Source organism: Coregonus lavaretus, assembly GCF_964263955.1.
Source record: "Coregonus lavaretus genome assembly, chromosome: 25".
NCBI lineage: Eukaryota > Metazoa > Chordata > Actinopteri > Salmoniformes > Salmonidae > Coregonus > Coregonus lavaretus.
In genome coordinates this window covers 19,643,558-19,715,646 of record NC_140012.1, presented here as the reverse complement: position 1 = coordinate 19,715,646, position 72,089 = coordinate 19,643,558, and the positions used below count along the sequence as shown (strand labels likewise).

Genomic DNA, 72,089 nt, shown 5'->3' with positions numbered 1-72,089 from the left:
GTGGAAATACTACTATTATCAGCTTTTTGAGCAGTTTAGCAAATAAATACGGCATACGGTCCCCAGTTATTGGCCACCTTACTATTTTGTTCAATTACAATATATATCCGTTTAATTTTGTTCAAAAAAGAGACACCAACCACATACCCGAAGTGTTTACTAGATAGTTGGCTAGCCTTCAGGTAAAAAATAATGACTTGCCTGTCAACTTCTCATTGCGTAGCCCGGTGCGCCCTCCTGTGGACTCTTAAAAAATGGTTCTTCACCAACATATTCAGTGTTTAACCAAATAATGTCTCAATTTGTTTTACAGATTAATCTTATGTTCTGAGAAAGTAGATAACAGTTGAATACTAAAATATGAGTATTAATAATTTCATCAAATAAAACTTTAATTTCAGTTATGTGCATTGACATAAACAATGAAAACACTGTTGGAGTTTGTGTTGCAGAGGTGCACTTGGAAAGTAAAGGAAGAAATACACAAGATGGGTTGAATAAATATATATATTATATTTTAGACATTAATTTTTTTGTACAAATAAATAATTTCATATGAACACAAACAAACAATTAAATCTCGACCTCCATCCCTATATTGTCACAAAAATCACAATAAAAATCCAGCTCCACCGCTACCTCTGGATCCCACTGCACACACCTGCAGTGGAACCAGTGCTGGCAGAAGTCACAGCACACCCATGGCACCTCAGATCTACACTCCTGAGGGGAGCTTGCAGGCGGATCCCCACAGCGAGCACAGCATGTGGTGTCTTCTTTTATTAAACAATTTAAAAATTTAAAAAAAAGATTAATATGGTTTTGCAAAATGTAGAAGTTCTTCAACAACAATAGTAATTGATACAACTGAGAGAGAGAGAAAAAACAGATTATGAAGTACCTGAGAGTGGTGCCATGGGTGGCGTGACAGACGTGACCGGTGGAGCTTTTCTCTTCCTTTTCTCTGCTGCAGTTTGAGAAAAAGTAGTGTTAGACAGAGCATGTTGCATGAAAACCCTTTTCAAATTTTTTCGTAATTTAACATGTGTTTACCTGTGGAGGTGGCGTTATTGAAATTGCAGGGGGCAGGGACACCAGACGAGGCTGCAATGGTGGTGTGACCAGGGGAGACGGAGGAGGCAGTTGGTCCAGAGGAGGCCGTGTTGGTGGTGACAGACAGGGGGTGGTGTGCATCGTGGTGGTGGTGGTGGACAAAACCGCCGACGATGGCTTGGAGGAGCTGGTGTTTGTAATGGTGGGGTTGAGGGGCCGACGATGGTGTGGCCGGGAGAGTAGGCACGTGGCCTTCTTCTGCAGCTGGGGACTCCGGCGGCTCCTACAGGTGTTGCACACTGGGAGGCACTGGCAGTGGTGATGCAGCTGTCAGGAGTGGTTCCAGCAGGGGGTCCAGCAGAGGCGATGGTGTCAATGGTCTCATCCATGGCAGCCCTCTCCTGTGCCCTCTGTGTTCTGAGGGCTGCCGACAAAGCTCTTTCTCCTCTGCCTTGGCCCTCTCCTTCTCACTCCTTTCCTGCCACTGGCGCATGTATTCCTCCCCGGTAAGGCATATCGCGACCACAGGGAGTCTTCTGTATCGGTCCAGCCGATACTTCAGGACAGTAACGATGTGCCCCAGGTCCTTCGCAATCAGCCCCCCCTTTATTTAGGGCTGGGACTGGAGCAGGGGCTGGGGCTGGGACTGGAGCAGGGGCTGAAGGTCCTCCTGTGGTCACTGGGGAGGAGGTGCTGATGGACGGCACAGTGCTGCTGGTTCCAGGAGAGCCGGTGGTGGGACCCGGGAGGGACCGAGACGGCATTAAACGGGACCCTTCGATGGCTGAAGGGTGAAAAGGGAAGAGGCCACACTTCTTAAACCCTTCCACCACATAGCGCATGTCCTTGCATCGCTGGTACAGGTAGCGGAATACTCTGGCAAATTCTGATTTGTTTACATTTACATTTTAGTCATTTAGCAGACGCTCGTATCCAGAGTGACTTACAGTTAGTGAGTGCATACATATTTTTTTTCATACTGGCCCCCCGTGGGAATCGAACCCACAACCCTGGCGTTGCAAGCGCCATGTTCTACCAACTGAGCTACACGGGACGGCTATGTAGGAGTGGTCAAAATGGCTAAGGTCTCCAGCTAGCTTGGAGAACTCCGCTTTTTAAAGGGCCAAAGTATGCCACGTCCAGCAGCTGCAGGACATGGGTGCAGTGTGGTGGAAGACAAATAAGTATAACCCCTTCCCTTAGTGCCGCCACGAGCACCTCCGGGTCCATGTGGCTCTTGTGCCCATCGAAGAGGAGAAGGAGAGGGCGTTCTTTCACTGCATGCTTAATGAAGTGCTGAAACCACTTCCTGAACAGGTCCGGTCAATGTAGCCACTGCTTGACCGTCCATACAAGGCTTGGGGGGGGGGCCTCCCAGTGTGTAGTGGCTACCGGGGAAACACTTGGGGTAGATGATAAACGGGGGGAAGTCCTCCCCAGCTGTGTTGAAGCAGGCCAGCACTGTGATGTGCTCCTTGGTCCCCGGAGCCTGCTGGTACACGTGTTTTGCGCCCCGGGAGCCAGCACTTTGTGCCTGCTCTGGTCGCTACGAAACCCAGACTCATCGCAGTTATAGATTTGTCTGGGTTTCTCCCTCAACCCGCTCTCCTCCAAGTGCTGAAGAAGGTGTCCATCGTCGGACGTGTGGCACACTCAGCTCTCCCCCTGTCCAGGGTGTCTGGCCTCCTCATGCTCAGGTTCTTGTGCCTCCTCCGGAACATTTCCCACCAATCTCTGGTGGGATTGTTTCCCCTGGGTGCAGAAACCTACAATAGAAAATAATATATAATTGTCCATCCAGGAGGAAAATGTTTGTTTTGGCATCACCATACACATCCACATTTACATCACACACATTGAGAACAGTCAGTCCACCAATCTACATACATAAACACATAGAACACCAAATACCTGCATATTTTGTCGGCGTATTTCATCAGCCTCTGTCTGGTGAAGGGGAACCCATGGCTGGCGCAGTAGATACAGTACTGCACCAGATAATTTTCATCCTCTGGTGCAAGCAATGTGGGTGGTCCACTGCGACAATCATGGGTCACCCGGCCGCTCAGCCTGTCCACCAGGGTCTGCCGAGGTACACCATGCACCTTGGTAGATAAGAAAAGAAAACTGTTACTAGCAGATAAAATTCACATACACATGGTAATCTCCTAAAAACAAAAGATGCCTAAACTTTGCAGCCTGGCGGATAGCCATCCCTGCCCCGCAGTCCTCCATGGCATGGAACATGTCCACCTCACTCCACTGCTTCCTCTTGACTTTCTCCATGCTGTGGTGGTAAATACATGTACAGTGGGGAGAACAAGTATTTGATACACTGCCGATTTTGCAGGTTTTCCTACTTACAAAGCATGTAGAGGCCTGTAATTTTTATCATAGGTACACTTCAACTGTGAGAGACAGAATCTAAAACAAAAATCCAGAAAATCACATTGTATGATTTGTAAGTAATTAATTTGCATTTTATTGCATGACATAAGTATTTGATCACCTACCAACCAGTAAGAATTCCGGCTCTCACAGACCTGTTAGTTTTTCTTTAAGAAGCCCTCCTGTTCTCCACTCATTACCTGTATTAACTGCACCTGTTTGAACTCGTTACCTGTATAAAAGACACCTGTCCACACACTCAATCAAACAGACTCCAACCTCTCCACAATGGCCAAGACCAGAGAGCTGTGTAAGGACATCAGGGATAAAATTGTAGACCTGCACAAGGCTGGGATGGGCTACAGGACAATAGGCAAGCAGCTTGGTGAGAAGGCACCTCGGTCTGGGGCTCCATGCAAAATCTCACCCCGTGGGGCATCAATGATCATGAGGAAGGTGAGGGATCAGCCCAGAACTACACGGCAGGACCTGGTCAATGACCTGAAGAGAGCTGGGACCACAGTCTCAAAGAAAACCATTAGTAACACACTACGCCATCATTGATTAAAATCCTGCAGCGCACGCAAGGTCCCCCTGCTCAAGCCAGCGCATGTCCAGGCCCGTCTGAAGTTTGCCAATGACCATCTGGATGATCCAGAGGAGGAATGGGAGAAGGTCATGTGGTCTGATGAGACAAAAATAGAGCTTTTTGGTCTAAACTCCACTCGCCGTGTTTGGAGAAGAAGAAGGATGAGTACAACCCCAAGAACACCATCCAAACCGTGAAGCATGGAGGTGGAAACATCATTCTTTGGGGATGCTTTTCTGCAAAGGGGACAGGACGACTGCACCGTATTGAGGGGAGGATGGATGGGGCCATGTATCGTGAGATCTTGGCCAACAACCTCCTTCCCTCAGTAAGAGCATTGAAGATGGGTCGTGGCTGGGTCTTCCAGCATGACAACGACCCGAAACACACAGCCAGGGCAACTAAGGAGTGGCTCCGTAAGAAGCATCTCAAGGTCCTGGAGTGGCCTAGCCAGTCTCCAGACCTGAACCCAATAGAACATCTTTCGAGGGAGCTGAAAGTCTGTGTTTCCCAGCGACAGCCCCGAAACCTGAAGGATCTGGAGAAGGTCTGTATGGAGGAGTGGGCCAAAATCCCTGCTGCAGTGTGTGCAAACCTGGTCAAGACCTACAGGAAACGTATGATCTCTGTAATTGCAAACAAAGGTTTCTGTACCAAATATTAAGTTATGCTTTTCTGATGTATCAAATACTTATGTCAAGCAATAAAATGCAAATTAATTACTTAAAAATCATACAATGTGATTTTCTGGATTTTTGTTGTAGATTCCGTCCCTCACAGTTGAAGTGTACCTATGATAAAAATGACAGACCTCTACATGCTTTGTAAGTAGGAAAACCTGCAAAATCGGCAGTGTATCAAATACTTGTTCTCCCCACTGTAGCTAAATAACTTGGCATACTATACACATTTTAGAAAGATAACTCAATCTGAATATGTATAAACATTTACATTTCAAAGCTAAGGCATTGAAAGGTGATGAAAGTTTTCACAATAACTGAAAGTGTACCCGCGTTTTTTGTTTGATGTTATCTGTAATGAAAATTACTGTCCCAATTAGTTTCATATTGATGCATACATTGTAACATTTGACTAAATACTGCCTCTATGTAGCTGTTGTAAGATGAAACATAGCCAACAGTGATAGGTGTCAAAAAGTTCATGGTTCAAAGTTCCAAATACATTTTTGCAGATTGTGCAAAACGCCTCCGTCAGAGGACTCCAATTTTGATACGGTAAAGCTTGACAACATTCAGCTGTTTTCGTGATATGTATTTTCTAACGCTTACAATTTATTTCCTTTTTGCTGTCTTAGCAGTTCTATCAACATTTAGCAACTAAGCTAGCAACATTAGAAAATCCATTAGCTATATTTCAGAGGTAAAAAGTTGGATATTAAATTATATGTGGTCTGTCGCGCAGTCAAATTTTACAATATGCAGCGTGTCCCACAAAATGTGTACATGTCTAACTTTTTTGAAAACTCTCAAAACCTAACTTAACTTACATAAATTGCACTGAAAATCGGTGGTCAGCTAGCTAGAAGGGTGTCTTTAGTCGCAAAACGTACCGTTATTTTCCAGTCCGTTTAAATGTTGAGCTCAAGGTGATTTAGTCTTCCAACCGCTAGAGAGTGTCCGAAGTTAGGGGGTGTCCGAAAATTAGCTAGGTGCTTTTAGCAACGCGGGTGTATTTACATACACTAGCATTGCTTTCAATTGTATTGGCTTGATCAAAAACAGTCCGTGGGAAGCCAGAAGTTAAATAGAATTAAATCTCAATTTACTGTGCCGGTGGGCAGGACGGTTGGTCATTATGAGGTGGGAATTTGAGACAAAATATCTAAAGGATTGTATTATTAAAGACTTTCCAAACATGGGTCGGTTGTAAATCCACTTCCTCTCTGCTTACCTCATTTCAAAATAAGTCCCCCACAAATTATTCATTTTTTGTCCATTTATGGCGCACGTGCAGGATTTTTATTTTGACATGAGGTGTATGCAGAGAGGAAGTGGGTCTACAACAGACCCACATTTGGAAAGTCTGTTTAAAGGTGCTACACAGTGTGCGTTTGTAAATTCACTCTGGCTATCTACTCCGATTTCAGGCGCTCTCATTGAGTGTGCCAGAGCACAGAATAACTGAGGAATTTACGAACTGGCAACACCCATTGAATATGACAATGTCAGTAAATGTAATTAAATTGCCTGCAGCACAGGTACAGTCACCAACGCTCTAGATAACATGAAAACAGCCTAACCAGTTCTGCTAGGGCGTACTACACCGGCTCCAACGCTCATCGGATGTGGTAGGCCTTGCAAACTATTACAGACTACAAAGGGAAGCACAGCCGCGAGCTGCCCAGTGACACAAGCCTACCAGATGAGCTAAAGCACTTCTATGCTCGCTTCGAGGCAAGCAACACTGAAGCATGCATGAGAGCATCAGCTGTTCCGGATGACTATGTGATCACGCTCTCCGTAACGGATGTGAGTAAGACTTTTAAGCAGATCAATATTCACAAGGCCGCAGGGCCAGACGGATTACCACGACGCATACTCCGAGCATGCGCTGACCAACTGGCAAGTGTCTTCACTGACGTTTTCAACATGTCCCTGACTGAGTCTGTAATACCAACATATTTCAAACAGACCACCATAGTCCCTGTGCCCAAGAACACTAAGATAACCTACCTAAATGACTACCGACCCGTAGCACTCACGTCTGTAGCCATGAAGTGCTTTGAAAGGCTGGTCATGGCTCACATCAACACCATTATCCCAGAAACCCTAGACCCACTCCAATTTGCATACTGCCCCAACAGATCCACATATGACGCAATCTCTATTGCACGCCACACTACCCTCCCCCACCTGGACAAGTGGAACACCTACTTGAGAATTCTATTCATTGACTACAGCTCAGTGTTCAACACCATATTGCCCTCAAAGCTCATCACCCTGGGACTAAACACCTCCCTCTGCAACTGGATCCTGGACTTCCTGACGGGCCGCCCCCCAGGTGGTAAGGGTACAACACATCTGCCACGCTGATCCTCAACACGGGGGCCCCTCGGGTGCGTGCTCAGTCCCCTCCTGTTCACCCATGACTGCATGGCCAGGCACGACTCCAACACCATCATTAAGTTTGCCGTCGACACAACAGTGGTAGGCCTGATCACCGACAACGATGAGACGGCATATAGGGAGGAGGTCAGAGACCTGGCCGTGTAGTGCCAGGATAACAACCTCTCCCTCAACTTGATCAAGACAAAGGAGATGATTGTGGACAACAGGGAAAAAAAGAGGACTGATCATGCCCCCATTCTCATTGACGGGGCTGTAGTGGAACAGGTTGAGAGCTTCAAGTTCCTTGGTGTCCACATCACCAACAAACTATCATGGTCCAAACACACCAAGACAGTCGTGAAGAGGGCACGACAAAGCCTATTCCCCCTCAGGAGACTGAAAAGATTTGGCATGGGTCCTCAGATCCTCAAAAAATTCTACAGCTGCACCATCGAGAGCATCCTGACTGTTTGCATCACCGCCTGGTATGGCAACTGCTTGGCCTCCGACCACAAGGCACTACAGAGGGTAGTGCGTACGGCCCAGTACATCACTGGGGCCAAGCTTCCTGCCATCCAGGACCTCTATACCAGGCGGTGTCAGAGGAAGGCCCTCAAAATTGTCAAAGACTCCAGCCACCCTAGTCATAGACTGTTCTCTCTGCTACCGCACGGCAAGCGGTACCGGAGTGCCAAGTCTAGGTCCAAAAGACTTCTCAACAGCTTCTACCCCCAAGCCATAAGACTCCTGAACAGCTAATCATGGCTACCCGGACTATTTGCACTGCCCCCCCACCCCATCCTTTTTACGCTGCTGCTACTCTGTTAATTATTTATGCATAGTCACTTTAACTCTACCCACATGTACATATTACCTCAACTACCTCAACTAGCCGGTGCCCCCGCACATTGACTCTGCAATGGTACCCCCCTGTATATATAGCCTCCCTACTGTCACTTTATTTTACTTCTGCTCTTTTTTTTCTCAACTCTTTTTTTGTTGTTTTATTTTTACTTTTTTTGTTAAAAATAAATGCACTGTTGGTTAAGGGCTGTAAGTAAGCATTTCACTGTAATGTCTGCACCTGTTGTATTCGGTGCATGTGACCAATAAAATTTGATTTGATTTGGAATTCCTTCAACCTCATGGCTTGGTTTTTGCTCTGTCAACTGTGGGAGCTTTATATAGACAGGTGTGTGCCTTTCCAAATCATGTCCAATCAATTGAATTTACCACAGGTGGACTCCAATCAAGTTGTAGAAACATCTCAAGGATGGTCAATGGAAACAGGATGCACCTGAGCTCAATTTCGAGTCTCATAACAAAGGGTCTGAATATTTATGTAAATAAGGTATTTCTGTTTTATATTTAAGAAATTTGTAAAAACCTGTTTTTGCTTTGTCATTATGGGGTATTGTGTGTGGATTGATGAGGAGAAATCAATTTTAGAATCAGGCTGTAACTTATCAAAATGTGGAAAAAGTCAAGGGGTCTGAATACTTTCCGAATGCACTGTGTATCCTAACAACACTTTGTCGGGCAAAGACTCAACATCAAAACTCAAAAGAACAGACTACGACTCCACTTACGCCACCCTGTCTGCATCTCACCAAACGACGAGCATCACAAACACCAGGAACCTTCCCCTTCAGTTGGTCAACTTTCACATTTACCGCTACCCCAGTAATCACTCCTTTCAATGGCGCTCTTTTCTTGAGATCAAAACAATTCATATCTCTTGTCCCCATTCGTTTAACGTGGAGCACCTGCTCCCTCTGAACAGCAGAACCACAAACAATTATTACAAGACCACTTCTGGTTACCTTCACCAGAGCACCCAACTCTGTTTTCACCCACCCTGAAACCACAAATGGATCACCCAAAAGGTTGGTCCACTTTTCTCAAAAACGTAATTCCTTCACTTCACTCCGCAGACTCCTCTTTATCCTGACCCTTGGTGCAAGCCTCGGGCTCCGAGAACTTCACCACACCTACCACCTCCGATACTTCTCCCTTATTCACTTCCATTTCTCCTCCTGTCTTCGATCCGGCGTACAGCTCACTCTGCTTACACTTTCTACCATTCTTCTTTAACAAATGTTTTACAGACTCAAGCTCACCCTCTTCCTCCCTCTTTCTCTTAGACCTCCTCTGCCTCCGTTTTCCCCTCCATTCCGCCTCACATTTTGTTCTTGTCCTCTCAAGGGACGCCATTTAACCGTCTGTCACAATCTCCGTACAATCAGAATGAAACCCTCGGGATGTAGCGCTCAACAGTGCATCCCACTTGTAAAGCAGCTGCTTCGTCTTCATGTTCTTCTTTATCAATAGCTACCGCTGCGCTTTTCCATTTCAAACGAGCGCGCTCTTCCAACCACCATCCACCGTCTCGCTTCCTCTTTCGATGCGCAATGTAGCGAAATACTCTCTAATGTCTAGTTCGACCCACTATGCTTCAAAAGTTGGAACAGTCAGTAGCTAATGGATACAACTGGATACACTATACCCCCCCCCCCCCCCTTCTTTTTGCACCAGCAGTTATAAACTGGTAGTGTATGTGTATTTAACAACTGTTACATATGTTATGGGCTTTCAATTGAATCTGCACTACGGTTGAATATTTTCCCGGTATTTTACAAATATCACATCCCGAGAAGAATAAGTCACTTTTATCCCGGGTAACCTGGTATTTCCCGCCAAAACCGGAAGTGTCATTCAAAAGCGTTATAAAGCATATAATACTGTCTGTCTGGATTTTATTAGAGCTTTGATCAGCATGAAAATTCAAACCTGATGCTAGCTGAGCCTGATGAGCCATATATTAAATACATTATATGAGCCCTAAATTAACGACATTTAATGAGCCCAAGCCCAAATGATTGTGCTGTTATCCAATACATATATGATATAGGCTACTGCACATTACACATGAAAGAAAAACATAAAAAGCCCATAGATGTAGCTAGCTACAGTGCATTCGGAAAGTATTCCGACCCCTTGACCTTTTACACATTACGTTACAGCCTTATTCTAAAATGGATTAAATAATTGTTTTTCCTCATCAATTTACACACATTACCCCATCATGACAAAGCGACAACAGGTTTGTACATATTTTTACAAATGTATTAAAGATTTTAAAAAACAAAACTTATTTACATAAGTATTCGAAAGACTTGAAATTGAGCTCAGGTGCATCCTGTTTCCATTGGTCATCCTTGAGATGTTTCTACAACTTGATTGGAGTCCACCTGTGGTAAATTAAATTGATTGGACATGATTTGGAAAGGCACACACCTGTCTATGTTAGGCCCCACAGTTGACCGTGCATGTCAGAGCAAAAACCAAGCCATGAGGTCGAAGGAATTATCCATAGAGCTCCGAGACAGGATTGTGTCGAGGCACAGATCTGGGGAAGGGTACCAAAAACATTCTGCAACATTGAAGGTCCCCAAGAACACAGTGGCCTCCATTATTCTTAAATGGAAGTAGTTTGAAAGTAGACTCTTCCTAGAACTGGCCGCCTGGCCAAACTGAGCAATCAGGGGAGAAGGGCCTTGGTCAGGGCGTTGACCAAGAACCCGATGGTCACTCTGACAGACGTCCAGAGTTCCTCTGTGGAGATGGGAGAACCTTCCAGACGGACAACCATCTTTGCAGCACTCCACCAATCAGGCCTTTATGGTAGAGTGGCCAGACGGAAGCAACTCCTCAGTAAAAGGCACGACAGCCCTCTTGGAGTTTGCCAAAAGGCACCTAAAGAACTCTCAGACCATGAGAAACAAGATTCTCTAGTCTGATGAAACCAAGATTGAACTCTGGCCAGAATGCCAAGCGTCATGTCTGGAGGAAACCTGGCACCATCCCTACGGTGAAGCATGGTGGTTGCAGCACCATGCTGTGGGGATGTTTTTCAGAATAAGGCTGTAACATAATTTTTTTTGAAAAAAGTCAAGGTGTCTGAATACTTTATTTCTGATTGCACTCTAAATGATCTCTTGAGTAAATAAATGAAACTAGCTCCAGTAGGCTAATCTTTTTGAGTGTGAACTGTATTACTGTACTGTATTATACTGTATTATATGGACTGGAATTACGCACATAGTTCATACCACCATTCTGTTGCAGCACATGCAGCCTGCAAAGTTAAATTTAATTTTGAAATATAATAGGGCCTATTTGTATAATTAGTAGGCTGACACATATATACCTTTCATAATATTTCCCCTAATGTTATTAGCCTACCTCCTCTTTCTCTTACTATTGTTGCTTTATTCCTTCCTCGCTTTCAACAGTTAAATGAAATAAGTTTAGTTGTCTTTATCTTCATCATTCTAATGACATCCTTGAATAATAGTACTAGAACTAGATGCAGAAGGCTTTCACTTCCCTTCATGAAGATTGAATGGTAATGGGTCTGAGTAAATAACTGCTATAGTCTACCACCATTGCGCGTTAACTCTTCTTTCAAACTACTTGTGAGTTCTATTGGCTGCTGTATTTAACATTCAGCAAAAAATAGCTTACATCCCTCTTTGAATAGTCTATTGGTATAAGAAATGCTCAAGAAAAGAATGTCCAGCAAGCTATTCTAGTCTAGCTTTTCCTGCATAGGACTCCAAGAGCCAAGGAGAGGCCAGTAGAGCACAGGTGCTTGCGTATTGCGCAAGAGACTGAGGCTATAAGTTAGAAGCTTAGTAAGCATAACCCATCATTAATTAGCTAAATATAAGGCTAATACTGCATTGCATTTATTACCTGAAAGAGGTAGGCTAGGACATCTTTATACCAATCTGAGAGAGAGAGAGAGAGAGAGAGAGATGATTTAAAGTAACGATATTTGAGTGTTAGGTTGTGTTAACTATGCAGCTGCAATAAAAAAATAAAACATCTTTACAATTTAAAAAACAAGGTGACAGGCCTCCCGAGTGGCACGGCGGTCTAAGGCACTGCATCGCAGTGCTAGAGGCGTCACTACAGACCCGGGTTCGATCCCAGGCTGTGTCACAACCGCCCGTGATTGGGAGTCCCATAGGGCGGTGCACAATTGGCCCAGCGTCGTCCGGGTTAGTGAGGGTTTGGCTGGAGGGGGTTTACTTGGCTCATCGCTCTCTAGCTACTCCTTGTGGTGGGCCGGGCGCCTGCAGGCTGAATTCGATCGTCAGTTGAACTGTGTTTCCTCCAACACATTGGTGCGGCTGGCTTCCGGGTTAAGCGGGCGGGTGTTAAGAAGTGCGGTTTGGCGGGTCATATTTCGGAGGACGCATGACTCGACCTTCGCCTCCTGAGCCCGTTGGGGAGTTGCAGCGATGAGAAAAGATCGAAATTGGGGTAAAATACAAAAAAAACACACAAAAAAACAAGCGAGATGGGTAAGTTAGACGCACATTCGCTCTTTATATTACTGTAGCATAGGCTATGCTGCAGCAAATGTAGACCTACCTGTCACAAGAAGAAAAGTTACCATGTTGATGATAGGTCTACATGTATTGTGAACTGCGCTTCATACTGAGACGGGCTGTCTGTACCCACCTTGAGCGTTGATTCATCATACAGAGGCCGTAGAGAAGCCAGATTTAGACATCGCATATCATTTAACAGTTCCAGTTCATGCCATGCTGTTCATATAAATAATTTACCCGTTTCTCGCAGTTATTTATCCCGGGAAAAGGGAGTGGTGGTTTTGGGCGGTAAGTCTCGGTAATCGGGTTCCTGCCATTCAACCCTAATCTACACCCTGCAATGTTTGTGCTTGACTCGAATGTAATATTAAATTCAATATTGTTGAGCTTGTGAGTGATATTATTGACAATTGTATATTTTTATTTACTTATTTAACCTGTATTTAACCAGATCAGTCAAGTCAGTTTACTTTCGGTTTTGATTATAGCCTAGTCCTCAAGATCAGTGTTATTCCAGCAAAACAGTTTGATCGGATGTCCCAGCCTATAGAGTTCCTCTATGACGTGAATAAAGTATTGTTTTCATAATTGTCAAATTAATAAGTAATAAAAACATATTTAGTTATTAGAACAACATGCACCTTGATTGTGTGTTGGTAATGAAAGCAAGGCAATGTGATCAGGATGACATAATGTAGGCTATTACAAATACTAATATATGAAAGGTTGTGTCATGTTCATAAGAAGCTCATTTGCCTCGTAACGTATGCCTTAATTGCATATGACACCTTACACTCAAATGTTTTCCTCAGTCCTCAGAACAACATTGGATACCCTGTATTGTGTGAGCCATGGCCAAGTCAGTGATGATCCCTCTGGAGGAGGAGATTGTGAGCATCCTGGGCCAATGTGGATCAGCTCTGACTTACGCCCTGCAAAGCAAGTTTGGATGTACTGCCGTGCTCCATGGTGTGGATGCCGCCAGTGCAGGTGCAGGACAGTCCAAAAAGCCATTGCCTGAGGTGAGGTTTTCTACCCAGCTGTCCAAGGGCCTCAGGGTGTCTGTATGGAGGGACGACCTTACCACTCACCGTGGCGTAGATGCTGTGGTCAACGCGGCCAATGTGCACCTCAGTCATGGGGGAGGTCTCGCCAAGGCGCTTAGCGATGCCGGTGGCCCAGATATCCAGCGAGAGAGTGACCGGTACATAAAGGACAATGGAAAGTTGTTAACGGGAGATGCCATCATCGCCGCACCTGGATTCCTTCCATACAAGAAGATCATTCATGCTGTCGGTCCAAGGCTGTCGTTCAACCCCACAAAATCCGCTGTTGATGATGGCACAAAACAACTCCAAAAGGTTGTTGAAAACATTCTGCAGGTGATGAAGAAACAGAATCTGAAGTCTGTCGCCATTCCAGCCATAAGTTCTGGTCTGTTCAACTTTCCCCTGCCACTCTGTGCAGACGTCATTGTTAAAACCCTGAAACAGTACCATGATCACCATTACTCCGGGGCTCCTTTAGAGGTACGCCTGGTCAATCACGATGACCTATCGGTCAGGGAGATGGAAAGAGCATGCTGTCAAATACTGGGGTCATCAGGTTCACACAGTCAACCAGCGGGGGCTCAGGGGCAGCCACCTAAGGCATCATACAGTAAAGTTGTGAGTCAAGGCTCAACTTCAACTTCGATGAAAATCAACAATGTCACTCTGATCCTCAAAAAAGGATACATTGAGAGACAGGAGGTAAAAATAAAAGGATAAGAATTATAAATAATCAGAATTGAATGGTAGACATGATTGATGGAGGAATGTATATGCATATTTGGCTCTGTTTCAGCATTTGGAACATATTTCCAAATATATGAAAAGCGTAACTGTGATGAACTGATATTCTATCTTGCTCGTCTTTTATTGACAGACGGACGCCATTGTGAACACAATTTCTTCCGACCTTGATTTGTCATCCGGGGAAATATCCAGAGCAATTCTGGAAAAGGCTGGAAAAGGCATACAGGAGGAGATATTGAAATGCTTCAGCAACAATGGTGAAGTTATTGAGACCACTGGACACAATTTGTTATGCACTTCTGTGTATCACACGATATGTCCTTACAAACATAAACACACAAGTCAAGCATCTCAAAAGGTAAATACAAATAAGGCTTTAAGGTATTCAACTACACTAAAATGTACTGTTATGAGATCAAACATAAAATTGTTATCCTGCCTTATTGCTCCTAGTAATATGTTATGGGTAGTATATCAAAGATCTAACTATATTTTACTATGTCTCTAGTCATAAGTATAACATATAGAATAAGAAACTTGACAAGTAATTTCTAAGCTTTCTGTATTCTTCTCATGACAGAATCTTAGTGACATCATCTCAAAGTGTCTGGGCATGGCACAAAACAAACAGCTGTCGTCAATCTCCTTCCCAGCCATTGGTACTGGTATGCTGGGCTTCAACAAGCAAGAGGTTGCCCAGATTATGATGGACACAGCAGGGAAATTTGCCCAGCAAAACAATGGAATGAACATGGATATCTATTATGTTATATATCCAGCGGACACTGAGACATATAGGGTATGTGTACGATCAAAGTATTATCAGTCACTTTCATACCAATCCTTAGTGGCCAAGTAATTGTCCCACAGGTCTTTGACGATTTCACTCTTTTGAAATTAACTTACTTAGCCGTTTTTATACTGAAGAGTTGCGAATATGATGTATTTCTAAACCAAAAGACTTGAGTTCTTTGCTGTCGTCTTATGACACCAGAACTGATATAGCCTAGTTACCAGTGCTCACATATTTCTGCTCTTTTACACAGGCCTTTGAAGATGAACTGAAATCTCTTCAAGGCGCAACACAATATTCTCACTCCTTCAACAGTGCCTCCGATCAAGGTGAGATCCCAGTCAAATGAAGTAGAAGTGGTATGTTATCATTTGTGTGTTAACAGAACTCTTGATACAACACATATATGACACCAGCTTGTACAGTTTTTGCACTATGCATGCAGTATTTTGGATTAAATAATTATTTTGTGTCTTGTCTGCAAGAATTTGAGAACACAACTGGCCATTTTGACTCCAGAGATGCAAGGAAAAGTGCACAACCATATATCATGCTCAGCAGTGCCTTTGATGCGGCGTTGAGAGAGGCCAAAAACTGGTATTTTGATATTTTCTCCCCTTACTTCAAGAATGTCTTCACCATTCGTAACAACTTCATCCAACACTTTGGTCAGCATGAGTTTGAAAAGCTGCTGATCTTTCAGACCAAGTGGGAAGCTTCCATTGAGGTGTTCTTTAAAGATGGTTGTGCCGGCGTGAACATCCAGGGGGATTCTAGAGATGTCAGAGCTGCTGTATTAGAGGTGGAAGCCATGTGCTGCAAAGTCCAAGAGGATTTTGCAAAAGAAGAGGAGAGTGACATGGGCCTGAAAACTTCCACCAGTTCCTCAAGGAAGCCTGTAGGCGAGAACAGTTCTGACTATAGAGAAAGACAGCAGAATTTTTCCGGATTTGAAATTGTCAGGGTGAGTGTCCACACAAGAAACAACTAATTTAACAATAAAGGTGCAATCTGTGATATTAGCTGCCTGATAACCAATAAAATATGGTTATGGCAAATGTGTTACAGGTTGAGAAAGTGGAGAACAGCGCCCTGAAGCAGGTCTTCGAGCTTAAAAAGAAGCAGTTGGAAGTGTCTACCTCTCAGCGAATGTACCAGCGCCTGCCAGCGCAATACTGTGATCTGCTCAACAGAGTGGGCTTCCAGAGGGAGTTTGCACCACCTGACGGTAAGAGAGAAGCCACCTATTCATGGGTTGCACATTGCGTCACAATATTGCACTGCGCCCAACTGCATATTCTGCTTAATGCATTCTCAATTTGAGCTGATGAAGATTGTCTAAAGCGCAACCTTTTGTCATCATTGTGATGTCGGCAGATTGACTTTAGATGCAGTATAACTTTAGCTAGCTAAGATTGAGGGAACTGCACTGAATTTTAGCTAGCTAACCTTAGCATTGCTAGCAACTTTTGACTAACTTTGCCCACTAAAGGCAACATTGCCATCTGTCTAAAGTAAATTTGACGACATCATAATGATGGCAAAGTTGTTTCCTACTATTAATTTGCCGACTTTAGCAATGTCATCGTATTACCTGCCCACTATAGTGTAATTTAGACTAAACAGTCACTAGCCCCCATTCAGAATGACTGGGCACGACCCGACTTTTGGGCACAACTATGGCTGAGGCATCTGTAGAACTTTGATAAAAATGGCATGACACGACCGAGTGACGGAGGTGCAACCAATGAATAAAAACAAATGACATTCTTTAGAATTACAATCTATTCATTCTAATGAAATTCTATGTTTTCTATTTTTATGGAGCCAGCACTGTGTTTGGAGAATAGCTCGGAAATAGTTGTTGTCAAGTAATTAATTTAATGTATTACTTTTAAAGCTGCAATATGAATCTTTTTGGGCGACCCGACCAAATTCGCATAGAAATGTGTATTATAGATTTGAAAGCAAGTCTAAGAAGTGGTAGATCTGTTCTATGTGCGCTATTTCTCTGCTTCCCATTCTTAAGTTTAGTTTTTGTGTCTTACTTTCAGCTTTGTATACCAGCTTTGAACAGCTGAAAATAAAAGCTTTTTGGTTGTGGAAAATATATTTCACAGCGGTTTAGATGGTACAATGATTCTCCACACTATTCTGCTTGTTTTGTCACAAACTGAAATTAGGCTAACTATTGAGATTTTTGCAACCAGGAAATGGGGGAGCGATATCTGCATAGTGCATCTTTACTTTCAGTATTGATGTGTTACTTTCATCCATAGAGCAAAAGTATGGAGAGGGGATCTACTTCAGTGGCAGCGTGGATGGGGCAAAGAGGCAGTGGAAAGGCTTGGCTGACGAGGAGTACCTGTACTTCGTTGAGGCGCAGGTGCTGACAGGGAAGTCCACACTTGGCTCACCAGGTCTTATTGTGCCACCGGAGACCCACAGCAGAGACCCCATTACTCTGTATGACAGCGTGAATGGGGGTGTAGACACCTGTGTCATCTTCAATGGTCACCAGGCCCTACCTGAATATCTGATCATCTGCAAAAAAACAAGCCATAAGTTCTAATAAGGATGAAGTTGATAATGGGGGAAAATATGTGCTATTAAGTAATTTTGTTTTAAAATAACCATATTGAACTTTACTTTGTGCTCTACTCAAGACTATATGCAGGACAACTGAATTTGATATAGGTTACCAATGAATTCAGATCAAATGTATTATCCCACCAGGGGGATATTCATTTGGTCATGTGCTTAAAAAGACGGTACATGAAAACACAGAAACGACACAATAGAATTCATTAAAAGTGCTATAGCTACACATTTAAAGTGAAAGTGTAATATGCTATATACTCGAGGGACCAACAGACTATTATACTATTATACAGCCTAATGGCTGTTGGAATAAAAGAGTCCCCATATCTATGTGTTTTGATTTTCTTTTGAAGAAGTCTCTTTCCCCTTGTCCGGCTGGTGCTGTGAATGAGTGTTGAGTGAAGGGAATGAGTACTATCCTGTAAAATGCTTTCAAGTTTTAGGAGGATGAGTTTTGTTTATAGGTTGGTGGCTGATTCTTGATCTATACCAATTATCCTTCCCGCCGTCTTAATCACGCGCTAAAGCTGGACTTGGTCTTGCACTCGCATGTTTCCAAACACGCATATCAGACCAAAGAACAGCACTCTGCAGAACAGATTTATAGAGAAGCTTGGTCTGGGTGGAGGAAAATGAAATTCTGACATGTTTGCATCACATTTTATATAGTTTTTTATTTTTTTCATGGTTTAGTTTCATTTTCTGCTTCAGTATCAAAGCACTATGGTTTCAGTTTATAACCAACAAAATGAATGCAGTTTGAATAAATGTTATCATTTCATATTGATAATACTGACAATCCTTTGTTTGTTTTTATAATGAAGTATGAAAATGTATGCACTCACTAACTGTAAGTCGCTCTGGATAAGAGCATCTGCTAAATGACTAAAATGTAAAAATGTAAATTATTAACAAAAAAAAAGAAAAATTTAATGAGTGCGTATTGTGATAGAATCATACTTTATGTAAACATGCTTTGGTAGAGAGATTCGCTTTTATTACACTGGATGATACTGCTACATAAAAAAAACAACTACACTAGCCTTCAATGAACAAGGCAATAAACTATTTTATTAGATGTATGTAAAAAGGTTATGGTTCACAACATTCTGTCAATTAGTGACTTGGAAGGACTACAGAATAGTAGTTTGCCAAATTGCGCTAAACAATTAAATATACTGTAACTGCATACATTCTGATACTGTACTTCCACCTAGTACATCAATAATTAAAATATGATTTGAGTTTTAACCAGACTCTTTGCTTTCACTTGTCATGGAATGTACACTGAACAAAAATATAAACGCAATATGCAACAATTTCAAAGATATTACTGAGTTACAGATCATATAAGGAAATCAGTCAATTGAATTAAATTCATTAGGCCCTAATCTATGGATTTCACATGACTGGGAATACAGATATGCATCTGTTGGTCACAGATACCTTAAAAAAAAGGGTGGATCAGAAAACCAGTCAGTATCTGGTGTGACCACCATTTGCCTCATGCAGCGCGTAGAGTTGATCAGGCTGTTGATTGTGGCCTGTGGAATGTTGTCCCACTCCTCTGAAATGGCTGTGCGAAGTTGCTGGATATTGTCGGGAACTGGAACACGCTGACCTACATGTCGATCCAGAGCATCCCAAACTTTCTCAATGGGTGACGTCTGCTGAGTATGCAGGCCATGGAAGAACTGGGACATTTTCACATTCCAGGAATTGTGTACAGATCCTCGTGACATGGGGCCGTGCATTATCATGCTGAAACATGAGGTGATGGCAGCGGATGATGGCACGACAATGGGCCTCAGGATGTCGTCACGGTATCTTTGGGCATTCAAATTGCCATTGATAAAATGCAATTGTGTTCGTTGTCCGTAGCTTATGCCTGCCCACAACCCACCGCCACCATGGGGCACTCTGTTCACAATGTTGACATCAGCAAACCGCTCGCCAACATGACGCTATAGACGCTGTCTGCCATCTGCACGGTACAGTTGAAACTGGGATTAGTCCGTGAAGAGCACACTTCTTCAGTGTGCCAGTGGCCATCGAAGGTGAGCATTTGATCTCGCAGGTGAAGAAGCTGGATGTGGAGGTCCTGGGCTGGCGTGGTTACACGTGGACTGCGGTTGTGTGGCCGGTTGGACGCACTGCCAAATTCTCTAAAACGACATTGGAGGCGGCTTATGGTAGCGAAATGAACATTCAGTTCTCTGGCAACAGCTCTGGTGGACAGTCCTGCAGTCAGCATGCCAATTGCACGCTCCCTCAAAACTTGAGACATCTGTGGCATTGTGTTTTGTGACAAAACTGCACTTAGAGTGGCCTTTTAATGATCATGCTGTTTAATCAGCTTCTTGATATGCCACACATGTCCGGTGGATGGATTATCTTGGCAAAGGAGAAATGCTCACTAACAGGGATGTAAAAAATATTGTGCACAAAATTTTAGAGAAATAAGCTTTTTGTGCATATGGAACATTTCTGGGATCTTTTATTTCAGCTCATGAAACATAGGACCAACACTTTACATGTTGCGTTTATATTTTTGTTCAGTATAGAATAACTGGTTAGCCATTCCAAGAACTCTATTCTAGGTAATGACATGTTCCTCCACCCAACAGCTAGCAACAGCAAATGGTGATACAGGTTGGCAAAGCCAAACACTTCCTGTTCAAATGAAGTTGATGCTTCCATGAAAAAGAGGTTTTGACATTCAAATCCACTTAATGTATACACTTAATATGATCAGATCTACAATTGAAGTCGGAAGTTTACATACACCTTAGCCAAATACATTTAAACTCAGTTTTTCACAATTCCTGACATTTAATCCTAGTAAACATTCCCTGTCTTAGGTCAGTTAGGATCACCACTTTATTTTAAGAATGTGAAATGTCAGAATAATATTAGAGAGTGATTTATTTCAGCTTTTATTTCTTTCATCACATTCCCAGTGGGTCAGAAGTTTACATACACTCAATTAGTATTTGGTAGCATTGCCTTTAAATTGTTTAACTTGGGTCAAACATTTCAGGTAGCCTTCCACAAGCTTCCCACAATAAGTTGGGTGAATTTTGGCCCATTCCTCCTGACAGAGCTGGTGTAACCGAGTCAGGTTTGTAGGCCTCCTTGCTCGCACACGCTTTTTCAGTTCTTCCCACAAATGTTCTATAGGATTGAGGTCAGGGCTTTGTGATGGCCACTCCAATACCTTGACTTTGTTGTCCTTAAGCCATTTTGCCACAACTTTGGAAGTATGCTTGGGGTCATTGTCCATTTGGAAGACCCATTTGCGACCAAGCTTTAACTTCCTGACTGATGTCTTGAGATGTTGCTTCAATATATCCACATAATTTTCCTTCCTCATGATGCCATCTATTTTGTGAAGCGCACCAGTCCATCTTGCAGCAAAGCACCCCCACAGCATGATGCTGCCACCCCCGTGCTTCACGGTTGGGATGGTGTTCTTCGGCTTGCAAGCAACCCTCTTTTTCTCCAAACATAACGATGGTCATTATGGCCAAACAGTTCTATTTTTTTTTCATCAGACCACAGGACATTTCTCCAAAAAGTACGATCTTTGTCCCCATGTGCAGTTGCAAACCGCAGTCTGGGTTTTTTATGGCGGTTTTGGAGTAGTGGCTTCTTCCTTGCTGAGCAGCCTTTCAGGTTATGTCGATATAGGACTCGTTTTACTCTGGATATAGATACTTTTGTACCTGTTTCCTTTAGCATCTTCACAAGGTCCTTTGCTGTTGTTCTGGGATTGATTTCCACTTTTCGCACCAAAGTACGTTCATCTCTAGGAGACTCCTTCCTGAGCGGTATGACGGCTGCGTGGTCCCATGGTGTTTATACTTGCGTACTATTGTTTGTACAGATGAACGCGGTACCTTCAGGCATTTGGAAATTGCTTTAAGGATGAACCAGACTTGTGGAGGTCTACAATTAAAAGCGCTGTATCGCATTAGTGGAAACCAAGACTGTTCTCAGGGCAGGTCTGCCGGTTTTGACTCATGGGAAGTTAAGAGAATTAGGTTAAGGTTAGGGAAATGGTTAGCTAAAATGCTAAAATTGTCCCCCGTTGCGACTCGAACATATCTAGCTACAACCAGTCCTGCCCTGAGAACAGTCTTGGTTTCCACTAATGCGATGCTGCAGTAAAAGCATGATGTGTAGGCCTACCCTTCAATCTGTGCTGTGATTTGAGTCAACTCAACTGACATTACAAAAAATACATTCCATTGCATGAGCCACATCAGTTAGCATTCTTCATTACCATGACAATCCAGCATCAGTTGATAGAACATTCCAAAATACCATGGAATGGATTGCAGGCAGCCATTGCAAGTATACATACCCATGAGTTTACCAGTCAAATTGCCAGGGTAAGAGCTTCCAACAAAATTCTATTTCTATGGTGTTACTTATGTCCATGCGTCAATTTGGAACGGGAAGATTTTTGCAGAGTGGTGAAATGGCGAGAGAAGGTGTTTTTGTGTCAACGATTACCAACACTGTTTTTGATAGCTTTGAATGTATTTGACATTGATGATACCGTTTGACATAGTGCTAATTGACAATGTCACTTCAACTCTCCTAGGACCTCATTCTGAGTGAGCGAACAAGCTCGTGCACCTGAAAGGTATCTTTCTCTCAGCCTGTTACACGCAGTGGTGTGTATTCATGGATGCGAAGGGAAGCCAGACTTCCCCTAAAAATGGACAAAGAAAAATTATTTTATGTTTATTTTTTAAAAATCTTTAGTCTCTCTGTGTTTCATAATTGTCCTTCAATTCGCAAGAGGCTAAATGTATCACAGGAGAAAGCATCCGAGCGAGCGAAACAGTCCCCATCTGCCGCTCTACGTGTAGACCATCTATCTGATGCTGTCTGGTCCAAACCAGTATGACATTGTTGCCGCCCGTAGCATTGAAGGCAGCAAACATTTGGCCTCCCTTGATAAAAAATATATACCAAATTAGCCCATCAGCATTGAGCTAAACCGAGCGTGCTCAACAGTGAATGGTCCTGGCGCACCAAAAAAAAAGTGTCAAGGGAAGCCAGCTTGGATTTGGGCGTCACTCCTATTAAATCCCACTGAGAGCATACGTCATTGACAGAAAAACTTGAATGTTGCATCTCGTTGTGTGTTGTCCTCCGGTGGCTAGCTAGCTAGCTAAAATTGGCCCTTTCCTAAATTAGCCATGGGATGGAGATAGGGATTTGGACTTATTGTTTTACTTAATTCTCCATACTGGGCAATGATTATAATGACAATTCTGATCCAACCATTAATTCATACATTGTTGTGCCCCTGGCCTGAGATGATGGAAGTTCAATATGTAGCTAGATGTAGAAGGCTAACGTTAACTAGCTAACATTGCCCATGAATGGAAGTTAGGCTGGTGAGCAAGCATTTTAGCCAGTATTGGGGATTTATTATTCTCCTAAATTGATGGGATGACTAACTTAGAAAGAATGCAGTCTTGACTGGGCTAATGTAGGCTGTGACACCTGGCAAGGCTGTGATTGATGTGAAGAGCTGTTTTAGGGGTTAAAATAAGATAAGGATTGTGTCTTCAAATGCTAGACTATAATAGTTATTTGTGATCTGTGAGCCTTCCTTTGACTAGGAATGATGTCTAAGGGAGCTGGCTCTTCTCACTATGATAGGTTGTTATGATAATCTTGTGCCTGGCTGAAGTGTGTAACAAATGGCGCCGAGGAGATGAGAGCAACCCCTGAATCAACGGATTGGCTGAGAAAGTTTAAACCACGCTCAAGTCTTTACTCTAATTGGCCAGCAGAGAAGTGGGAAACTCCCTCTGTCAGAGTATTTGGGTATTGTTTCTGGAACAATGTGTTAGTTGTCTGGGGTGTTCTGCGAGACATCTCAGAGAGCCCGTATATACGAAACATCATATTTACCATTGAAGGTTTTTGCATTAATTAAAATAACTAGTATACCTTAGAAGTCGTGTTGACCTCTTTTGTTCCTAATACCAGATTTGAATTGACGCGACTTTGACAATTGGTGACCCCGACGTGATCTGGTAGAAGGGACTTCGCTGGATACTGTCCGGCCCATTTGGTCAACTCTTTAATCGAACCGTGTGTTTCACAAACTGCCCGGGCTTATAAAAAGGTAAGCAGATACCTGTTGTTAAATAACCAAAGATCTGCACATTGGCTTTATCCAAATTAATTTTGTGAAACACCTGTCTGATGTAAGTGAACTAAATTATGAAATTATTATGAGTAGATAAGCACAATATTGGGACATGCAAACCTTTGCTAAATGTGATGTTTAAAACCATGGTACCAGAGTGTTGATTCTACCGGCAAGGTCCGCTAAGAGACGGCTAGGTTCAGGAGACAATGCTGACATCTACCGGCAAGGTCCGTAATTGCGACATACGGCTAAGGTTCGGAAGATATAGGGAATAATTGGTTTAAGTAATTGCTATCGGCAAGGTTCGTAACTACGACAGTACGACTAGGTTCGAAGAATTACACCGGCAAGGTCCGTAACTACGAGGATACGGCTAAGGTTCGGGAAATTTTAGATATAGGGAATAATTGGTTTAAGTAATTGCTATCGGCAAGGTTCGTAACTACGACAGTACGACTAGGTTCGAAGAATTACACCGGCAAGGTCCGTAACTACGAGGATACGGCTAAGGTTCGGGAAATTTTAGATAAATACTAGCGACTGGCAAGGTCCATAACTTCGAGGATATGGCTAGGTTCAGCGGAGTATTTTTTAAAGATAGTAGAAGAGGCTGTGTGCCCAAATAGATTGTGTGTGGAACATGGGTGTCATTTATGACTGTGTGACATATTTGACTGTATGATAGGATTATGACTGTGTATTGTGAGTGAGGGCGATAACTGTGTACTATTTTTGCTGTGTGATAACTGTATACTACGCTTAACTGTGTACCATTTTTGGCTGTGAAGACAAAGAATATTTTAAAACAGTAAATAATGAGAATTACAAATAGGAAATAAGGTTTAAATTGTGCAAACGTTAACAAAAGACACCCATAGGAGGTACTATAAAAAGTTAAACAGTGCGAGTGTTGTCGTATGCATGAAAGTGTGAATGATAAACCTGTATACCTTGATAGAAAACAAATTGGGAATCATAAGACGTCTGTGGCTGTCCAAACTGTATAATTTGGGAATAACTGTTGGATTTGTGGTTGCTTAAACCATATAACCCGTTAAAAACAATTGGGAACATAAAGCTAAAGTGATGAATTGTGTGACTGAACTAAAACGTTTGAACTGATACATTTGAAATATAACGTTTGGTGTTTGAAATAGCATAATACTGCTTTTGAATAGTTGTGTCGAAACAATTCGGTTTAGTATTTGATTTGAGGTTTGATGTTTGACATAGAATAATACTGGTTTTAGGTGCTTGGTTTGGGCTATTTGGTTTATTATTTGATTTAACGTTTGATGTTTGACCGTGCAAAATACTGGTTAAACAATTAGACCGAAATAATTCGGTTTATAAACGTGCACCAACTTTAACTAATTAGGTGGGAATTATTTGATTTAAATAAATGGACAGGAGTACTTTGAGTAACGGCGGAATATTGGAGGCGCGCTGGGACGAGAAGCAGCTCCTCACAGCTCCTCAAAAAGGTAGAGTTGCGAGGGGAGGGGCTGGAGAGAGCGAAAGTGTGGCTTTTGGAGCCAGAAAAGACTGGCAGTTGGCTGGGAACGCATGTGGGTATCTGACGAGAGAATGTTCTAAACTTGCTCACCGAGCGTAGACGTGCGTTGGGTGAGAAAGTAGAGAATGTTTACATTTGCATTTTTGGTAATTTGGCAGGCGCTCTTGTCTAGAGCGATTTATGGGAGCAATTGGGGTTGAGTGCCTTGCTCGAGGGTACATCGGCAGATTTTTCGCCTGGTCGGCTCGGGGATTGTAACCGGTGACCTCTCGGTTGTTGGCGCGGCGCTATTGGTCACTAAACTGTCGGCCGCCCCATATGAGTTTAAGATTGTGGCGTTGTTGGATAATATGATGGCGGAATAAACTGACCATAAGTAATGTTGTTTTAGACGTAATGTATAATATAGTACAAAACAAATAGAGGGTTAAATTGAACTAATTATTATGGTAGAGCTAATGTAGTACAGTGAGGGAACTTCATTTTGTGTCAGAGGGTAAGATGAGATCATTAATGGTACTATTAGTGGAAATCTATTTATCATTTCAAGGCATGGAGTAACAATCTGCATTTATGAGTGTAAATTCCACGGCTGATGTGTTGATTGAATGGGTACGATGGAGTATTTGGTTTGGTAATGTTGAATGGACTATTTGTAGCGTGTTTATGGGTTAAATAGAAAAACTAAATTATACAATAGGGAATCAAAAGGAGAGAGTTTTTTGCTGAGGTGAAAGCTACTGCGATTTTCATTTGGTGACGTCACTTGCTCTATGAGCTGGGAGTAGTTACTTTGAGAGCATCGCAGATGGTGTGAAGTGACTGGCGATGTCCCTGGTTCGAACACAGGTAGGGACAGTAGACAAAGCTTTCGCAGTGGGGCTATATACCTAAATTACTATGTGGATTGAGAAATGTGAAAGATTGAATTAGATAGCTTAAATAGAAGTATTCTAGAAAAGTCTATGAAAATATGTTATAAGGTTACCTTGCGCTCTCCCCGAAGGAGCAAGGGGAGGGTGAGAGACAGTATAGTTCAGATGATAAGAATGTCATTAAGCGTATGCTGACCAACGATAGCAAGTATTTGTTTTATTAATTAGGGCATAATCAGAGAGAACAGTTAAATACATTGAATAGCGAACTGAAATGGGTTAGCGGGAAAATACAGAATAATTGGACGATTTTAAAACGATAATTTATTTTGGTTAGGATGAAAGTATGCATTGGCTGTTGTGCTGGGGAATAGCGCCAGCCTGTAGTGGGTTATGGATTTGTTACATAAACTTATATTTTAAATTAAAGTGATGGAATAGGCTACAATTATAACATTATCAGAAAAAAGACACAATTTAATGTGAAATAGTTATTACAAGTATTATTGATAGTTATTACAGTTATTATCATTGATCCAGTAATGATATAAGGATAGTAGAGGAAGGCAGGAGATTTAATCTCATTTAGGGAAGTTATATTAGGAAGAAAATACCATTAAATGAGGGAACATTTGATGTAACCGTGATTGTATTGGCTAAAAACTCAAATATGACATTTACAGGGAGGACAGGAACAATAGAAGGGAAGACAGGTTTTCCTAGGGGGTTGAATAAATAATTGATAAATGGATCATTTGAGATGAGATCACATGTAGCAGAGTTAGGGTAATCAATTAAATAATCATTGTATACTCGAGGAATTTTGAGTGGTTTAATGGATTAGTTAGGAGGAATTAGAATGATACAAACAATTATTGATGGGTTAAGACTGGGAATATCTATCATGTTTTGTGTGTACTACCATCTTTAGATTATAACTAGGAGAAAGAGATTAGCTCATCTCAGATAGGCAGTATTTAGGTCATAAAAGTGAGCTATCAAATTGAGTGAGGCCTGGCTATTTGTGATTGTTGTTTTTTCAAATTGGGTTAAAATGGGTTCACAGAGCCAGAGGCTGTACAGAGAAAGGTGGAGCCCCCATGTTGCCCTAGTGAAAGAACATTCAGAGGAATGGTTAACACTAGGTAAATGGATAAAACAGGGGAAAAACATTACTGACTGGCAGAATACACCAAATGGGGATCAGTATGGCCACTCCACTGGGAGATATAGAAGAAAGTTAAATTGGAGAGCAAAAACCCAGCCCAGTGTCCATCTGGAGATAAGTTTTAACGGATGACAGGAAGAGATTTTCTTAACTCAGGAACAGGAGGCTGAGTTAGAAGCAATTCCGTTCAAATTATGGTCACAAGGATAACAGATGTAGGACTAATTAAGGGGGTAGCTCCAGTACAAGTGATTCCTCGATTCGATAATAGACCATACCAAAAGCAATATACTATGAAACCAGAAGCAATAAAAGGGATAACACCTACATTTGAGCATTTACTTAAGGGAGGGGTGATAATTCCTGGAGATGAGGTACAATGAAACTCTCCAATATTTCCTGTTAGAAAGGAGGCACCTAGCGCCGACTGGAGGATGGTCATGGACTTGCAGGGGGTTAATAGAAATATCATTGCTGAAATACATTGCTGAACCAATTGAAACCAGAGAACTCCTATTTTACAGTGATAGATTTAGCTAATGCTTTCTTTAGTATCCAAGTTCGTCCGGATAGTCAGGGGTGGTTTGGCTTTACATTTCAGGAAAGGAAATGGACTTAGGCTAGGATGCCTCAAGGCTACTCGGAAAGTCTTACAATCTTAGCCCAGGCTATAACTAAAAATTTGGGAAAGTTTGAACCTAGGGAAGGAAGCAAATGTTAGTTTATGTAGATTATATTCTATTGGCTAATCCCACTCAGGAGGGATGTAAGAGGGATACAATCCAATTGTTAACCTTCCTGGCAGAACAGGGACACAAAGTGAGCAAAAAGAAACTTCAACTTTGGTAGAGCGAGGTCATTTACCTAGGACACACTATAACACAGGAGGGGCGAATGTTAAACTCATCCAGGAAAACTGCTATATTTGGAGCGCCAAAACCGTTAAAACAAAAAACAAATGATGAGCTTATTGGTAATGATAAAGTGCTGTAAAGTTTGCATACTCCATTATGTACTGCATACGGGTAAATTAAGTGATCTTATCTATGGGAAGGCAATGGTAGCCCATGGTAAAGTAATTTGGAACTCTAAGGAGGCATACATACATCAGGGATGTTATCCAAATGGTAGAGAGTAACGAGGGATATGACATTGGTAGTGATTTAAAGATGATGAAGTTTTTTGGTGGGCTATTAGATATAACTGGGTTAATCATGAACATAAATATTTTTATTCTTTGTTGCTAGACAGAAGACTTAGGTGACTTAAAAAATAGACTTGTCATGTCCAACAATTAGTCTTCAGGTCAAGCCCGGGAGAGCCTGGGTAGAACAGAGTTTGAACTAAACATGAGTGTTTTTACAAGATAAGAGATTGAATGATTGGATTACTAATTGATTCTGAACTGGATGAAAGTTGAATTTAGCTGCCATAAAAGACAAAGGAAGTGGGAGGAGTAATAAAGAAGCAAAAGATAATCTAAAAAATGAAAGGCATGGCAATTGGATGATAAATTGCATAAGGAAGGGTTTAGAAAGGTGGTAATATTGACACATGGGCAAATCATGTGTCAAAAAAGGGGGAGTGATAGGATTAAATAATAGTGATAGGATTAAATAATAATGATAGGATTAAATAAAAATAAAAAAACAACAATAGAAATTGAGAGCTCAACATGTATGTGTGAAGATAGTTTATTAACCACACCCGAATGTCAGAGGTTTTGTGCCCCACAGGTGAACTAAAGGAGAAGGTGACCCACTCTATCTCACCAGGAGACTGGGTGTGGATCCAGTCCCTAAAAGAAGAAAAACTGGAAGCAGGCCTGTTGGAAAGGGCCCTATCAAGTCCTATTAGATCCATCTGGGTGCATGTCACACACTGCAAAAAGGTAAACCCAGTTACACCTGATGAACAAACACAGAGTTAGGAGAAAGATCCGATCACCATTAGGGCTCGGGGGTTGGCTCCTTAACGAAGATTCCCTTACCCTGTCTGATCATCCCTGTGTGAGTTTGGTAGAAGGTGAAGTAATGGGTTGGCGTCTGACATGTTCTCAGGGCAAGGGTGGGGATTCACAGGTCTCCTGACGGTAGGTAGCTGTCTGATTGTGGGGGCCATATTCCTAACACACTCAAACCCTTCTGATCAGCCAAAAGTAGTAGTTAACCTAAAACAAGTTGATAAAATAATACCTGAGCACAGTCTATGAAGGCATAGGAGACAGCTAGAAGATTAGGGACTTTAGGGGAGGACATCACTGTATCTGTGTCGCCGTGTACATCCTGGGACTATGTAGTTGCTTATGTCGAGAGCGTGGGGGATGTGTAGGTCTCCGTGCACAGTTTAGGGACAGGTGAAGTATTGTGAAAATAGGGAATTACCAGAAATGGCAGTGCGACCCATAGAAGGGTAGGTACTGTCTGAAAGTCTGAAGTACGCAAAAACAGGTTACAGACCTGACAAGTGAGATATCCTCTTCAACTGGGGCACCCTATAGAGTAAACCTCTCTGAGGGAGGTAGTGAGACAGTGCAACCTATAGACCTGAAGAAAGTAGGACAGGTGGAGACGGGGTGTAGGAATCTTGACCGGTGGTTGGAATGGATTTAGTATACGGCAAGAACTATGTCTAAAGAGGACTGTTATGCCTGTGGGACAGCCAAACCAAGGTTAACAACTACTCCGTTCCCCTTGACAGGCTTTGACTCTCTGTCAGGTTTATCCTCCATACAAGCCACCTGGGAATGTGGTGAAAGAGTCTTGTAGTAACTTGAACTATCAGTATCCCCCGATAACAAAGTCATTCCGACCTAGGTTGCCTACGTTTGAAGTCTCAGGGGATTCTAATTGTTATTCTAGGACTAGTAAGATAGGATACAGAGTAGGGCATCTTAGCTCTGCTCCTACACAGAGAATATCACAACTGAAAGAGACCATGACTAATCTCTCCTCTTTGTTGCAGCCAGAGGATTGTAGGAACTAAAACCAGGCCCGTGCTGACATCTGATGGTTGTGTGGTGATAACTGATTGTGAACTCACCTACATACGCAAACAATCAAACGTGTCAGAGACTGGTGAGTTGTCACGTAGAAAGTAGGACCTCCTCCCGGGATCCTTTGATGAAAGGATCCTTTGATGGGGTAGGAGTACCTCGAGAGGTTCCAGAACAATTCAAAGCTAGGAATCAGATCGCAGTTGAGTTTGAATCAAGTATTTTTTGGTGGTCAACAATTAATAAAAACTATTCTGGGTGAAGTTATAGCCTCTATGGGTATACTTGTTCTTTGTGGATGTTGTCTTATTTCCTGTGTCTGAGGTTTGGTGAGAAAGGAGATGGAGAAGGTGATTTCCCACAGATGGTGAGATAAGGCCCAATCCTGGACTCCAACCTAGGAATGGAGGATATGACCTACCAGGCTTGGTGGAGTGACACTAGAGGGTGTCTAAAGGGGGCCAAAATATACTTCTCTGTTTGTGTTTTATGTTTTAATAGTCTTATGTTTTGTGTTCTATTAATCCTGTGTTTTATGCTTTATTAATCAAGTTAACCATGTGAATGTTTGTATTTTCTTATGTGATGGTTTGAAGTTCCTTGGTGACTGGTAACAATTTGCAAGTGGGGTGTAGATGGACTGAGGGTTTGAATTTTTTAGTATCATTATGGCCTATTAATAAAAGTGTGATTTTTTGTTTGTATTGTATTATAATGAATGACAATCTGTGTTTTCTTATTTTTTGAATCACACCTTATGAGGTGTGAAAAGGGGGACTATTGGGGATTTATTATTCTCCTAAATTGATGGGATGACTAACTTAGAAAGAATGCAGTCTTGACTGGGCTAATGTAGGCTGTGACACCTGGCAAGGCTGTGATTGATGTGAAGAGCTGTTTTAGGGGTTAAAATAAGATAAGGATTGTGTCTTCAAATGCTAGACTATAATAGTTATTTGTGATCTGTGAGCCTTCCTTTGACTAGGAATGATGTCTAAGGGAGCTGGCTCTTCTCACTATGATAGGTTGTTATGATAATCTTGTGCCTGGCTGAAGTGTGTAACAAATGGCGCCGAGGAGATGAGAGCAACCCCTGAATCAACGGATTGGCTGAGAAAGTTTAAACCACGCTCAAGTCTTTACTCTAATTGGCCAGCAGAGAAGTGGGAAACTCCCTCTGTCAGAGTATTTGGGTATTGTTTCTGGAACAATGTGTTAGTTGTCTGGGGTGTTCTGCGAGACATCTCAGAGAGCCCGTATATACGAAACATCATATTTACCATTGAAGGTTTTTGCATTAATTAAAATAACTAGTATACCTTAGAAGTCGTGTTGACCTCTTTTGTTCCTAATACCAGATTTGAATTGACGCGACTTTGACACCAGGTAGCCTAGGACAACAAAAAATAAAAGCGTGTACTATATGACAGTGATAGACCGTTTCGTCAACATGAAAGTGCGGAGGATGGCTTTGGTGAGTCAACATGTTTTTCTACTTGCACGCACACACATGCACACAGAAATCAGAACCATGGACAGCCACATCATATTTAGCTTACGTTGACTGGACTAAATAGTTTTTGGTGTCTTTTAGTTGTCACTGTATTAGACTACGCAGAGGTAATTTGATGATGCTGAAATGTTGAAGTTGAAATGGGGCTGGAATAGTGGAGGCAGGTCCTGTTTTCTTTGCGACTTGCGGTAACTCGCTGTGGTTCTAAATGAATAGTTGTTTAGTGGTCCGAAAATGTCGGAAACATTAACTTGCTTGACCATGCTGTAGGTCATGTAACTGTATGTTACTGTACATGCAATATGCTTTGTGGACTTCACTGGACAGAGGTTGCTATCCGGTTTTGTGATAAAACAAAGGTGTGGTTGAATTTATTCTGCCACTGTTTCTTCTGATTTTCTCGGCCTATATATCACGGTCGCAAGGCATATGAATTAACAGGTTATAGAGCAAACAACGCAATTATCACAACACATAGGTTGTAATATGGCTTTTTTGGGGGGGAGGGATTTTACCTACGCACCGCTACTGGTTACCCGGTGTCGTGACGAGATTGCTGTCTAGTCAGCAACCAATAAATATATGCATCATCCCTACCACACTTCCGATACTCAGCGCAGCTCAAGCAATTTCTCCTAATTTCAACACATTCAAATAAATAGAGGACGTGTACCAGAGACGCGTTAGTTGGGAATTGTGGGTGCGCATTCGGACTGTGTTATCCCCGCTGATGCCATGGTGGTCTCAGACAGGGTTGGCAGGTGAAGCTAACATTTCTAGCCCAATGACCACTCAAAACTAGCCCAAAAGGCCTGAAAACTAGCCCAATATATTTTTGTTCACAGCAAGAGAGGAGTTGCCATATTTATACAATAGACCCTTTTACCATAAAGTTATTGAGCCAATTAAGAAGGAATATCATAGTAACTTGTAATGATGTTAGAAGCAAAATTAGGGTTTCCTCAAAATAATAATTATTGCACGCTATGACATGACGTAATAAAGGAATTTGAATATGTGGCAAGAGAAAAGATAAATCTCCTTTATTAAACTTGCCAGATCATTATCCATCAATGGATGTCGATTTAACTCGTTTGACTGCTATGATTAAGCAATAAGGCACAAGGGGATATGGTATATGGCCAATATGTGTCTTGGAGGGCGGGTAGTTTTCCCCCGATAATACGTTCGGCAGACCGCACCACCCTCTGGTGCAGTTGCCGTACCAGGTGGTGATACAGCTCGACAGGATGCTCTCAATTGTGCATCTGTAAAAGTTTGTGAGGGTTTTAGGTGCCAAGCCGAATTTCTTCAGCCTCCTGAGGTTGAAGAGGCTCTGTTGCGCCTTCTTCACCACACTGTCTGCGTGGGTGGACCATTTCAGTTTGTCAGTGATGTGTACTCCAAGGAACGTGAAGCTTTCCACCTTCTCCACTGCGGTCACGTCGATGTGGATGGGGGGTGCACCCTCTGCAAACATTTCGAAAAACCTGTTTTCACTTTGTCATTATGGGGTATTGTGCGTATATTGATGAGGATTTTTTTTATTTAATCAATTTTAAAATAAGGCTGTAATGTAACAAAATGTGGAAAAAAACAAGGGGTCTGAATATTTTCAGAATGCACTGTACACTAACGTTTCTTTCAATTGTATTGGGTTGCACAAAAACAGTCCTTGGTAATAAAAGTCCTGCAGGTGTGCCATATGTGGACAAAAAAGGAATAACTTGTGGGGGACTTACTGTATTTTGACATGAGGTAAGCACAGAGGAAGTGGGTCTACAGCAGACCCACATTTGGAAAGTCTGTTTAGTAATATAGTTATTTTTATATTTTGCCTCAAATTGCACCCGTCATAATGATCTTCCTGCCTACCGGCACAGTAAGTTTAAATGGAATTGTGTTGAACTTCTGGCTTCCCATACTGTTTTTGTGCCACCCAATACAATTGAAAGCAATGCTACTGTATGTAAGTACACCCGCGTTGCTAAAAGCACCTAGCTTGTCAGTAGCCCAATAATGGACTAAAGGAGCCTAACGTTAACATAATTTAATTTACTCCTTACAGTCAGTCCAAGGACCTTACATGTTCTGTTTAGAGGTGAATTGGCTGTGGCAGCAAAAAACTCAATCTAAGCGTTAATCGATTCTTAATTGCAGTACGGTTCTAGAAACATAAAGCCCTCTACCTTTAGATCACATAAGAATTATTTCACAAATGCAAAATATACTTACTGTTTTAACTGGTTTTAACACAGTTGCAGCCAAAAGTATTTTTCAGTGACAACACGTTTGTGGTATCCTTCTTCTGTTTACACACAGGTGTTTGGAGTCGCAGATAGCTAATTTGCACAGGTGTTCGACTCTGTCTTCCGTCTGTTTTCTGTAAACAAGTGCTGTAACATGGAAATATGGCTGTGTGGGAACCCTATAAATGTGTGTAGTAATTTAACCTTTAGTTTTTTGAAAATTATTTCTCGCTGATATGAAAGATACATTCCTTATGTTTCCAAAACCGTATCTCAAGCGATGCATGTTAAAGTTTAGAGCAAGCGTCGGGGCTCTTAACAAAACTCCCCCGGCCAGAAGATACTATCATCAATAGGCGTTAAAGGTAGTTAGCGTCTATGAATGGGCTAGCTTATTAGCTACCTGCAAACAGCAGGGGCACTGACAGTCAGCCAAATTTCAACCAATGGTTCAGTTTAACATCAGTGTATGATCTAACTTTGTGACATGTCCTTTCCACAGTTGCAAGCCAGTGTCTACCATAGGTCTCTAGACGGTACCAAATCCATACTTTAATTTGCTCTAAAATGAGCCACTCACTGATAACCTCTACCATTTTGCCAATTCTCCTGGTTGGCGAACTTAAGAGACTAAAACTAGAGTGACATTGTTTGGTTTTCCAAGATGGATGTGGGGAACCTGGGGATCTCTCAGTCCCAGGTGTTTCTCAACTACAGCCCCCGTGGCGGCCATCCTGTCACAGTGACACCGACACATGTCTCAGTCTGCATGGTGTGACCACTATAGCTGCCTAAGGCCTGAGTGGGGATAATACACCACACTGTTGGGTTACGTATGCCCCATCTCAAACCAAGTCAAATCCAAATCCTTTAAGTTCTACAGGTGCCTAGGATTGGGCAGTATAGTCTCCTCCCATGTCCTCTCCTATTCCATCATAAGCAGCAAAAGCCATAAGATTCCAGGACCTGGACCAGTTATGAAGGTTAGAAAGAAATCACAGACATATTTATCTTTATAGTGTTTCAGGCCCTATGTATTCTTCTAATGGCAGGACTGGAGCTGGCCCAACTGTGGTGTTTGTTGTTGCGCAGCTAACAGCACATCTATGCTAGGTTCTCTTTGCAGCCCCACTCTTTGCTGAGGGCAAGGCAGTTATGCTCTGTGCTAGGCTGAACAGTGCTTTGCGTGTGTGTTAGTGCTCAGCGGCTAATCACATAGGCTACTATTGCGTGTGTTGGTTTGATCTGAAAGAATGCAGTATCCCACATCAGGGATCAGATTAGTGGGGCCATAGCTTCACATTCCTCTCTAGAAGGTGTAGACGGTGAGGAAAATTGTGTTATTCCCTGGCCTCTTGCTTTGGAAGAACAACTCATTTAACTAATTTAAACGATAAGAATCATCTAAACGATAAGAATCATTTTCATAGCCGATCAACTCTTAATGATCGGCTATGAAAAGCCAACTGAGAGACCTGAGCCCTAGGACCATACGTCGGGACTACCGGCCGTGGTGACTCCTTGCTGTCCCCAGTCCGCCTGGCCTTGCTGCTATTCCAGTTTCAACTGTTCTGCCTGCGGTTATGGAACCCCTACCTGTCCCAGACCTGCTGTTTTCAACTCTTAATGATCGGCTATGAAAAGCCAACTGAGATTTATTCCTGATTATTATTTGACCATGCTTGTCACTTATGAACATTTTTGAACATCTTGGCATGGTTCTGTTATAATCTTCACCCGGCACAGCCAGAAGAGGACTGGCCACCCCTCATAGCCTGGTTCCTCTCTAGGTTTCTTCCTAGGTTTTCGCCTTTCTAGGGAGTTTTTCCTAGCCACCGTGCTTCTACACCTGCATTACTAGCTGTTTGGGGTTTTAGGCTGGGTTTCTGTACAGCACTTCGAGATATTAGCTGATGTAAGAAGGGCTATATAAAATAAAATTGATTGAAAATTGATCTAGCCTATCTACTGGCTTGTGCGCTCACATTTTCACTGCATGGCCTCTATGGCACTTTCAGGTTGTGCAGTTTCCAACAGCAAATGTGTCATGTAGGAATGGGTGCCTCTGTCAGGAGATCCAACGAGTGTCCACCTGTGTTTTACGTTTTCAGGTGGAGTCTGATGTTGTTTTGTGCTCTGCCTGTCTAGGTAGAGTCTGAATTATGAGGTGTTCTACTTGTCTAGGTGGTGTCTGATGTAACTTCCCTTGTGTAGGTTGAGTCTCCCCCTGGGCACACAGCGTGTGATGAGGCGGTTAGAGAGGGGCCTAAGAGCACCCTGAGCTCTGGGAAGATGGTGGCTCTGGCAGCAGGGCTGTGTGTAGGAGTGATGGTGGGATACATTGTCTACTGACAAATCAAAAGCACCAGCCGTTAGTCTCCTCTGTCTCATTCATACTAGATACAGGTGGTTTCATAATCTATACTGTAATAGGGAGGGATTGTGGGCTATCTGAAGTGGTGTCTGTCTGTTATTTGTAGCTCCTCTGCTGGCCAACACCGAAGAGTCCAGGATGTCGGTACCTCTGGAGATGTACAGGAACATTGACAAGTACCAAGCCTCCTTCGTGGACCTGGTCAATGTCCTACTACCTCTTCTCTTACTATTTCATCATATTGTCAGGCTTTGTGTGGAACATGGGTGTGGAGGATTGTTTTTGTTCTTATCTCCTCTTTTCTCAATTTCACCTGTCCCTCTCCCTCCCTCTTTCTCTCTCCATCCAGGTCCAAAAGTCCGTTGCCCACGTGAGGTTGCTGTCAGCTGTTTCCTTCTGCAGGGCTCACCACAGCAGGTGCTGCTGGCCAGGTGTGCTCTGGTGAACCTGGCCACAGACTGTGAGACCACCACTGACGTCATGGAGGTGCCCCAGACCGCTTTCCGACACATCATAGGTAACGAGAGAGGATTATCTTCCTATCAGTCCATAAAAGGACTTTGTTGTGTAGTTTCAAAATACTTATGTTCCATTTCTCGCCTTTTGATAAATATAAATCATATGAATGATGATGGATGAATTATACTGCTGTGTGCTTCAGGTCGTGGAGGAGAGTCTCTGAAGCTCATCACCAGGACAACAGGAGCCAGAATAATCTGTCCCAGGGAGATTGGGCGGGGCCTAGAGGAGAAGGGCAAGGTGTCAATCACAGGGATGAGAATGGAGGTCAGACAGGCCAAGGTGAGGGCAAGAATACTTATCTGCTGCAGTGTTATAACCAGCTATGATCTGCCTTACTGGTGTACCTTTACTCATGTACTTAACTTAATACTCTTTAAAACAATACTTTGTTTATTCTTCCTATAGGAGCTGATCATGTAGAAGGTATTCAAGTACGATACTGTGAGAAGGAGGATTACCCAGTCCTCCGCACTGCGCCAGAAACGACGACCCTTCGAGCCCCAAGGTCAAAGTCCAGAGGTAAACAAAAAGGTCAAACACATCCCTTTTCTTGGCTGCAGAAATCCTGTAATAGTAGTCAAGTAGTGGCCAATACACTCAGATGCTCAAACACATGCCTTTAACTGTTAACCAATATAGGTACAGTTGGGTCCGAAATGATTGACACCCTTGATAAAGATGAGCAATAATGACCGTATGAAAATAAATAATACAAATACGGAGCTATATTGTATGCAACAAAAATGGGGAAATATATTATTTTATACCAGGGGTATTCAACCGGGGGTCTGCAGAGGTACTGCAGGGGGTCCGCGAAAATATATATAAAAAGTGAATTACATACAGTAGAAAAGAGGAGAATATCTTCTTTCTGATGATGTCAACTTTATTTCTCAACTCCTAATATTGAGCAAATTACACTCATTTCAGTATCTGACATATGCTGTTTAACCAGCTAAACAGCTGCTCTTAGCGGAAATGTGTTTGGAGTCACCTTTCTAGCTAATAGGCTATGTTAGAGTTTACACTTCGTCTTCCAATTATAATGTGGGGAGGTCAAAATAATGAAAAACCAAATCTATTCATTTTAAAATGTTGATTACTTCCTTGCCATTATCATTCACCTGATGATCAAATCACATTTTTATTTGTCAAATGCTAAGTAGACAACAGGTGTAGACTAACAGTGAAATGCTTACTTACGGGTCCATTTCCAATGCAGAGTTAAAGATAAGATATAAAGAATAGAAATAGTGACACAAGGAATAAATACTTAAGTGATAATGCCCGAGAAGCCGGGTGCCAATATATCCTCCAAACATCGGCTTCGAGGGCATTATCACTTTTATACAATGGGTTACCAACATATTCAAATAATGATTGACATATTTTCATTAAAAATGTTATTTTGATGAATTTATCCATACTATTTAATCCTTCCACAAGATATAGTCCCGACACAAATCTAGGGTTGCCCAAGCCGGCTGGTCGTTCATTCTGTCGGTTCAGTTGCTAGAGACGTGATCCAGTCGTTTGTTCTAAATGTTCCATTGCCATACTGGCTGGCAACGTTCTTATCCCTTGCTTGCTAGCTAGCTAACTATGGCTGACTTACAGTCACATCAAAAAGACCCATCCATTGTTTAATTGCCACCCATTGTATAAAGAGTGAATAACTAATCCAAATAAAGATAAAAAATAACATGGCTATATATAGGGAGTAGAAAAGAACATGGCTATATAAAGGTAGTACCAGTACCGAGTCGATGTGCTGGGGTACGAGGTAATTGAGATAGCTATGCACTGTACATACAGGTAGGGGTAAAGTGAGTAGGCAACAGGATAGATAATAGACAGTAGTGTGTGTGTGTGTGTGTGTGTAGGCTTATGTAGTGTGTCTAAGTGTTTTCTATTTAGCAGTCTTGTTTAGAAGTCTTATGGCTTGGGGGTAGAAGCTGTTCAGGGTCTTGTTGGTCCAGACTTGGTGAACTAGTACCGCTTGCTGTGCGGTAGCAGAGAGAACAGTCTGTGGCTTGGGTCGCTGGAGTCTTTGACAATTTATTGGGCCTACCTCTGACACCGCCTGCTATAGAGGTCCTGGATGGCAGGGAGCTCGGCCCTAGTGATGTACTGGGCAGTACGCACTACCCTCTGTAGCGCCTTGCGATTGGATGCCAAGCAGTTACCGTACCAAGCGTTGATGCAGCCAGTGAAGATGCTCTCGATGGTGCAGCTGTATACCTTTTTGAGGATATGAGGGCCCATGCCAAATCTTTTCAGCCTCCTGAGGGGAAGAGGCGATGTCATGCCCTCTTCACGACTGTGTTGGTGTGTTTGGGCCATGATAGATCATTAGTGATGTGGACACCGAGGAACCTGAAGCTCTCGATATGCTCTACTACAGCCCGTCGGTGTGAATGGGGGCGTGCTCGGCAAATCGGTTTCCTGTAGCCCACGATCAGCTCCTTTGTCTTACTGACATTGAGGGAGAGGTTGTTGTCCTGGCACCACACTGCCAGGTCTCTGACCACCTCCCTATAGGCTGTGTCATAGTCGTCAGTGATCAGGCCTACCACTGTCGTGTCGTCGACAAACTTTGTGCGGCCACGCAGTCGTGGGTGAACATGGAGTACATGAGGTGACTAAGCACGCATCCCTGAGGGGCCCCCGTGTTGAGGGTCAGCGTGGCGGATGTGTTGTTGCCTACCCTCAACACCTGGGGGCGGCCCGTCAGGAAGTCCAGGATTAAGTTGCAGAGGGAGGTGTTCAGTCCCAGGGACCTTAGCTTAGTGATGAGCTTCGAGGGCATACTTTTGTTGAACGCTGAGCTGTACTCAATGAACAGCATTCTCATGTAGGTGTTCCTTTTGTCCAAGTGGGAAAGGGCCGTGTGGAGGGCAATAGAGACTGCGTCATCTGTGGATCTGTTGGGGCGATATGCAAATTGGATCCAGGGTATCTGGGATGATGGTGTTGATATGAGCCATGACCAGCCTTTCAAAACATTTTGTGGCTACAGATGTGAGTGCTACGGGGCTATAGTAATTTAACAGATTACCTTGGCTTTTCTGGGCACAGGGACTATGGTGGTCTGGTTGAAACAGGTAGGTATTACAGACTTGGTCAGGGAGAGGTTGAAAATGTCAGGTTGATCCTGGTGCTGACGAAGATGGTGGCCTCGCGACTAGCTCTTAGGAAACTTTGCGGTATTACATTTTTTTTTATTATTCTTTACATTATTAGCTCAGAAAGTGTTTTGTATCATTACATACAGCCAGGAAAAACTATTGGATATCAGAGCAGCGGTAACTCACCAGCATTACGACCAGGAATACGCATTTCCCGAAGCAGATCCTTTGTTTGCTCTCCCCAGGGCAATTGAACTGATTCCAGCGGCTGACCTAAAACATCGCCAGTGGAGGAGAGGCACTTGGAGCGGCCTGCTGTTCGACTTAGGAGGCGCGCACACCACCCACCTCTTCTAAGTATACTACTCGCTAATGTTCAGTCTCTGGTTAACAAGGTCGATGAGCTCCGGGCAAGGATTTCTTTCCAGAGAGACATCAAGGCCTGTAACATACTTTGTTTCACGGAAACATGGCTCTCTGGGGATATTCTGTCAAAACCGGTCCAGCCAGATGGGTTCTCAGTTCATCGCGCAGACAGGAATATATATCTCTCCGGGAAGCAGAAGGGCGGAGGTGTTCACCCGACCTAGAATACCTCACAATCAAATGCCGACCATATTATCTCCCAAGAGATTTTTCTTCGGTTATAGTCACGGCCGTGTATATCCCCCCTCAAGCCGATACCACGACGGCCCTCAAAGAACTTCACTGGACTTTATGCAAACTGGAAACAACATATCCTGAGGCTGCATTTATTGTAGCCGGGGATTTTAACAAAGCAAATTTGAGGACTAGGCTGCCAAAGTTCTATCAACATATCGACTGTTGTACTCGCACTGCTAAAATCCTTGACCATTGCTATTCAAACTTCCGGGATGGTTATAAGGCCCTCCCCTGCCCTCCTTTCGGCAAATCTGACCACGACTCCATTTTGCTCCTCCCTTCCTATAGGCAGAAACTCAATCAGGAAGTACCCGTGCTAAGGACTATTCAACGCTGGTCTGACCAATCGGAATCCACGCTTCAAGATTGTTTTGATCACCCGGACTGGGATATGTTCCGGTTTAGCTTGCGAAAATAATTTAGACGAATACACTAAAACGGGGACTGAGTTTATCAGGAAGTGTATAGGTGATGTTGTGCCCACTGTGACTTTTAAAACCTACCCTAACCAGAAACTGGATAGATGGCAGCATTCGCGCAAAACTGAAAGTGCGAACCACCGCATTTAACCAAGGTGACTGGGAATATGGCAGAATACAAACAGTGTAGCTACTCACTCCGCAAGGCAATTAAACTGGCAAAACATCAGTATAGAGACAAAGTGGAGTCGCAATTCAATGGCTCAGATACGAGACGTATGTGGCAGGGTTTACAGACAATCATGGACTACAAAAGGAAAACCAGCCACGTCGCCGACACCGACATCTCGCTTCCAGACAAGCTAAACACCTTCTTCGCCCACTTTGAGGATAACACAGTGCCACCGACGAGGCCCACTACCAAGGACTGAGGCCTCTCCTTCTCCGTGGCCGACATGAGTTAGACATTTAAGCATGTTAACCCCCGCAAGGCTGCCGGCCCAGACGGCATCCCTAGCCGCGTCCTCAGAGAATGCGCAGACCCAGCTGGTGTTTTTACGGACATATTCAATATCTCCCTTTCCCAGTCTGCTGTCGCCACATGCTTCAAGATGGCCACCATTGTTCCTGTAGCCAAGAAAGCAAAGGTAACTGAACTAAATGACTATCGCCCCGTAGCACTCACTTCTGTCATCATGAAGTGCTTTGAGAGACTAGTCAAGGATCATATCACCTCTACCTTACCTGTCACCCTAGACCCACTTCAATTTGCTTACCGCCCCAATAGATCCACAGACGATACAATCGCCATCACACGGCACGCTGCCCTATCCCATCTGGACAAGAGGAATACCTATGTAAGAATGCTGTTCATTGACTATAGCTCAGCATTCAACACCAAAGTAAGCTCAAGGTCCTGGGTCTGAACCCCGCCCTATGCAACTGGGTCCTGGACTTCCTGACGGGCCGCCCCCAGGTGGTGAAGGTAGGAAACAACATCTCCACTTCGCTGATCCTCAACACTGGGGCCCCACAAGGGTGCGTGCTCAGCCCCCTCCTGTACTCCCTGTTCACCCATGACTGCATGGCCAAGCACGCCTCCAACTCAATCATCAAGTTTGCAGACGACACAACAGTAGTAGGCTTGATTACCAACAATGACGAGACCGCCTACAGGGAGGAGGTGAGGGCTCTGGGAGTGTGGTGCCAGGAAAATAACCTCTCACTCAATGTCAACAAAACAAAAGAGATGATCGTGGACTTCAGGAAACAGCAGAGGGTGCACCCCTCTATCCACATCGACGGAACCGCAGTGGAGAAGGTGGAAAGCTTCAAGTTCCTTGGCGTACACATCACTGACAAACTGAAATGGTCCACCCACGCAGACAGTGTGATAAAGAAGGCGCAACAGAGCCTCTTCAACCTCAGGAAGTTGAAGAAATTTGGCTTGGCACCTAAAAAACTTTTACAGATGCACAATTGAGAGCATCCTGTCGGGATGTATCACCACCTGGTACGGCAACTGCAACGCCCGCAAGCGCAGGGCTCTCCAGAGGGTGGTGCGGTCTGCTGAACGCATTACCGGGGGCAAACTACTCGCCCTCCAAGACACCTACAGCACCCGATGTCACAGGAAGGCCAATAAGATCATCAAGGACATCAACCACCCGAGCCACTGCCTGTTCATCCCTTTCCCAGTCTGCTGTCGCCACATGCTTCAAGATGGCCACCATTGTTCCTGTAGCCAAGAAAGCAAAGGTAACTGAACTAAATGACTATCGCCCCGTAGCACTCACTTCTGTCATCATGAAGTGCTTTGAGAGACTAGTCAAGGATCATATCACCTCTACCTTACCTGTCACCCTAGACCCACTTCAATTTGCTTACCGCCCCAATAGATCCACAGACGATACAATCGCCATCACACGGCACGCTGCCCTATCCCATCTGGACAAGAGGAATACCTATGTAAGAATGCTGTTCATTGACTATAGCTCAGCATTCAACACCAAAGTAAGCTCAAGGTCCTGGGTCTGAACCCCGCCCTATGCAACTGGGTCCTGGACTTCCTGACGGGCCGCCCCCAGGTGGTGAAGGTAGGAAACAACATCTCCACTTCGCTGATCCTCAACACTGGGGCCCCACAAGGGTGCGTGCTCAGCCCCCTCCTGTACTCCCTGTTCACCCATGACTGCATGGCCAAGCACGCCTCCAACTCAATCATCAAGTTTGCAGACGACACAACAGTAGTAGGCTTGATTACCAACAATGACGAGACCGCCTACAGGGAGGAGGTGAGGGCTCTGGGAGTGTGGTGCCAGGAAAATAACCTCTCACTCAACGTCAACAAAACAAAAGAGATGATCGTGGACTTCAGGAAACAGCTGAGGGTGCACCCCTCTATCCACATCGACGGAACCGCAGTGGAGAAGGTGGAAAGCTTCAAGTTCAATCAATCAATCAATCAATTTTATTTTATATAGCCCTTCTTACATCAGCTAATATCTCGAAGTGCTGTACAGAAACCCAGCCTAAAACCCCAAACAGCTAGTAATGCAGGTGTAGAAGCACGGTGGCTAGGAAAAACTCCCTAGAAAGGCAAAACCTAGGAAGAAACCTAGAGAGGAACCAGGCTATGAGGGGTGGCCAGTCCTCTTCTGGCTGTGCCGGGTGGAGATTATAACAGAACCATGCCAAGATGTTCAAAAATGTTCATAAGTGACAAGCATGGTCAAATAATAATCAGGAATAAATCTCAGTTGGCTTTTCATAGCCGATCATTAGAGTTTAAAACAGCAGGTCTGGGACAGGTAGGGGTTCCATAACCGCAGGCAGAACAGTTTAAACTGGAATAGCAGCAAGGCCAGGCGGACTGGGGATAGCAAGGAGTCACCACGGCCGGTAGTCCCGACGTATGGTCCTAGGGCTCAGGTCTCTCAGTTGGCTTTTCATAGCCGATCATTTAGAGTTGAAAACAGCAGGTCTGGGACAGGTAGGGGTTTCGTAGCCGCAGGCAGAACAGTTGAAACTGGAATAGCAGCAAGGCCAGGCGGACTGGGGGCAGCAGGGTGTCATCATGCCCGGTAGTCCTGACGTATGGTCCTAGGGCTCAGGTTCTCAGAGAGAAAGAGAGAACGAGAGAATTAGAGAGAGCATACTTAAATTCACACAGGACACTGGATAAGACAGGAGAAGTACTCCAGGTATAACCAACTAACCCCAGCCCCCCGACACATAAACTACTGCAGCATAAATACTGGAGGCTGAGACAGGAGCGGTCCGGAGACACTGTGGCCCCATCCGAAGAAACCCCCGGACAGGGCCAAACAGGAAGGATATAACCCCACCCACTCCGCCAAAGCACAGCCCCCGCACCACTAGAGGGATATCCCCAACCACCAACTTACAATCCTGAGACAAGGCCGAGTATAGCCCACAGAGGTCTCCACCACAGCACAAACCAAGGGGGGGGGGGGCGCCAACCCAGACAGGAAGATCACGTCAGTAACTCAACCCACTCAAGTGACGCACCCCTCCCAGGGACGGCATGAAAGAGCACCAGCAGGCCAGTGACTCAGCCCCTGCAACAGGGTTAGAGGCAGAGAACCCCAGTGGAGAGGGGAACCGGCCTGGCAGAGACAGCAAGGGCTGTTCGTTGCTCCAGCCTTTCCGTTCACCTTCACACTCCTGGGCCAGACTACACTCAATCATATGACCTACTGAAGAGTTCCTTGGCGTACACATCACTGACAAACTGAAATGGTCCACCCACGCAGACAGTGTGATAAAGAAGGAGCAACAGAGCCTCTTCAACCTCAGGAGGTTGAAGAAATTTGGCTTGGCACCTAAAAAACTTTTACAGATGCACAATTGAGAGCATCCTGTCGGGATGTATCACCACCTGGTATGGCAACTGCAACGCCCGCAAGCGCAGGGCTCTCCAGAGGGTGGTGCGGTCTGCTGAACGCATTACCGGGGGCAAACTACTCGCCCTCCAAGACACCTACAGCACCCGATGTCACAGGAAGGCCAATAAGATCATCAAGGACATCAACCACCCGAGCCACTGCCTGTTCATCCCGCTATCATCCAGAAGGCGAGGTCAGTACAGGTGCATCAAAGCTGGGACAGAGAGAATGAAAAGCAGCTTCTATTTCAAGGCCATCAGACTGTTAAATAGCCATCACTAGCACATTAGAGGCTGCTGCTGCCTATTGAAATTGCTTGTCACTTTAGGAAATGGAACACTAGTCACTTTAATAATGTTTACATATCATGCACTACTCATCACATATGTATATACTGTATTCTATTCTATAATATTCTACTGTATCTTAGTCCATGCCGCTCTGTCATTGCTTGTCCATATATGTACAGTGAGGTAAAAAAGTATTTGATCCCGTGCTGATTTTGTACGTTTGCGAACTGACAAAGAAATGATCAGTCTATAATTTTAATGGCAGGTTTATTTGAACAGTGAGAGACAGAATAACAACAAAAAAATCCAGAAAAACGCATGTCAAAAATGTTATAAATTGATTTGCTTTTTAATGAGGGAAATAAGTGTTTGACCCCCTCTCAATCAGAAAGATTTCTGGCTCCCAGGTTTTTTTATACAGGTAACGAGCTGAGATTAGGAGCACACTCTTAAAGGGAATGCTTCTAATATCAGCTTGTTACCTGTATAAAGACATCTGTCCACAGAAGCAATCAATCAATCAGATTCCAAACTCTCCACCATGGCCAAGACCAAAGAGCTCTCCAAGGATGTCAGGGACAAGATTGTAGACCTACACAAGGCTGGAATTGGCTACAAGACCATCGCCAAGCAGCTTGGTGAGAAGGTGACAACAGTTGGTGCGATTATTCGCAAATGGAATCAGCCCAGAACTACACGGGAGGATCTTGTCAATGATCTCAAGGCAGCTGGGACCATAGTCACCAAGAAAACAATTGGTAACACACTACGCCGTGAAGGACTGAAATCCTGCAGCGCCCGCAAGGTCCCCCTGCTCAAGAAAGCACATATACAGGGCCGTCTGAAGTTTTCCAATGAACATCTGAATGATTCAGAGGAGAACTGGGTGACAGTGTTGTGGTCAGATGAGACCAAAATCGAGCTCTTTGGCATCAACTCAACTCGCCGTGTTTGGAGGAGGAGGAATGCTGCCTATGACCCCAAGAACACCATCCCCACCGTCAAACATGGAGGTGGAAACATTATGCTTTGGGGGTATTTTTCTGCTAAGGGGACAGGACAACTTCACCGCATCAAAGGGACGATGAACGGGGCCATGTACCATCAAATCTTGGGTGAGAACCTCCTTCCCTCAGCCATGGCATTGAAAATGGGTCGTGGATGGGTATTCCAGCATGACAATGACCCAAAACACACGGCCAAGGCAACAAAGGAGTGGCTCAAGAAGAAGCACATTAAGGTCCTGGAGTGGCCTAGCCAGTCTCCAGACCTTAATCCCATCGAAAATCTGTGGAGGGAGCTGAAGGTTTGTGTTGCCAAACGTCAGCCTCGAAACCTTAATGACTTGGAGAAGATCTGCAAAGAGGAGTGGAACAAAATCCCTCCTGAGATGTGTGCAAACCTGGTGGCCAACTACAAGAAACGTCTGACCTCTGTGATTGCCAACAAGGGTTTTGCCACCAAGTACTAAGTCATGTTTTGCAGAGGGGTCAAATACTTATTTCCCTCATTAAAATGCTAATCAATTTATAACATTTTTGACATGCGTTTTTCTGGATTTCTTTGTTGTTATTTTGTCTCTCACTGTTCAAATAAACCTACCATTGAAATTATAGACTGATCATGTCTTTGTCAGCGGGCAAACGTACAAAATCAGCAGGGGATCAAACATTTTTTCCCTCACTGTATATATTCTTAAATTCCATTCCTTACTAGATTTGTGTGTTTTGGGTATATGTTGTGAAATTGTTAGATATTACTTGTTAGATATTACTGCACTGTCGGAGCTAGAAACACAAGCATTTTGCGAAACACGTGTATGTGACAAATAACATTTGGCTATGAAAAATATAGATAAACTCTTGGTAAATGCTATGATCTACAGCGTATCATGAGGTATTCTAACTCAAGCTAGCAGAAGCTAGAGACTTCCTTAATATTAGAGATTGTGCACCAGCTGTTGTTAACAAAGACACGCACACCCCCGCCCTTGAGTTTACAAGACGCTGCCGTTCTGTCCTGCCGAAGCGTTGAAAAAACAGCTAGACTTATTTGAACCATGTCCTCATTCAGCCATGACTCTGTGTAGTATAGGATATTACAGTTCTTCAGATTCCGTTGACAGGATAGTCTTGAACAGAGCTCGTCTAGTTTGGTTTCCAGTGATTGTACATTCGCCAATAGAACAGAGGGTAGAGGCGGTATATTCTCTCGCCCCCACGTCGGCCTCTATATCGTCGTCTTTTCCTATTCTGAGTGTCGGGGATTAGGGCCTGGTCCTGAGTGAGCAGTATTCCTGCGCGGCCGAGTCATTGAAGTAGAATTCTTCATCCAAATCGAGGTTAGTGAACGCTGTTCTGATGTCCAGAAGCTCTTTTCAGTCATAGGAAACGATGGCGGAAACATTATGTACAGAATAAATTAAGATCAGCGCAAGAAAACACACAAAATAAGACAAGACGTTTGTTTTGCTAACGTATGATGGGGGTCTCTGGGTTGCCGGTTTGCCTGGGACGGGGTCCCTGGGCAAGAAAAGGTTGAAGACCAGGATCTGGGTTCTGGAGGAGCTGCAGCACGCCTGATAAATTGAAATACATTTGCCAAAGTTATATAGTTACTGCTGTCTGTTCAGAGATATATTAAATAATTCAGAATAGCCTACTACACCATGAGAAAGCCTAAAATGTTGCCACAGAGGATCAATAGCTTCTTTTAAAAATAGCCTATCTGTGGAGTGTATCCCAATAACAAGGCAAAGCCTACAGTCAGGAACGCGCTGCAAATCTGTCAGTGAACAAACAGCATGCAGACAAAACTGGCCTATCGCAATATTTCAAATAGCCTACAATTGCGGGAAAACACAGGTTGGAAAGCAAATTGCTCCTGCTGAAAAGAGAATACTCTAATCTGTCAGCTGTAGGCTACCAAAATATTTGATTTCCAAATATTGTTTTACAAAGTAAAACAAGAGAGAGAGGCTTTTGGCACGAGTGCATAGGCCATCACCAGTGAGTGGGTGAGTCAGTCAAACTGGAAAGCATTTTTAGGACTATAATTCCTCATCATATTGTAGCTTACAATATGTCTCCACACACCTAGGTCTAGGCTATTGATGGATTCAAGACAAGGTCGTTTTCATTGTTCTCAGATTCTCAGTTTGTCAGTGTCAAAGTAGCGTGTCATTTCGGTCATTTGTGCGGTATGATGGTGCTTTCAAGACAACTGGGAACTCTGAAAAGAACTAGGTAGAATCATGACGTCAGTGAACTTCAGGTTGGAAAGACGGAGCTTTAGATAGAGGCCAGAGTTCCCCATTTGGAATTCCGAGTTGGATGACAGTTCAAAACTTATTTTCCAAGTCGGAACTAGTTTGTTCCCGATTTCCTAGTTGTCTTGAACGCACTGAAGTCGGAAGTCTGAGATTTCCCAGCTTGGAGTTCCCAGTTGTTTTGAACTTGGCATTAAAAAATATTATTCCAAAGTCTCCAGTCATGTAAAATGACGTAGAATTGCATGAAATGCGTTTATAAAAGGCCCAAAATATTCCGGACCCTAGGCCCCAAAAATTATTTTCCATGTATGCAACTTCTGTAAGTGCCTCTACTGCTCTATGCCACTACGCAAATGTGATGATATGCATGCAATGCTTTATTATAAAGGTTATTTATTTTTATTTGTTTATGCATTCCGGTACCTCAGAGCTCCCCAGGTCACCCCCCTCTCGCGCTCACTTTTTGTTCCGGCACCTCCAGATTTACAAATGAAGCACTGTGAAGACTATTGTTTTATACTAATACAATTGCTCAGAGAAAGAGATGTTGTTTACCACGTAACCTTAAAAAAAATAATATTCTTATAAATAAAGTTGTCAAAAGTTTAGTATTTGGTCTCATATTCCTAGCACACAATGACTACATCAAGCTTGTGACTCTACAAACTTGTTGGATGCATTTGCAGTTTCTTTTGGTTGTGTTTTAGATTATTTTGTGCCCAATAGAAATGCCTGGCTGCCCTAGAGCAAGGCACTTAACTCTAATTGCTCCTGTAAGTCGCTCTGGGTAAGAGCGTCTGCTAAATGACTAAAAAAAAAGATCATACCCCCAAGACATGCTAATGTCTCACCATTGGCAATAACAGGGGAGGTTAGCATGTCTTGGGAGTATGATCATTGACCCTCTGTAACTTTCTCATTCATCATTTTTCAGGATTATCCGTAAATTTGTAGAGTCACAAGCTTGATGTAGCCATTGCGTGCTAGGAATATGGGACCAAATACAAAATGTTGTACTACTTTATTTATAAGAATCTTTAGGGGTGTCAATAATAATAAGTCATTATTGTTCATATTTATCAATTGTGTCAATAATTTCGGAACCAACTGTATGTATTAGAGCATCTGGGTGTGTGGACCTTACTCTGTTACTACAAAGTTCAGTGGTAACTGAGATCAAACCCAGACAGGAGCTGAAGCCGGAGGAGGCTCCACAATCTTTCAGCGTGAAGGAAGAGGGGCTGGTCCAGGCTAACGGAACCTCTGCCCAGGCAGCAGGAGAGGAGGTACAGCTGGCTAGAGAGGCACGAGAGGAGGAGATGGAGGAGGATGAAATCGTCTCACCTGACTCACTATCAGAGGTTTTCAAATTCGAAAGTAAGTTTGGAAGTTTTGAAAATGTGGCTTTTTGAATAGTTACCCATTTGAAATTGACTGTACAATACTGAGATTAATACAAGTGCGCTCTCATTGATACTACAAACTTAGTCAAAAATCATTGACTACGGAATTAGTTTTCCTATTCCCTGCACCACATAGAGGGACAATGCAATGGTGTGCATGTTGATATTTTCTCTCAAATATATCTCCCTTTCTCTTGTCCTGTCCAGTTCCCAGTCCAGACCTGAGATTCCAGCCAGATGGGCACCTGCAAGTGTATGTGTCAGCGTCAGAGAACCCCCACCACTTCTGGATCCAGATTCTGGGGCTGGACAAACTTTCTGCCGAGATGAGCCGATTCTACAGCAACGGAACCCTGCAGGTCAGTCATACATTGCTTGCGTTCTTTAGACACCAAACAGACAAATGGATTGAAGCAGGGTGGGACTATTTGGTATTTTCCAATAAAAGCACTCATTTTTGTTTTCTGTTGCTAAATGTTTTCTGTTGCTACATGTTGTATGTTACTAAATGTTTTCCGTTGTGTGCCCTAATGAGCATTACTTCCTAGATTCCACCTTCAATGAACCACAAAAATAGAACAGTGTCCAGAGCTGACACTATTATTTTATTCTACATTACAGAGAAACATGTCTTTTTTTATACAATATGTTTCTATAGTGTTGAACTGTAGTGTTGAGCCCTGTGTGTGACATCTCCAGGAGCAGCGAGTGGAGACCATTATGGTGGGGGACATTGTGGCTGCTCCCTACCGGGACTATGGCAACTGGAACAGGCGAGGGTCCTGGGGGTGATGGGCTCTGGCTTGGTGGACCTCGACTATGTCGACTTTGCAGACAATATAGAACTACCCAGGGACAGTCTACGAAGTATGAGGTGAGAAGTCAGGGTTATGAGGTTAGGGCTCAGAAATAAATAATTTTGTTTCCAAGAAAGAGCTGGACAATAAATTCCAGCACTCTTTGTTGTATTGCGAAAGTAATAAATAATAGATGAAAGCTGTTACTCTAATAGCTGTTAGCTATTTGGCCAATGGTCTTGTCTTCTCTCATGCCCCTTTAAGGAATTACTTCCTCAGCCTACCATTCCAGGCCATCGAGTGCAGCTTAGCTGGAGTTAACCCAGCAGGCGAGGTGTGGAGCGAGGAAGCGCTGGATGACTTTGACTGCCTGACGTACGTTGCCGAGTAGAGACCCCTTCTGGTCAAACTGTGCAGCTACACCCACTCTGAGCTCTCCTGGCCCAGTGTACAGCTCTACGACAACACAGAGGGCAAGGTCAGTACTAAACTGGACTGGGGTGGAAAATGGCACTGTATGTCTCGCCTATCTCTTACTCTATCTCATTCACTCACACACTCTCTCTCTCCATCCCTCTCACTTTCAGGGTCTTACAGGCCCAGTCTCTCTCCCTGTGTGTGTTATCGCTTTCTCTCTCATTTACATTTTACATTTACATTTACGTCATTTAGCAGATGCTCTTATCCAGAGCGACTTACAAATTGGTGCATTCACCTTATAGCCAGTGGGATAACCACTTTACAATATGTTTTTTTAATTTTTTTAAATATTTATTTTATTTTTCTCCCTGGGGAATGCATTGTCATTTGTCTCTTTCCGTGACATCCCCCTTTGTGTGTCTGACTGGTCTCTTGTTCTCTCTCTGTCAGACTGTGGATCTAGGAGAGGAGCTGGTGAGTCTTGGCCATGCTGTGCCTAACCAGGATAATGGTAACGGTAGGGGCAACAGGGACGACCCCGGATCTACAGCATCTCAAACAGCAAATATATAGACAATGGAAGGCAGGTTTCATCAGCGCATCACACACCACTTTGGAATGAGCTGGAGGCAGTATGCATTTTGAAAACATATACTTAATTGTTTGAAACCTGAACGTTTTACAACATATTATGAGGCATGTCTTACTTCGCTTCAAAGTAACCTAGTCAAAATCAGACCATATCTGTGGAGGCAATTATTTATTTACTTATCTTTTGGTACTTTTTACCCCTTTTTTTCCCCAATTTCGTGATATCCAATTGGTAGTTAGTCTTGTCCCATCATTACAACTCCCGTACGGACTCGGGAGAGGCAAAGGTCGAGAGCCATGCGTCCTCTGGCACTGCTTCTTGACACACTGCCCGCTTAACCCGGAAGCCAGTCGCACCAATGTGTCGGAGGAAACACCGTACAGCTGGCGACCGAAGTCAGCGTACATGCGGCCGACCGCCACAAGGAGTCGCTAAAGCGCAATGGGACAAGGACATCCCACCCGGCCAAACCCTCCCCTAACCCGGACGATGCTGGGCCAATTATGCACCGCATCATGGGTCTCCCGGTTGCAGCCGGCTGCGACACAGCCCGGGATCGAACCTGGATCTGTAGTGACGCCTCTAGCAATGCGATGCAGTGCCTTAGACCTCTGCACCACTCAGGAGGCCCCGGAGCCAAAGGCACAATCCTAGTCATATTAGCAACCCATGCTAGTTTTTGCATATTAGATCTCACCTCTTTCAAATTTTCTAAAGGATATTTTCATCTTGGTCACATGATATCCGTCACATGAAACCGCTCGCATGTGCGGAGCGCTTTTGACAGTGGTGTTTTCCCGCTAATTGAATTATCGTGCGCATTGCTGTACTTATAATGTCAATAAATAATACACTGAACAAAAATATAAACGCAACATGGAACAATTTCAAAGATTTTACTGAGTTACAGTTCATATAATGAAATCAGTCAGTTAAAATAAATAAATTAGGCCCTAATTTCATATGACTTGGAATACAGATACAGTTGAAGTCGGAAGTTTACATACACTTAGGTTGGAGTCATTAAAACTTGTTTTTCAACCACTCCACAACTTTCTTCTTAACAAACTATAGTTTTGGCAAATCGGTTAGGACATCTACTTTGTGCATGACACAAGTAATTTTTTCAACAATTGTTTACAGTCAGATTATTTCACTTATAATTCACTGTATCACAATTCCAGTGGGTCAGAAGTTTACATACACTAAGTTGACTGTGCCTTTAAACAGCTTGGAAAATTCAGAAAAATGATGTCATGGCTTTAGAAGCTTCTGATAGGCTAATTTACATAATTTGAGTCAATTGGAGGTGTACCTGTGGATGTATTTCAAGGCCTACCTTCAAACTCAGTGCCTCTTTGCTTGACATCATGGGAAAATCAAAAGAAATCAGCCAAGACCTCAGAAAAACAATTGTAGACCTCCACAAGTCTGGTTCATCCTTGGGAGCAATTTCCAAACGCCTGAAAGTACCACGTTCATCTGTACAAAAAATAGTATGCAAGTATAAACACCATGGGACCACACAGCCGTCATACCGCTCAGGAAGGAGACGCATTCTGTCTCCTAGAAATGAACGTACTTTGGTGCGAAAAGTGCAAATCAATCCCAGAACAACAGCAAAGGACCTTGTGAAGATGCTGGAGGAAACGGGTACAAAAGTATCTATATCCACAGTAAAACGAGTCCTATATCGACATAACCTGAAAGGCCGCTCAGCAAGGAAGAAGCCACTGCTCCAAAACCGCCATAAAAAAGCCAGACTATGGTTTGCAACTGCACATGGGGACAAAGATCATACTTTTTTGAGAAATGTCCTCTGGTCTGATGAAACAAAAATAGAACTGTTTGGCCATAATGACCATCGTTATGTTTGGAGGAAAAAGGGGGTTACTTGCAAGCCGAAGAACACCATCCCAACCGTGAAGCACGGGGGTGGTAGCATCATGCTGTGGGGGTGCTTTGCTGCAGGAGGGACTGGTGCACTTCACAAAATACATGGCATCATGAGGAAGGAAAATTATGTGAATATATTGAAGCAACATCTGAAGACATCAGTCAGGAAGTTAAAGCTTGGTCGCAAATGGAGGCCTACAAGGAGGCCTACAAACCTGACTCAGTTACACCTGCTCTGTCAGGAGGAATGGGCCAAAATTCACCCAACTTATTGTGGGAAGCTTGTGGAAGGCTACCCGAAACATTTTAAAGGCAATGCTACCAAATACTAATTGAGTGTATGTAAACTTCTGACCCACTGGGAATGTGATGAAAGAAATAAAAGCTGAAATAAATCATTCTCTCTACTATTATTCTGACATTTCACATTCTTAAAATAAAATGGTGATCCTAAATGACCTAAGACAGGGAATTTTTACTAGGATTAAATGTCAGGAATTGTGAAAAACTGAGTTTAAATGTATTTGGCTAAGGTGTATGTAAACTTCCGACTTCAACTGTATGCTTCTGTTGGTCTCAGGGTTTTTTTTAAAGGTAGCGCCGTGGATCAGAAAACCAGTCAGTGACCACCATTTGCCTCATGCAGTGCGACACATCTCCTTCGCATGTGTCCTCCTTATACTTCCTCTTCCTCATTGTCTCTGGAGGTCTTGACCTCTGCGTTGGGTTCGGTCACGCTGAGCGACATAGTCTTCCTGGAGGGCTTCAGTTATGTCAGGGATGAGGAATGTGACATAACCTCGTCTTCTGGAGAAGTGGAGACAACTGGGGGAAACTCAACTTGGTCGTTGAATAGAGACAACAATCTGGAGGACGAGGAGAGCAGCAGCAAGGGGGCCATCAGCATCGGTTCAACTCTTTCTACCTCCCTCACACATGAGTACCGGTGGCTGGGGGAGGGAGAGGGCAGACATGGGGTTGGAGAGGATAGCACTGAAAATCCTAGTGTAGTTGTGGTTAGCAATAGTAGTAGTACATGCAGCAGTGGGAGTGATATTATCTACAGTATATGATGGCAACAGACAAGACCTGCAGGGGAACAGGAAAGCAAGAAGACAACCACAGCCTTTCATGCAGTTATGTTATGCCTTGTGCTGCTATGCTTTTAATTGTTGTTAATGTGATAAATTGCTGAGGAGAGAACAGATGGAGAGAAAGAAGAAAGAAGCCGTATGCCAGTATTGTTTAAATAGATTAAGCACTGTGATATGAGCCATTGGAGCCCTAAATACAGTGCCTTCAGAAAGTATTCATACCACTTGACTTATTCCTTATTTTGTTTTACACCCACCTACACACAACACCCCATAATGACAAAGTGAAAACATGTTTTTATAAATGTTTTAAAATGTATTGAAATGAAATACAGAAATCTCTCATTCACAAAAGTATTCACACCACTGAGTCAATACATGTTAGAATCAACTCCAGTGTATATTTGGCTTTGTGTTTTAGGTTATTGTCCTGCTGAAAGGCGAATGTCTCCCAGTGTCTGTTGGAAAGCAGACGGTACCAGGTTTTCCTCCAGGATTTTGCCTGTGCTTAGCTCTATTCTGTTTCTTTTTATCGTAAAAAACTCCCTAGTTCTTGCCGATGACGAGCATGACCATAACATGATGCAGCCACCACCATGCTTGAAAATACTGAAGATTGGTACTTAGTGATGTGTTGTGTTGGATTTGCCCCAAACATACCGCTTTGCATTCAGGACTTAAAGTTAATTTCTTTGCCACATTTTTTGCAGTATTACTTTAGTGCCTTATTACAAACAGGATGCATGTTTTGGAATATTTTTTACTCTGTACAGGCTTCCTTCTTTTCACTCTGTCATTTAGGTTAGTATTGTGGAGTAACTACAATGTTGTTGTTCCATCCTCAGCTTTCTCCTATCATAGCCATTAAACTCTGTAACTGATTTAAAGTCACCATTGGCCTCATGGTGAAATCCCTGAGCAGTTTCCTTCCTCTCCGGCAACTGAGTGAGGAAGGACACCTGTATCATTGTAGTGACGGGGTGTATTGATACACCATCCAAAGTGTAATGAATAACTTCACCATGCTCCAAGGGATATTCAATGTCTGCTTTTTTTCTTTTTTCTTTACCAATCTACCAGTATGTGCCCTTCTTTTTTTAATGTTATTATTATTTTGTAATATATTAAAACATACAATGTACTTGCAGTGAAGCTGCTCAACATCTACATCGCTTTCAGTCATCTAACAGACTCCCATCCAGAGCGACCCACAGAAGCAACCAGGGTCAACGCCCTGCTCAAGGGCACGTCGATAGATCTCCCACAAGATCAAAAACGGGGACCCGAACCAGCGACCTATCAGCAACCGGCCCAAGCTCCCAACCGCCAAGCCACCAGCCCTCCAAGACCCCCCCACAATTCACCTAAGAGCTGCCACTCAACCGTCCGATGTATGTGCATTTGAGTGAGAGTGTGTGTATATGCATGTGTACAAACACCTGCACGGCATCAGCCTCAGGCAAACAGGTATTAGCTGTAACACTGCCCCTCAGTGTCATTCAAACATACTTTTGTTTTGTTTTATTTGGACTTTATTTTTTGACTTTTATCTTTGACTTTCATTCTATCCCCTACCAAGCAACTCCACTCCCACTTTTCTCCAATTCCATATCCCAACCCTCAGCTTCCCTCAGCCCATCCCTCCTGTCTCTGCTGGCCACCCTCTTCGGATTTCTACGCACCATATATCTTTCAACTATGCTGTGATGTTTAACATACAATTTGAATCTATCTAATCGAATAGAATCCACAGATTGCGAGTTGAAGATAAATATTTTTACTATATTAGTAATTGACTGACCAGGTCTCTCCAGATCTCTCAACAATACTATTTATACGGTCTTTTTAGATCAATGTTATGTATTTTCAGCCATTCCTGAAACTGAGACCAGAAACAGCTACCTGAGGGCAATACCAAAACAAATGGTCTATTGATTCTGTATCCTCACCACAAAATCTGCAGAGCTGTGATGATTGTATGCCCCAAATATTCAACATTTTGTGGTGGCAAGAATTCTGTACAATAATTTTACCTGAAAAGCACAAAGTCTTGAATCTTGCGTTGTTTTAAATATCAACTCATACACCTTGTACCATGGAATCTGTACATCAGAAATCTCTTCACAACTATTTTGCAATCTGTATGGCACAGCTGTCAACATCCTGGTCCTCAAATGACACTGGTATACTTTCTTATTTATGCTATTTTTATTCCTCCGCCAGTTTTGATCCTTTATATTGGGCAGACAGACCAGTTCCCTAGTACCTCCTCCCGCTGCTACCTGCCTCCTCCATTTTTGGGGTAATGCTGTAATCAATTGGTTGTAATCTTAGATTGAGCAGACCTTCTCATACAATTCTGAAAACTCCATGAACTCTACCATTCCAATTTACAATATCATTTAAAAAACAAATACCCTTTTCAAATATCTTTACCATAAATACAGGTATTTTATCAACCAGGTTTTATCAATAGGTGCCCTTCTTTGCGAGGCATTGGAAAACCTCCCTGGTCTTTGTGGTTGAAACTGTGTTTGAAATTCACTGCTCGACTGAGGGACCTTACATATAATTGTATGTGAGGGGTACAGAGATGAGGTAGTCGTTCAAAAATCACGTTAACCACTATTATTTCACAGAGTGAGTCCATGCAACTTATTATGTGACTTGTTAAGCAAATTTTTACTCCTGAACTTATTTAGGCTGCCATAACAATGGGGTTGAATAAGACATTTCAGCTTTTCATTTTTAATTAATTTGTAAAAATGTCAAAACACAGTTCCACTTTGACATTATGGGGTATTGTGTGTAGGCCAGTGATACAAAATCTAAATTTAATCCATTTAAAATGCAGGCTGTAACACAACAACATTTTGAAAAAGTCTAGGGGTGAAGGCACCGTAGGTAATTGTGGCTGATGTTTGGATTGTGTTGTTTGGTTTTTACTTATTTTCTATCTGTATCTAAATGAAAATGTAAGCCTCTGTAATATTGTGCTTCAGATGTTTATGTTGCCAAAAAAGAATAAAGATATATTACACTTAAAGATATTTCAATGTAAGAAGGCTGTTCTGTTTTATTTCAAAGTACACTACAAATTCCTTTTACAGTATCTTGAATCTGAACCTTTTGCTTGTTCACTTTGATATTTTTACTTTTATGATCAAAGATTGTGGTAAGTTAGTAAACTATTTACATGACAAGAGGGATGGTCTGTTTTGTTTTCTGCAACTCTCGTTCAACCCTGACCAATCATAGCAATGTGGGTTAAACTCGCGCGTGCGCGTTCGATACATTGTGTTTTTGTTGATATCCTGCTTGAGTTCCTTTTGAGGGTCCGAGTTTAGCTTTCTGAAGCTAATAAACCTCCCCTTATTTGGGGGGTTTTACTATTATAGCTAATTGAGAAAATAATAAAATACTCTAGCTAGCTATATGAAGGGCTGATGGAGAACACAAGGAATTTGGTGAGTTCATTTCCCCGATATGGTCCGTCCGCTTCCGACTTGTTGTGTAGCTAGATACGTTAGCTAACTAGCTAACGTCGTTAGTTGGCTAACATTAGCGAGCTAGCGCTCCTCCTTCGTTGTTATCAGATTGTAGTAAGAACAGCTGATTGAATCACAAAACTTGTTAAATAATATCCAACAGCCCTTATTTGGAAAGTGAATATACGGATGTTTTATTCGGTTTTTACATGATAAAGGCCTACTCGTTTATTGAAATAATGTATTGCAAGCAGTGTCTTCTTGTAACTAGCTAACGTTAGCTAGCTAGCTAACTAACGCTACAGTAGAACTGGAATAACAGGTCTGCTAAGGCCCCAGCTCTCACATTCATTCTGCACAACTCGGTTAGTTAATTAGCTAGCTAAGTGTGTTAACTAGAACATTATAAATAGCTAGCCAGTAACGTAGTGCAAAACAGATTATGGGGAAATCATTTTACAGTACTGTCAGATATGCAGAAGAGGAAGTGGTAAATGAATACATACTCTGAGACGGCTTTGTTGTTGTATACATTTAATTTTTTTACATTTACGTCATTTAGCAGACGCTCTTATCCAGAGCGACTTACAAATTGGTGCATTCACCTTATAGCCAGTGGGATAACCACTTTACAATATGTTTTTTATTTTTTGGGGGGGTGGGGTAAGGGGGGTAGAAGGATTACTTTATCCTATCCCAGGTATTCCTTAAAGAGTCTAGGAAGGTAACTGCCATTATATATGTTAACTATGTAACTAAGACTCAGTCATTGCTCAGCAAAATTGTGTTATCCCATACTATTAACGTTAGCTCTATTGGTATGGATATTGTTCCTCATCTCATTTATGCCTGGAGCCATGTGCATATGCATAGCCATGTAGCTATCTATATCATACATACATATCAGTGCGACTGTTGTATGACATTGTTTACCATACCCAGTTTCCAAGTATACCAGTTTTCAAGTCAATATTCTATTATGACTATGCCATAATAAAACGTGGTTACTAAAGTTATAATTACTTACTGGCTGAAAGAAAAACCAGTCACAATAATGAACGATAGATCTTAGTCTAGCTCTCCATCAAAATCTAGCTCAGCATTATAGACTCACTCACCCACCCTCTCACTGTACAATTGGTGTCAGTAGGTGTCATTCACTCACTCTCTCTGCTCCTTCCAGGCTGAGCGCACCCCGCGTTCGGAGCGTAAGCGTCAGGACTCGTTCGGGATGTTTGACGGGTACGACAGCTGCAGTGAGGAGAGCACCAGTAGCTCCAGCTCAGAGGACAGTGAGGACGAGGTGCCATCCCTCCCCGCCAGCCTGCCCATCATCAAGAACAATGGACAGGTCTACACCTACCCCGACGGCAAGGCCGGCATGGGTCAGTACAGACAAATATTGATATAGAATCTGAAGATATAGATAGAAATCGGTCAGGAATATCTATGAGCCAGTCAGTGTCACTCCGGGGTGATCGCACAAAACCGGTTGGGGATTTGTGGATGGAGACGGTGGAAGAGAGTGTGAATTAAGTGGCTGCCTGTGATTGAGGTTAGGCTATAGAGTGTGTATTGACATGGATCCCAGCCTGCAACTGTCATAGTTATCCTTTCATTTCATACAGTATATTTGAGAAGAAGAACTGATGAAAGAATACATTACTTTGAATGAATTGGAATTTCCTGCTGTATTCTGAGTTTCCTAGGAATATTTATGTGTTGCCTCTGTTTTCCAGCAACCTGTGAGATGTGTGGGATGGTTGGAGTGCGAGACGCCTTCTACTCCAAAACCAAACGCTTCTGCAGCGTCTCCTGCTCTAGAAGTTATTCCTCCAACTCTAAAAAAGCCAGTATCTTGGCTAGACTCCAGGTAACCATGATATGCCCAACTATGTTCTGCATTTTATTGTTTTAGCCAGATGGTAGAATGAGAATCTTTTCTTATATTTCCTTTGGAAATGCAAGAAAACAGAAGTCAAATGTGTGGACATATTTTGTTATTTTCTTTCTTTAATCTTGTGTCATTGTTATGTGCTTTTTACGGAAGGGTAAACCACCTACGAAAAAGGCCAAGGTCTTACAGAAGCAGCCTCTCATGGCGAAGTTGGCAGCTTACGCCCAGTACCAAGCAAGTCAACAACAACAGAACCTGGCTAAATCAAAAGCAGGTGAGTCCCCCAGTAGACCAAACATACAGTCTCTCATATTATTGTTATGGAGAAGAATGACCTTGAATGGAAAGTTGTTTTAGTCAAAAGAACACACATTCTCTGTATTTTCTTGACCCAGTATAGTGAACATGTGATGTTGACCTTGTTCCTTCTCCCCTACAGTGGTTCCTGTTGAGTGCTTTGACTGGGGACGATACATCTGTAGCAATAACCTGGTCGGAGCACCAGTCAGCTGTTTCAAGCACGTACGTTTAAACAATAGCCAGACATTCAAATTGTCCTGTATTGATGTCAATTGCAGATGCTAAGCTTATACATCTGTAAATCCACACTGTTTTGATCAACACAATTGTCCCTTGTGGGAAATAATATGAAGTCGTATTAAATTGAAATATTTCTATGTGTCTTAGGTCCCTATGGGTACTTGCTGGGGAGACCTAGCTGAAGGAGTGAGGGTGGAGGTGCTCAACTCCGATACTAACCTCTCTACTAAAGTCTACTGGATAGCAGGGATCGTCAAACTTGCAGGTAAGAACACATCTAAACACATGGAGGATTTTATAAAAATTGTACCTGTGGTACAATAAAAGTATTACGTGTTTTTTTTGTCTCTATGATCAGACTATACTTATATAACAAGAATAAGGGGTATTCCTCTTAGAGGAATGCACAGTAATGGGGTTGTAAAGATGTTCCGTGAAAGGTTCTAACTGTGTTTTATCTGTTGTCTCTTTCTGTTTCTGTTCTCTTCCCCAGGGTTCAAGGCTCTGCTGCGGTACGAGGGTTTTGACAACGACACCATCAGGGACTTCTGGTGTAACCTCTGTGTTCCAGAGATCCACCCCGTGGGGTGGTGCGCCTCCAGCGGGAAACCCCTCGTACCTCCCAAATGTAAACATCACTCAATATTCATAATGATGATCATAGTAATACTTTTTTTTTTTTTTACTTGCCTTTATAATAATCACATATTCCCTAACAGAAGATGAAAAACCAGGTTGATAGACTCTGATGGCGGAAATGTTTTTGTGTTCTCTCTCAGCGATACAGCATAAGTACTCTAACTGGAAAGCCTTTCTTGTGAAGCGACTCACTGGAGCCAAAACACTGCCACCGGACTTTGCTGCCATGGTAAGATGTCATTATTATGAGCCGCAGAGCCAAGGATGATAGGCTAAACTCTACCTAGATCTCTTAAAGCTCCCACTCTAAACCAGGGGTTGGAACCGGTTCAGGGAACACAACCAAAAACTGGAAAATAATGTACTTTGTCAAGGAACAGAAACAGAACCGGGAATGAAAGTGATCTCTACTGCTCCGGAACAGAACCGTTATTTCCGGAAGCATGTTATTTTACGTTCCGGGTATTTATTTCCAGTCCCACAAAAAATACAAAATAGGTGCTTATGCAAGGCCTACTGACATTACAAGTGTGATTCACAAGATAAGGGGACAGAGATGTTTTTATTAGAGAAGAATGGATTAACTTGTTCAACGCTAGTTAAGGATACTATAGTTATCACGTTTCACATTGGATTCATTAGCTATAAAAAGGTAATACGTGTTTTTAATTGTGGTGCCGCTCTGCACACACAAGCTTGTTAGCTAGCTCTGGTCCAGCGTTAAGCCTACTCAGTTCAAAGGACATTGAAAGTTCCTCCATAGAAGCCGCTCTTCCATAGGTAGGCTATATTCTGTGGGCCTAATTCAGGTATTGCATGTCATAACAAGATGCCCAGCGCTTCAAGCCAAGCCGCCTCCTCCACCCTCTCTCGCTCTCTCCCCACCTGCACAATTTCAGTGGTATCTCATACCCTACACTTGTCTGTCCGTCACGCATGTAAACAATTAGCTTGCCCACTCCATAGCAAGCTGCTCTATCCGCACTGATCGGTGAAGTCATTTAATGAGCTAAATGTAAAAAAACTGTCAATTTTCACAAGTTAAAAAAGGAACAATCTAAAGGAACAATATTTGTTTCGAACCAGTTCAGAACGTTATTTTGCTGGTCGGAATAGTCGAACGAAAAAACAAATGTGTGGTTCTGTTCAGAATGAAATGATTGGAAAATAATTTTGCTTCCAATCCCTGCAGTAAACACCTTCCATTTCCCCCTCCCTAACCAGGTCCATGAGAACATGCAGTTCCCTTTTAAGAAGCTGATGCGAGTGGAGGTGGTGGATAAGACCCACCTGTGCCGAACTCGGGTGGCTCTGGTGCAGCAGGTGATCGGGGGAAGGCTGAGGCTCGTCTACGAGGAGAGCTCCGACGACTTCTGGTGTCACATGTACTCCCCCCTTATACACGCCATCGGATGGTCACGGAGCATCGGACACCGCTTCAAACGATCCGGTCAGTCAAGTTAGTTTGTTTGGCTAGTTAATTTGTTAGTGAGTTAGGCCTAGTTAGTTAGTTGGTTAGTCCAATGTGTTTGTTTTCTGGCTCTGATGGCAATGATTGTTTTCCAGATGTGTCAAAGAAAATCGATGGTCAGATGGACGCCCCCGCCCCACTGTTTGCCAAGGTAATGTAATTCGCCACGTGTATTTACAGTGGCCCAAGTCTTTGTGCCTCTGTGGTTTGTATTGATATTTTTCCATGTATGGATCCGAAATGATGAATGTGTCTGTGATGTCTCCTCAGGTGAAAGATGTGGACCAGAGTGGTGAATGGTTCAAAGACGGGATGAAACTAGAGGCCATTGACCCTCTAAACCTCTCAGCTATATGTGTAGCCACTGTAAGAAAGGTAACTGTCTATGTGGAGCCACTGTAAGAAAGTTATGGAAACAGTTTGGGTTGTTACCAATAGAAAACGTTCATATAGGGCAAATTCAAGGGGCATTTAGCACAATCATACTTCTCCACTGTTGGTGCCCCTGGATTGGGGATTCCCTATTCTTATTTTCAGTCCCCTGTAACCTGTTCAGGTGTTGCGTTGTATACATCTTGTCTTGATGTTTGCTGTCTGTTTCAGGTGTTGAGTTGTATACATCTTGTATTGCTGTTTAATTGTCTGTCTCAGGTGTTGGCAGACGGGTACCTCATGATCGGCATCGACGGGTCGGAAGCGGCTGATGGCTCAGACTGGTTTTGCTACCACTCCACTTCTCCCTCCATCTTCCCTGCCGGCTTCTGTGGAATCAACAACATCGAACTCACACCCCCTAGAGGTACATTTCTATACCCTCCTTTCTTTTCCTACTTTCACAGACTACAACATTCCTTCACTCAGATTTAATTTTTTTCATTCAACCATTGCTTATTTAATGAAGGATAGTCTCATTTTAGATAGTATCTCTTTGTCCCAATAGTTGAAGGTAGTTTTCTTTCCTCTTCCTTTCCTTCTCTCTCCTCTCTGGCCTCTCTGGTCGGGGGTTATGTCTTAACCCAGCCTTACCACTGACTTTGCCCCACAGGGTACACTAAACTGCCATTTAAATGGTTTGACTACCTCAGAGAAACGAGTTCAATAGCCGCTCCTGTGAAGCTCTTTAACAAGGTAGGACTGATTCCTGACATCGTGGCTGTGTTGTTTTGTTGTTTCGCACGGTCCTGTAGTTCTGTGTAATGACAAAGCCATGCCAACATGCGTTTTTGTTCTTCTATGATTACATGAAAATAAGGTTGATAGGTTTCGCTTACATACATTGGATATTATAAGTATTCACCCCCCTTGGATTTTTTAAACATTTTGTTGCGTTACAAATTGGGATTGAAATCTATGTAATTGTGATTTTCTGTCATTGATCTTCACAAAATACTCCATAATGTCAAAGTGAAAAGAAAATTCTACACATTTTTTCAAATGAATAAAAACTAAATTACTAAAATGTAGTTGTTGCATAAGTATTCACCCCCTTTGTTTAGGCAAGCCTAAATTAGTTCAGGAGTAAAATTTGGTTAAACAAATCACAAGTTACATGGACTCACTTTGTGTGAAATAGTAGGCATGACATGATTTCAACCACAGATTCAACTACCAAGACCAAGGGGATTTTTGAAAGTCTCATAATGAAGGGCAGTGATTGGTAGATGGGTAACAATAACAAATCAGACATTGAATGTCACTTTAAGCATGGTCTAGTTAATAATTATGTTGTGGATGATGTATTAAACCACCCAGACACATCAAAGATACAGTCATCCTTCTGAACTGAGCTGCAGAACAGGAAGGAAACTGCTCAGGGATGTCACCATGAGGCCATTTGTGATTTTAAAACAGCTATGGAGTTCCATGGCTGTGATGGGAGAAAACTGAGGAGGATCAACAACATTGTAGTGACGCCACAATAATGACCAAAAGGATAAGAAGTATAAAAACATACAGCATGGCAAAGGAATAAACTTTTTGGCCGAAATGCAAAGCCTTCAGTTTGGGGCAAATCCAACACATCACTAACTGCCTCCTTATTTTATAGCATGGTGGGTGCTGTATCATGGTATGGGTATGCTTGATATCAGCAAAGACTGAGGAGTTTTTCAGGATAAAAAGAAACAGGATGGAGCTAAGCACAGGCAAAATCCTAGAGGAAAACCTGCTTCAGTCTGCTTTACACCAGACTGGAAGAGGAATTCACCTTTCTGCAGGACAATAACTTACAATACAAGGCCATCTACACTGGAGTTGCTTACCATGAAGACAGTGAATGTTCCTGTATGGTCAAGTTACAGTTTTGACTTAAATCTGCTTGAAAATCTATGGCAAGACTTGAAAATCGCTATCTAACCATGATTCTCAACACCTTGACAGAGCTTTGAAGAATTTTGAAAAGAATGAGCAATTAAACTATCCAGGTGTGCAAAGCTCTTAGGGGGCGATTTCCACCTGAGTTAAGCAAGCGTAAATGTAATGTAAATCCCTTTGCACTTTTCTCTCTATGCGTATTCTGACCTTGAACTTAAGCATGAGAATAAGGTCTAGCGAACCTACTGGTTCCAAGTGGGGAAAAAGCATCTAACACCATTCTCCATGCACTGTAATGTACAACTTGATACGAGCTATTGATATGAGCTAGGTAAAAGAGTAATCCATTTGGATAAGGGAATTGTAAATATAAATGACACTTGATTTAGATCTAGTTCACCTTATAATAGCTGGAGACAAATGTGAAACCAGTCATATGGCAGCAAACTGAAGCATATCAACATATCTTTCCCAAAGTTGATGAAATACTGTGCCATTATGCAGCATTTAAATTGTACAGCCTTTTAACTTGCAGCCAGGGATGGGCACTCTCGAATATCTTAATTATAGGCTACCCTGACTTTCTCTGTTTCCTATTTCATTAGTAACAGTTGATAATATAAGAAAAAAAGACGTAGGCTAATTAAATCGTTACGGAGTGCAGACCAAGCCGTAACAGTATGGCGCAATACTTGGCCATGTCATCACACAGTTCCATGGTTAGTGCAGGCAATAGATGTGGGTATAGCCTACTATTGTACACTATTTTCCCTATTATAATTCCATGTACACTAATCTTCCAACATTACCATGAGTTAAAGAACTCAATGTGGCACTTTTCAGAATGAATCAAACCACTTTTTTCTTTATTTCGTGTGTAAAGGCTCTCCAAACCAGTTTTTTATGATTCTTAAATACTTTCCTAAATAATCTACAAGATCAGAGTATTTTTTTATCTACCAATTGGTGCTGAAATGTAGACGAATATGCATATATTTAGATGGCTTTCGTTCATTGATCCCTAATATTCTGAACCCGTTTTTTCAATATATTCTAGTCTGTCGACAGAATTCTAACAAAAGTTACACTGTATTTAAAGGGATGTCTTAAGATAAATGTACTGAAAACCCTATTGAATGAAAACTCCATGATGAAATCTGTTGGCTAGCAAGTGGGAGGGTTTTCAGCAGTTGAATAAAATGTATTCAGAGGGAGCAATAAAGCCACACCTGCAGAGCGTGTTACGTGACTGATTAAGGTAAGTCTGAATACCAAATACTGAGAAGTCCGTAGGAAAGGTGTAAATTCCTAACTCTTTGTAACACAATAAAATGTGAAGAAATCCAAGGGGGGTGAATACTTACGATACCCACTGTACATGTTTCATGTAAGAAAATGGATTGACCATTAACCTAAAAATATCTCTCCTCTTTGCCTCCGCCATCTTGTTGCCTCTGCCCAGGATGTTCCAAACCACGGGTTCCGCCAGGGCATGAAGCTGGAGGCCGTGGACCTGATGGATCCCAGGCTGGTGTGTGTTGCCACAGTAACTCGGATCGTCCACCGCCTGTTGCGCATCCACTTTGACGGCTGGGAGGACGAGTATGACCAATGGGTGGACTGCCAATCACCTGACCTCTACCCCGTGGGCTGGTGTCAGCTGACCGGCTACCAGCTACAGCCCCCCGCCGCACAGAGTGAGATCAAACACTATAGTTCTACACAAATATAACACGCTAACATGCTCAGTCATAAATCAATCTCTACCCTTAGGTTCTCATTGATGGATTGGATTAGGTTCCAGCAATATGTTGCCAATTACTTGATAACATTCAATTGGAGTCCCAAATAGGGTTTAGTATTTTCCCAAAAATTGACATATTTTCCTTCCCCAGAAATGTTTTAGGACCCCTTTAGACATAAATAAAAATGTGGCCTTTAGTACCAAATCCCATAGAAATGCATTGAATAACATTTATAAATGGCAAAAAAGACAGTCCAAAAAGAAATCATAAGGAATAAGGTTTTGAAGTGTCTGTCGTATATCTAGGAGCTATAAGAGAGGTCAGGAAATATTTGAGTATTTTTTGACACATTTAACCCCTTTTTGGGGGGTAGGCACAAAACTACCTCCATACTTCCATTAATTTTTTTAAACCAGTACCGGTTACCTTCAGACGAGTTCCATGACACTTGTGGGGGTCGTAGAGCAAAACGGAGACCACCATCGTGTTTGTGAGAGTCTCCCCTTTCCACAGTGGATTCACCTTAGTTTGTAGCCCAAAACAGTTCGGACACTACAAACAGAACTTGTCACATCGACGGGACCGACTTCAGATGAGTCCCGTGGGACCTGTGGGGGTCGTAGAGCAAAATGGAGAACACCATTGTGTTCGTGAGAGTCTCCCCTTTCCATAGTGTGTAGGCCAAACTGTTCGGACGCTACAGATGATTTCGTGAGAAGACCGATTTTCGGGATGTCTCATGATCTGACAAACACTACTGTAGCTCGGCCACCTTTCACCGCAGATACGGAAGGCCGCCATAGGCAGATACAGTAGATTGAGACGCATCCCATGCAAAAAAACATATCTTTAACTTAAACTGGCAGATTTGGATGGGGAATTTTGTATTATGTTTCTTATGTTGACGCACCGGTGCGTCAATAGACTCTAGGGGATTTTTAAAATGGAAAGGGGGATACCTAGTCAGTTGTACAACTGAATGCATTCAACTGAAATGTGTCTTCCGCATTTAACCCAACCCCTCTGAATCAGAGAGGTGCGGGGGGCTGCCTTAATCGACATCCATGTCATCAGCGCCCGGGGAACAGTGGGTTAACTGCCTTGCTCAGGGGCAGAACGACAGATTTTTACCTTGTCAGCTTGGGGATTTGATCCAGCAACCTTTCGGTTACTGGCCCAACGCTCCTACCCGCCAGGCAAGATCATGTAATACCAGCGGAAAAATCTGACATGATTATACCACTGTAAATTGAGAAATATATACACATGAATCTAATGGTGTCTTGATGTACTGTATTTGTTGCCATTTAATAACTCAAAGTTCTCTGTCACCACCCTATTTCGTTGATGAAGCACTGTTGACCGACTGGTCAAATGTTATAAGGTTATAACAGCCTGAATATTACATTTGTTTTAGCCTACCTTTGACTGATAGATGTCAGACAGCTTGTTGGTCCTTTTCTCTCCCCTTGCACCTGGCTATCAGGGGAATTTGGGAGGGTTGTGGCTGTTTGTACATAATGATAACCGACTTATTGTGGCAACTTTGTCACAGGGAATACAGTATATATGATTCTCAGCTGAACAAACAAATAAGCAAGTAGCGGAGATTCAACACCATGGATACCGCAGTGGATGATCAATTTCCTGCAAATCTGACTAGTAAGCCCACTGTGCTCCCACTTTTGAAGTTTAACATCATGGAACAATGTTGCAAATGTCTACCCAGTGTAGCAGCTGTTTTGTTAACAGTGAGTAGACTAGCACATGTCGAACCTCTGCCAGTGCCACACAGCTATTTTGGAGATTTGTAAATGTAAGATGGAGATTGTCTACCGTAACGAGAGGTCGCATGTAACCTACACATAGTCAGCAAGTCAATTTATAAAAGCAATGCAAGTAAGTGCTGTTTTTTTTATTGGGTTGAGTAAATATGGTAGGCTGCTAGCGTTGTGATGACTGGTCTGATTTATGAATGAAGCCAGGGAGTAGGTATGTCCGTTTCATGCAGCTATTTGGACGTGTATATTTAACATTTTTGTGTTAGTGCGGCATATAATTTGTATATTATTGGTCCACGGTACCTGTCATTTTCTTTCTCCGGAAACAGGAAGGAGATTGGTCGGGAAATCTCGGGATACCGGTTACCGGTATTAAACCCTAGGCCCGAACTAGGGTTTAATGTACATTTGTACATTTGTGTCAGTAAAACAATAGGCAACTGTTTGTTTACTGCTATTTCATGTCATTTCAGTGGCCAGAGAAATCCCACCTGCTGTACCTAAGCAGAAGAAGAAAGCCCAACAGTACAAAGGCCAAAAGAAAAGTGAGTTATCCTCTTTTCCTCCTTTCGTTGGTCTACACTCTGGTGGGGTAAATCTATCTACCCTTTCTCTTTATTGGTTTGTTTTTTCTTTCTTGTCTGTTCCTTGGGATCTGATTGGTTGGCATGAGTCACATGAAAGGAAGCTGTGGTACTTGGGGTAAAAGCCAAAGAGGTGGTCGAAGGGGCTTGTAACACTGGTTGTGACGGTCCAAACAGACATGTGGTCACACACACACCACCAACGCTAGCTGGTTTACTTGAGTCTTGCTTACCTGGTAGCTTACCTGGGGTGTATTCAGAATATGTAAGGTTCTAGAACATTTGATAATGGAACAGAGATCATTCTCTGAACCGTTTGAAAGGTTTTGCAACAAAACAATTAATTGGGGTCTGGTGATTGGTGTTTTGAAATATTATATGAAAGGACTTGGAATATGTACATGTTATGTAATCTCATTAAAGCATGGAGTTATCTAGGCCTTTGCTTAATACACACAATATTATCTATGATGAATAAATGAATGCATTTATTAGATTTGGAAAAAACATATAAAGCAACACTGTGCAACCAAACATTCAAATCTATACGGTTGGGAACGCTAGCATCCTGAAAACACCCCTGGAAGCTTACCTGAGTCTGACTTGGTGTCTAGAGCGGAAGATTCCAGTTGGTCGACGGCCCTTCAGTCAGGCAGGCAGGAGGAGGAGCCTATCAGGGGAGGAGGAAGAGCAGAGTCCGCCCCCTTACTCCAGCCAGGGCCCCACTATGGTCCCCCGGCCCCGCACCCACCACCACCACCATCACCACCACCACACCCACAAACCAGGTAACACACTAACAATAAATAACAACCAAGACCTCCACACAGACAGAGGGCGCTAACAGGGGACAGTCCTCAGCCACTCTAGGTCCTGACCTTTATGTGTGATCGCTGTGTGTCGGATGCAGCTGCAGGAAAGAAACATCTATTTATCTGTTTCTGTGTCATGTTATTGAAGTATTCATGTGAAAAATGTCATTTTCTCCTCCCACCTCATGATGCGTACTAGGTGAGCAGGATGTATTAATGAGCAAAAGTTGTAATATGATTTACTGTGTATGTCTGGTCGTATTACAGGAACTGCAGGCTCAGATGGAGGGCTAGGTATTAAGTCAGCTGTTCCTGTGCTGAAAAGTGTTTTGTGAATAAAAATAGTTGTTTTGCTATTTTGTTCTGTCTTGGAGTTGAAAATGTATGCTCTGTCTTGGTATGCTGGAAAGAGTTTCACCCAGAATTTTGAGATTCATGTAACCCTCAATTTGGCTAACGCTCTCTCCCCCCTCTCTCTCCCTCTCGCTCCCCTCTCTCTCTCCTGCTCTCCAGAGTCTCTGTTGCGTCTGAAGGAGGAGCCGGCTGAGGTGGATGAGTTCACCTTCTCCCAGGGCATCTCAGACCAGGAGAGCAACGGCTCGGGCAGCTACTACATCAAACAGGAGCCCTGATGATCGGGGGGACAGGGCCTGGGGCTAGGCCTGGGAGGGCAGGGGGAAGCCGGGTAGGACAGGCCAATGGGAACCTCCTACAACCCCCAACTAGGACAAGACACATCCCTAAGCCAAGACAAGAGCAACATGGCAGGGAGTATGGAGTGCTCTAAAAAACCTTATCCAGAGAAGCCAGCCTCTTACACCCCAATCAGGAGAGAATGCTACTGGGGTACAAACACTGAGTGACTACACGCCCTGAAACCCCAACCCTCACCCCACAAATAAAGCTACTTGGGGCTCCCCAAAACCATCCAGAGGAGAGAACCCTTCTGAGCAGCTACAACCTCAAACCCTGGCGCCCTGATAGACAGTCACTCATTCACTGAGACAGACATACCATATGAACAAGGCTAACGGGTAACTGGACACTTCCCAAAGCCACCGGCCCGGAAGAGGCCGCTTATGATACCTGGACAACCTGATTAAAATCCCAATTCCCTGGATGATTGGATACGACTGTGGCTCTGCTCTCTCTCTTCCTCCATAAATACATCTATCTAGAGGGCCTTGGAGCTCTGGATGCCCACAACAAGCCTCTAATTTGGGTAGTCTGTCTCTCCCCCACCCTGCCAGGCAGGATCTCTGACACAAAAGTTGGGGCCCACACGCACAGTCACCTGGACTAACTGTGACAGACATTTCTGAGCCAGGTCTTTAGTTTATTTCTTTCAGGTAAGAGAGCTAGCCGCACATGGCAGGATTTAATTTCACACAGTCTTGAGAGACAGAGGAAGGGAACGAGTTGTATAAAACAGGATTATTATTAGTATTCTTTTTTAACGATTTTGCCAGGTGGACTTGCTTTGATTTGTTAATAGTACTTGACGTTTTCAGTTTCTGTTTGTAAAGTTTCTGTTTTGTGTTTGTTTTTGCCCTTTAAATTGGAGGGATGTTGTTATTTTGACTTAAACACTGATTTGTACTATCGGAGTGGTGTGGATATTATGAGGATACATATTCATAAATGTGACTATTCAATATAGAACTATATAGATATTAAGAATTGTGATTTGATGAGAGTGGGTTTTGAATAGGTGTTGTATAAATCTGAAACCTTGCTGGTGTGATAGGACTGACGCTCTCAGACTAGATGGGGTTTGTGTCTTAATAGGGTAACTTGCATACTACTTAGTATTGGCTATGCATACTAAGTAGTGTGCTAATGTGTCTATTGGGAT

General features: G+C 43.0%; 2 protein-coding genes and 1 pseudogene across 5 annotated transcripts in view; all 3 read left to right on the top strand.

Annotated features, from left to right (window-relative positions):
- The window catches only part of LOC311101168 (protein mono-ADP-ribosyltransferase PARP9-like), an 18,553-nt gene extending 537 nt beyond the window's left edge, over window positions 1-18,016 (top strand). Inside the window, exons 1-8 of one of the 2 annotated variants that reach the window (XM_084142254.1) lie at window positions 5,113-5,265; window positions 13,313-14,251; window positions 14,427-14,654; window positions 14,877-15,095; window positions 15,343-15,418; window positions 15,575-16,053; window positions 16,158-16,317; window positions 17,369-18,016. In XM_084142254.1, the coding sequence (XP_083998380.1) occupies window positions 13,352-14,251; window positions 14,427-14,654; window positions 14,877-15,095; window positions 15,343-15,418; window positions 15,575-16,053; window positions 16,158-16,317; window positions 17,369-17,661 (2,355 nt within the window). In that variant the 5' untranslated portion in view covers window positions 5,113-5,265; window positions 13,313-13,351 and the 3' untranslated portion in view covers window positions 17,662-18,016. Of the gene's footprint in view, window positions 1-5,112; window positions 5,266-13,312; window positions 14,252-14,426; window positions 14,655-14,876; window positions 15,096-15,342; window positions 15,419-15,574; window positions 16,054-16,157; window positions 16,318-17,368 lie in introns of those variants that run through there. The other variant, XM_084142253.1, reaches the window with a different exon arrangement.
- A 16,835-nt stretch (window positions 18,017-34,851) lies between these two features.
- Window positions 34,852-51,955, top strand: LOC311100555 (tudor and KH domain-containing protein-like; annotated as a pseudogene). Its single transcript has 11 exons — window positions 34,852-34,959; window positions 36,402-36,504; window positions 36,668-36,762; window positions 36,964-37,078; window positions 37,223-37,362; window positions 37,489-37,499; window positions 49,922-50,139; window positions 50,373-50,524; window positions 50,865-51,039; window positions 51,227-51,440; window positions 51,833-51,955. The product of its transcript is annotated as a tudor and KH domain-containing protein-like (transcript).
- Window positions 51,956-58,258: 6,303 nt separating this feature from the next.
- Window positions 58,259-72,089, top strand: part of LOC311101169 (MBT domain-containing protein 1-like) — a 17,066-nt gene continuing 3,235 nt past the window's right edge. Inside the window, exons 1-17 of one of the 2 annotated variants that reach the window (XM_084142255.1) lie at window positions 58,259-58,431; window positions 59,636-59,837; window positions 60,192-60,325; window positions 60,503-60,623; window positions 60,789-60,871; window positions 61,037-61,154; window positions 61,383-61,517; window positions 61,669-61,757; window positions 62,753-62,978; window positions 63,095-63,150; window positions 63,270-63,374; window positions 63,651-63,798; window positions 64,045-64,127; window positions 66,775-67,009; window positions 69,312-69,383; window positions 70,037-70,210; window positions 70,748-72,089. The exon at window positions 70,748-72,089 is cut by the window's right edge and continues 3,235 nt beyond it. In XM_084142255.1, the coding sequence (XP_083998381.1) occupies window positions 58,411-58,431; window positions 59,636-59,837; window positions 60,192-60,325; window positions 60,503-60,623; window positions 60,789-60,871; window positions 61,037-61,154; window positions 61,383-61,517; window positions 61,669-61,757; window positions 62,753-62,978; window positions 63,095-63,150; window positions 63,270-63,374; window positions 63,651-63,798; window positions 64,045-64,127; window positions 66,775-67,009; window positions 69,312-69,383; window positions 70,037-70,210; window positions 70,748-70,866 (2,121 nt within the window). In that variant the 5' untranslated portion in view covers window positions 58,259-58,410 and the 3' untranslated portion in view covers window positions 70,867-72,089. The remainder of the gene's footprint in view (window positions 58,432-59,635; window positions 59,838-60,191; window positions 60,326-60,502; window positions 60,624-60,788; window positions 60,872-61,036; window positions 61,155-61,382; window positions 61,518-61,668; window positions 61,758-62,752; window positions 62,979-63,094; window positions 63,151-63,269; window positions 63,375-63,650; window positions 63,799-64,044; window positions 64,128-66,774; window positions 67,010-69,311; window positions 69,384-70,036; window positions 70,211-70,747) is intronic. The other variant, XM_084142256.1, reaches the window with a different exon arrangement.